Source organism: Aquarana catesbeiana, linkage group LG03, assembly GCF_042186555.1.
Source record: "Aquarana catesbeiana isolate 2022-GZ linkage group LG03, ASM4218655v1, whole genome shotgun sequence".
In the NCBI taxonomy this organism is placed as follows: domain Eukaryota; kingdom Metazoa; phylum Chordata; class Amphibia; order Anura; family Ranidae; genus Aquarana; species Aquarana catesbeiana.
In genome coordinates this window covers 618317151-618389239 of record NC_133326.1, presented here as the reverse complement: position 1 = coordinate 618389239, position 72089 = coordinate 618317151, and the positions used below count along the sequence as shown (strand labels likewise).

Sequence of the window (72089 nt, the reverse complement as noted above, 5' to 3'; positions counted from 1 at the left end):
GCCACATACAGAGGCCCAACATGCACGGAGCACCTGGAGCACCCAGGCCAGTTCTGACATTTCTCTCCTACATGTAAAAATCATCATTTATTTGCTAGAAAATTACTTAGAACCCCAAAACATTATATATGTTTTTTTTTAGCAAAGACTCTAGAGAATACAATGGCGGTCATTGCAACTTTTTATCTAGCACAGTATTTGCGCAGCAATTTTTTGAACACGTTTTTTTTTTGGAAAAAAAAACAGTTTTGTGCTTTAAAAAAAAAACAAAACAGTAAAGTTAGCCCAATGTTTTGCATAATGTGAAAGATGAAGTTACGCCGAGTAAATAGATACCCAACATGTCACCTTTCAAAATTGCACACACTTGTGGAATGGCGCCAAACTTCGCTACTTTAAATTTTTTTACTGGTTACATGTTTTGAGTTACAGAGGAGGTCTAGGGCCAAAATTATTGCTCTCACTCTACCGATCGCAGCGATACCTCACATGTGTGGTTTGAACACCGTTTTCATATGTGGGCTGGACTTACGTATGTGTTCGCTTCTCCATGCGAGCACACGGGGACAGGGGCGCTTTAAATTTTTTTTTTTTTTTTTTTATTGTTCATTTTACTTTATTTATGTTAGTTTGATGCTTTTTTCCAAAAAAAAAAATTTTTGATAACTTTTATTCGTATTATAAGGAATGTAAACATCCCTTGTAATAGGAATATGGCATGACAGGTCCTCTTTACACCTCACCTCTGCAAATTCTGCTATTTTTGGGGTTGGGATATAGGTTACAGCCATCGCTGTAGCTTTAGTGGTTTATAGTCACTTAAATTGATACATGTTTCATTATATATATCCTTATGTACATATATCCTTTATGTTTCATTCTCTGAATATCACCATCACGGTTTAGATATTGCACATCATTGACTACTCCATTAGTGCTACACATTTTTGTTTACATTATTATTTCACAATTAGTCTGATTGTTGTGTTGGCTGCTTATAATATAGAGCTGGTGCGGCATTTTTCCCATTTACTTTTATTCTCCTTTTGACACCATTGCTGCTGCCTCTCCTCACTCATTCGTTATTTTTTGCTTATTGTAGTTTTTCACCCTTACACTATTCAAAAATGGACGTTTTTGAATATCGCACGGGTCGCACGTTTAACACAGAAGGTGTGTTCATGGCTCTGAATACTGACTCTGAAATAGGAGGTCTATTTTGAAGGCTAAAGAACTTGATGGTATCAGAACTCCACCTCGAATTGAATATTGCCTTTTTGGAACAATATTCCAAGGAGCGCATGGTCCCAAGAGGTCTATGGTGGTCTAAGGAGACCTTGATTTGGAGTCATGGTTTCATTACTTCAATGAAGCAGGGATTTCCCTGCTAGGTTTCCTGAGGGATAGGAAACGTTTAAGAAGGACCACCATTGATAAAGAAATTAAGGAAATTAGAGACAAGCTTCTTCCACATAAATCTACCATGGAATATAATACACTATCCACGAACCTAAAAAAATCATCTATAAAAAGAAGAACGAGAACAAAAGGTTAAGAAACAAAAGAAATACAGCAGGGACGTTAGTGACTATAAAAACGGGAACGTCTTTAGCTGGCAAAACAAAGAACAGGGAATCATTACTCCTGAAGTCGAATACTCATCTATAGAAACTTCAGGCCAATCAGAAGGTAGAACACCACATCTGCAGACTGCTCCACCTCTTTCCAACAGAGTTGAACACAATAAATATCCAACTCACCACCCCCACACACCAACACCCCAATCTAGGGGACCCCGTGAAGGTAGAGGGAGAAATACTAGAGGTAAAGGGAAGGGGATTAAAGACCATTTATCACATTATGAATCCTCATCCCGAAGAAGGAATACGAGTCATAATGATTATCATTATTACCACCCATATACTCTGAGAACCCCAGTTCATACTTATAATAGGTTCTCACCTATTATAAACCCATCACTATTCATCCCCCTGGTTCCACAGCACCTTCCATCAAAGTCTTTTGGAATCTCGTGCTCACTGATTTGGAAGAATTACCAAATAAAAGAATACACTGTGATCCCAACATTAAGATTGGACTCAAATCTCTGTGCGAGCGTAAAGACCTTATCATTCGCCCAGCAGATAAGGGGGGAGGAATTGTCATTTTGGATAAAAGGGATTACCATGCTGAAATGACCAGGATTTTGAGTGATTCTGATACGTATTTACGCCTTCCAAAGAATCCCATTTCTGACTATTAAAAAAATACTCGTTGACCTTGTTGATACTGGCTCTCAGTTAGGTATCATAGATAAAAAAGAAAAAAACTTCTTAATAGCAGTTGCTCCACGGATTCCCATAATATATTACCTACCTAAGGTACACAAAAGTGTTACACAACCTCCGGGCCGCCCCATCATCAGCGGTATTAATTCGGTGACCTCACATATAGGGAAGTACATTGATTATTACCTCCAACCTATAGTCAAATCTATACCATCATATTTAAAAGATACCAAAGACACCATTACTAAACTCCAACAGGTTGTGTATAGTGAAGACCTCATATTGGTTACCACTGATGTCACAGCCCTTTATACCTGTATACCTCACGATTCAGGTCTTAGAGCAGTGGACTTGTTCCTCTCTAGAGAGAAGACCATCTCTAGAACTCAGAAGAGGTTTATTATGGACCTCTTAAGTTTTGCCACCGGGTATAATTATTTTTGGTACAACAATGAGTTTCATCTTCAAACCAAGGGCGTGGCCATGGGGGCGAACCTTGCCCCTAGCCTGGCCAATATTTTCATGGCCAAATGGGAGGAGGATGTCGCCCATACCCTTGATCCACCACAGTTAGCCCTATGGGCTAGGTACATTGACGACATCCTCCTCCTATGGAGGGGCAACATGGAATCCTTAGATAGATTCATGTCCAATTTGAATGACAACCATGTGGGAATTCAGTTATCTTACAAAGCCAGTGTGTCCAAAATACACTTTCTTGACTTGGAAATCACTGCGGTTGACGGTCATTTGGAGATTAAAACCTTCTTCAAGGCCACCGACCCCCATGGATACATTCCAGTTGATAGCTGCCATCATTCGGCATGGCTAAAATCTGTTCCCCGCACTCAATTGATGTGGATTAGACGTAACTGTTCCCATCTTTCTGATTTTTTCCAACAAGCAGAGATTCTCAAATCCAGGTTTGCTGATAAAGGATATAATGTTTCCCAGATTGATGAAGAGATCCAGAGAGTTTCTTTGGTCGATAGAAACTCTTTGATAGCTGAACAACCAAGGAAATCTCAGGATAATAAACATAAATGGTCTTTTCTTACTAATTTCTCTATTCAACACAAACAAATCAAAGATATTATTTCCAGAAACTGGAAAGTGCTGAAGAACGATTCAATACTGGGTCCTTTACTCCCAGAATGAGCAAGAGTGATCTACAGAGGGGCATTATCTGTTAAGGGCCAAATAGCACCCAATGTAAGAGATCCTCCGACTGTTCCCTCTTTCTTTCATGATCTGAAAGGCTTTTTTCCATGCCGTAGGTGTACAGTATGCAAACATAATGCGTGTGGAGCGCGAAAGATTGAAACCTTTAGATCAACTGTTACTGGAAAAGAATATAAGATGAAGCACTTTTTTACTTGTTTGACCAGGTATGTTGTTTACCTTATCACCTGCCCTTGCGGGAAACAATATATAAGCCGGACAATATGCACTTTTGCCATACGAGTCAACAAACATATAACAGCTATCAAGAAAGGACGCACTAATCGTAGCGTCCCCAAACATTATTTGTTTTGCCACAATCAAAATCCAATGGGAACTAGATTTCAAGTAATAGACAAGTTTGTGCCCCATTGGAGAGGCAAGTCTAATGTTAGAGGGGTATCCAAACTTTTTGGATACACCAATTAAAATGTCATACACCCCATGGATTAAATATCGATTGGGACATCAATGCATTTATAAACCAATCTTGATAGAATATTTTCCATTTTTTTCTTTGGGTTCAGTTGTTCTGGGAAAGGTGCATTTATAAGTCTCATCTCCATGATTGAAGAAGTTTCCAGGACAATACAGTGAGGACAATTTTTTCATACATAAACAACTAGCAATAGGTAATTACCTATATTGTATATTTTTTGGGTTCCCTGGTGTTTATGAGAGGGTCCATTTATTTCGTGCTTTGATTATTCTCTGATCCACCGTCAGGCCCAGCGTTTTTATTGCTGGGTGTGACCCTTTGAATTTTTTATTGTAAGCGACAGAAGACGTTAGACATTGTACATACAAGTTCTCCCACTTCTTTTATTATTCTTTCATTTTTGAGACCTAACATGTTAGGTATCCACTATATAGGATTCTCATTTGTTCCCATTTTTGCCACTAGGCTATACAATCAACAATACCTTATTTCCACTATTTTTTTAGTTATTGCCTGACACGCACTTTTCACAGTATTATTTTCCTGTACATATGCCTATATATACATTATTTTTGGTGTTTAATACACGGTCCTTTTCAGCGTTTAGTGTATATGTAATTTTACTGTTTGACACACCGTTCTAGGTTGTGCCGTCTGACTGCCTGAAATTTCATATCATTGCTCTAATGCCAGTTTTTTTCATTCAGGTTGAATGCTGGCTTTTACTCCTATACTATATTCATTATTGGTTCATTTCCGGTCTCAGTGAATCTTTGGAGCGCTTTCGCGTTCCAAACACAGTAAGATCAAGTTCCTGCCTCCTATTCCTGGTGATACTTATTCCTGTAGCGCATATTACGTCATTGCGCAACGTCTGGTCACATGACAATCACGTGACCGCCACTGTTGGTGAGGTTTCCTACGCACAACGGTTGGGAGGTGTTGATTGGAGCATCATTTGGAGGCTTGGTTTCTGACCAACACTTCTCATATGCTATAGGCCAGTCAGCACGCCACATGATAGCAATGAGATATGCATACTAATGAACCCGGAAGTCAGGCTGTACACGGCCCGATCAGGTGTGTTACGATCTTTTATAATTTTATTTCTATAAAAGCGCAGTAGTGGCAGGTTGCTATACACCCCAGCAGAAGTCTTAGAGGATGAAACGCGTCAGGTCCATTTGCTACCCCAGCCACCGTTTTACTGTGCTTTTCAGTTCAATTGAACCTAATTTTTACTGCCCAATTTTTACTGAATGTTGGATACATTTTTTTATCTCAATAAATGCTTTATCCTTGCCGGATTTACACCATGTGGAGGCTCTCTCTTTTCTTCCTTTACATCATGTGTACAGCCTTCGATTGAGTGGAGCCCGGTTAACGATCATAGCCAGCCATAGGACAGCGAATCAAGACAGCTGCAGTCCAGGTTCAGCTTATCCTCTCCGGTGGCGAGTATATCTCGTGGCTCTCTTTCCGTGGAGAACATCTGATTAATCGAGATTGGATCCACTCTTACCGCTTGGCGGTACAAAGCGCATTTGACTCACTGCTGATGGCTTGTGAGTCGACCATTTCTGGTAAGGGTATTTCATCTTTCTTTACTTGAAGTCTTTTTGATGAGAAGATAGTACCCTGTATGTCAGCTCAATTCCAACGGTCTTTGAGAATTATACAAGATTGGAAATATCACCAGCATCATGGCTTTATTTCTATGAACTCTCACCCTGTTTATTGAAATGGACTCTAGATGTTTAACATTGTATTTACATGTCAACATTTGCTTATGTTTTTGACATACATTATCTTGAATGATTAAGCATGGGGTCCTGTTAGCATTATTCATCCATACACCTCTCTATATTTAAGGTGTTATGTTTTCCAGGGTCATTCATTCTAGGTGGAGACCCTAATTTCCTCATATTAATTTTTTTTTTTTTGGTTTTATATTTGTGTGTGTTAGCGGTGCATTCTGCTGCGGAAAAATGTAGCATGCAGTACTTTTTTTAATGAAACATTTTTATCTATTTTTTTTGCATATGCATTTATGCTGTGTTTATGCTTTGTTTAACCACCTCAATGCTGGGCACTTTCACCTCTTCCTGCCCAGGCAGTTTTTTAGCTTTCAGCGCTGTCGCACTTTGAATGACAATTGCACGGACATGCAATGCTGTACCCAAATTAATCTTTTTATCATTCATTGGTGGAGACCCTAATTTCCTCATATTAATTTTTTTTTTGGTTTTTACACTAACAGTATTACATTTCTTGTGAATCACAGATTTATTTTTGCTATTTTTGGGATTGGGATATAGGTTACAGCCATCGCTGTAGCTTTAGTGGTTTATAGTCACTTAAATTGATACATGTTTCATTATATACATCCTTATGTACATATATCCTTTACGTTTCATTCTCTGAATATCACCATCAGGGTTTAGATATTGCACATCATTGACAACTCCATTAGCGCTACACATTCTTGTTTACATTTATATACTATTAAAAATGACATTGTTTTTCTCATGTTCTTCCTATAACGTGTATACTGTCAAATGTACGCAAAATTTTCAATCAATAAAAATTCTTTTTGATTGTGAAAAAAAAAGAATGCATTAAGATAAAAAAAAAACTTCTGCCTTTAGAATTACTTTAATCAGCCACATAACCTGTGTAATTAATATGTGTTCGGGTTTAAAGGGATGAGGTGGCATATAGCCCCCCCATGTGAATGCACAAGGAGTACATAGTACCCTCATTCATTCACATAAAAAATGAAAATGTCAAGTAAAGATACACTTTTTGACAATGTGACACAGCGCATGTAAACAGTTGGTTTACTGCATCATGCATAAACGCAAGAGTTAAAACTGTTCATTGAAATGTCCTTTACAAATAAAGCTTATTGAAGTAAAAAATAAAGTATTACAGCGAAATGCTGTGCATGTTAAAATACAACTCAGCATGCCAACGAATGGTAATGCATGTGCGTTTACCTGTGCTCAGCGCACACTTTTTTGGGGCTTACGTGTTTTGATGCAGGAAAACTCTAGCATTTTGCTGCATGAAAATGCAAGCCGAGCTTTCACATAATTATTAACAGACGGTAAAAGAAGGGGAAAGCTACAAGGAAGTAAAATAAAATCATACAAATGAGTGAATTTCTTTATTACTGGCGGACTGCTTTTTACACACTGTGCAGATCAGAACGGAGAGAGTGTGTCCAGAGTTCCCCTCTGATCAAAAAACCTGCGATTCCCTCTGGACATCACGGACTTCTCAGTGCCTCGTAATCATCTTACTGCTGGTGAGTGTAAGAAGCCACTGACAGAGCACACAAGAACAGTCTGATAAAGACACTTCGGGGGTTATTTACGAAAGGCAAATCCACTTTGCACTGCAAGTGCAAACTACAAGTGCAAAGTGCACTTGAAATTGCACTTGGAAGCGCAGTCGCAGTAAATCTGATCCAATCACGTGCAAGCTAAAATACTGTTTTTTTATTCTCCTTGCATGTCCCCCTCGGATCTACAGCGACTGCACTTCCAAGTGCACGTTCAGTGCAGTTTCAAGTGCACTTTGCACTTATAGTTTGCACTTGTGGTGCAAAGTGGATTTGCCTTTAGTAAATAACCCCCAATGTGTCCGTGTACACATTGGGGGTTATTTACGAAAGGAAAATCCACTTTGCCCTAAAAGTGCACTGCAAGTGCACTTGGAAGTGCAGTCGCTGTAAATCTGAGGGGGACATGCAAGGAAAATAAAAAACAGCATTTTAGCTTGCACATGATTGGATGATAAAATCAGCAGAGCTTCCCCTCATTCCAGATCTACCCCTCAGATTTACAGTGACTGCACTTCCAAGTGCACTTGTAGTGCAAAGTGGATTTGCCTTTCGTAAATGTATTTATTTATTTTAGGTACTTATATAGCGCCGTCAATTTACGCAGTGCTTTACATATACATTGTACATTCACATCAGTCCCTACCCTCAAGCAGCTTACACTCTAAGGTCCCTAACTCACATTCATGCATACTAGGGACAATCTAGATAGAAGCCAATTAACCTACCAGCATGTCTCTGGAGTGTGGGAGGAAACCGGAGTACCCGGAGGAAACCCACGCAGGCACAGGGAGAACATGCAAACTCCAGGCAGGTAGTGTCCTGGTTGGGATTTAAACCAGCAACCCTTCTTGCTGCTAGGTGAAAGTGCTATCCACTACACCACTGTGCCGCCCAACAAATAATAAATAATAAATAAATAACCCCCATAGTCTTTTATCAGAGTTTAGGAGCTGCCGCGTTTAGGCAGAAATATTGCGTTCAGGATAGGAACGTTTTGACCGCCGGCCACTGGAATTATTTTGCCGCACTTTGTGTTTTCCCAGGGCCATGGTAAATGTTAGTGTAGGGCTAGTGTACAGGAGGACTAAAGCTTCAGTCACCGTAGGGTACTAACTCTCTCTTTTTGCTCAGACTGTCTGAATACAGTAATCCTTATCTTAGCAGTCGCAGCAGGATTGGTCCACTAGAGAGAGAATCTAATAACATGTTCATAAAATACAATCATCACAATCATCTTTTTGGCTAATTCTATAATTTCAGTATGTTTGCAGTACTTTTTTGGGAAAATATTCCTTTATTTAAATTTTTTCCTAAACTGCGTTTACAGGTGTTTCACATGTTCATTTGCACTGCGTTTGCACATATTTGTGCGTGTTAGCGGTGCATTCTGCTGCGGAAAAATGTAGCATGCAGTACTTTTTTTAATGAAACATTTTTATCTATTTTTTTTGCATATGCATTTATGCTGTGTTTATGCTTTGTTTAACCACCTCAATGCTGGGCACTTTCACCTCTTCCTGCCCAGGCAGTTTTTTAGCTTTCAGCGCTGTCGCACTTTGAATGACAATTGCGCGGACATGCAATGCTGTACCCAAATTAATCTTTGTATCATTTTCTTCACACAAATAGAGCTTTCTTTTGGTGGTATTTAATCACTGCTGGGATTTTTATTTTTTACTAAAAAAAAAGAAAAAAGAACGAAAATTTTGAAAAAAAAAAAGTTTTTCTTAGTTATTGTCAGTAAATGTTGTAAATAAGTAATTTTTCTCCTTCACTGATGTGCGCTGGTGAGGCTGCACTGATGGGCACTGATGAGGTGGCACTGATGAGGAGGCACTAATATGCCGCACTGATAGGTGGCACTAATATGCCGCACTGATTGGTGGCCCTAATGGGCACTGATAGACGGCAGTGGTGGGCACTGATAGGGTTCACAGAAAGGCAGCACTGATGTGTGGCACTGATGGGCAGTACTGATGGGAGGCACTGACTGGCATCAATTATGGGCACTGATTGGTGGCACTGATGGGCACTGCTGGGGCTTTCCTGTAATCGGGGTACTGATGATCAGTGCCCTGATTACCTGCCCAGGTCTCCCCTGCAAGGAGATGCCGCTGATCGGCACTCCTCGCCACACACTCTGTCACTGTGAGGCAAGGAGAGCCGATTCATGGCACTTCCACGTTTACATGTGACCGGCTGTGATTGGACACAGCCGATCACATGGTTAAAGAGCCGCGGCTCTTTACAGAGATCAGGGTCGCGCCGTGTCCTAGTAACATGGTATGACCCAGTAGTGTATTTAGGTTTTGTGCTGCCCTAGGCCTGACTAAACTCGTGCACCCCCTAATTTAAATATGACCCACCCCTTCCTGTCAAGGCCACACCCCTATTTAAGACCCACCCTGAAATTTTCGAGTGGGGACACTATTTCTGAGGACCTGGGGGCCCAGGGGGAATGGATTCCCTTAATTTGCATATATTTCCTCTCACTTCCTGTTTAGTGTTTTCCTGTTATAGGGCTGGAAGTGAAGGGAAATCTCTGCAATGGGACAGGGATGGTAAAAAATAAACTGACAGGGGCTATAACCCTCCCTTATTCTATCCAAAATGAAAAAAAGTGTTCCCTATAGTTCTACTTGAAGCACAAATTTCTGAAATTTTATGGAGAGGACTAAGAAGATATAACCATGCCAGTGGTGCAGCAGAAAACATATAGCAGTGTGGAAGGTTTGTGGTCCACGATAATAGGACAGTCAAAATTAGAAGCGTCGCCCCCCCCCCCCACAGTTGTGGAATGCCGGCCGCCTGCATACCGGAAGCAGTGTGGCCGATTTATGGGGCGCTAGACTAATTTGCCTCTCAGCCCAGTCCACCCTATAAGACTGGCGCTACACTAACAGTGTATCACAAGCCGGCAGGGACTCTTTCCGTGCTGCCCCCCTGCAAAGTGCTGCCCTAGGCCTGGGCCTTGTTGGCCTAGGCCAGGATACAGCGTTGGTATGACCGCTGGGCGTGTGATAGCGGGCGTTCTGGGATGCCGTCATATGACGTTCTTCCAGAACAAGAGCCGTACTGTCCCTCCGTCATTTGACAGTGGGCGGGCGGCAAGCAGTTAAAATGCACCTGACTGCATCCGGTGTAAATGAGCCCTTAAAGTGTGTCTAAATCCAAAAACCAAAATACACTGCAGTGTACCAATCCTTAGATGTTGTAGCAGTATTAGTTTTCTACTCACTCCTCCATTGTATCTATGGAAGAGCAACACAACCATCTTTGTACAGCAGCATTGCCATCCTGTAGACAGAGTGTGAGTTAGATGGACTAGTAGATTTAGATGGACTTTACATAAGTGACTAACGAATTAAAGCTGAACTCCAGCTAACACTGTAAGCACCTCCTGATGATGTCCTGGTGTGACGAAACATACACTTAGGGGCGGGAATTCCACTCGGTCTGACAACCGTTTCCGTGGTCTGGAACCCACGCATGTAGCGTGGCAACAAGCTATACACAAAAAATTGGCACATGATCCCCGGGTGCCAGGAGGGGCATCAGCAATTGTGGGTGTTCTGGAATTTAACAAATGGTATGCCTCTCTGCTTGATTCCTTCCATGCATGTGAGCATATTGAGGATCTTAATAACAAAGGCTGTAATCAGAGGAAAACTGCCACGCACAGCAGATCTGTGGAACAAGCCTTAATGACCTACCTTGGTGTAAGCTAGGGTGGTCATATTATTTCAGTGAGTGTGGTCCCATCGGGGAAAAGCTTGCACACAGTGGAGGGCTGGTGGTGAAGAGTGTGACACTATAGAAGGAATTATTTTTTGAAGCACAGTTACTTTTTGAGCACGGGCACTTTTGAGAGACATTCATTTTTGGCACATATTTTGGATTATTTAAAAATTTAAATTTTCATGTACTTTGTATTATGTTATTATTTTGTTTTGTTTTATCTACTGGATTGTATGAATTTGTGTAGGGTAAGAATACCTTTTTTCACTAGAATGTACAATATAGTGTATATAGTGCATATAGTGCATCAGGGAGAATGTCTTCACAGCCCCCCCATTCATAGGCTTCTCAGCTCCCCCATCCTCAGGCTTCACAGACCCCCCATCCTTTAGATTTCACAGTCCCCCCCTCCTTAGGCTTCTCAGCCCCCCATTCTTCAGTTTTCCCAGTCCCTGCCCATCCTCAGTCTTACTAGCCCCCCCCCCATCCTCAGTGCCCCAGCCTCCCATCCTCAGTTCCCCCCCATCATCAGTCTTCCCAGCCCTCCATCCTCAGTTTTCCCAGTCACTGCCCATGCTCAGTCTTCCCAGCCTCCCCCCATCCTCAGTGCCCCCAGCCCCCCCATCCTCAGTCTTCCCAGCCCCACCCCCATCCGCAGTTCCCCCATCCGCAGTCTTCCCATTGCCCCTCCAGCTCATCTGCACAGTTCCCCCTCCCTAAATTGTCTCATCCATGGCTGCAGAGTGGGTCGGAGCACAGTGGGCCTCATTGCTCCTCAGGGCCCATGAGCACTGTACACTGCGCCCAGGGATGATACATCACTGCAACTGATGAAGGAAGTTAAAAAATACCAGACTTACTGGTAGGATCAAAGTGAGGGAAAGAAAGCGGCGGCTTCTAAGCCTGGTATATTAAAAATTTATTGGATTCAATGTAAAAAAATAGCGAATACACTCACAAGTGTATTCGCTATTTTTTTACATTGAATCCATTAAATTTTTAATATACTACGCTTAGAAGGCGCCACTTTCTTTCCCTCACTTGGTTTCAGATCAACTTCTATATGCAAGCAGGCAGCCTTCCTTAATACTAGTTTTTATTGCTTTTATGGACATTGCCAAATGGACTTTATTTAAATCATTTATGTGCTGGTTTATCAGCTGCATCCTCACCCAGAGTGCGCTCAATCCAACTCACTTTGTTTACTGGCAGGATCAACAGGTATTACAACTTGGGAAAACCAAGACTGCCCTGTTACTGCTATTGACAGACTGCACCATACCTGTATATGCCATTTTCACCCATAGTTCCACGTCAAAGACCAACTCTAGTATTTTTATTTTTCCTTTTAAAAAACCTCTTCCGCCTCCTGTGTGGGAAAAAGGTTTGCAAAGCAGCCACCTGCTCCCCATGCTCCAGCGCTGCCCTTAATGTCCTCTTCCACCACTAGCCACAAGCTCCATTCCAGGTTAGAAGACACCTACTCTATTGTGAGCCCGGACTGTCATGGACACAAATTAATTTGGCCAAGATGCCAAACCCGGACAAATACTGGGCAGAGATGTTGGCACCGATGAGGGCGTTACCAGATATCACATCGCAGGAGGGGACGTGAGTATAATTCCACTTTAAGGAAGGCATGCCGGATGTTACAGAGGTGACAAATCCAAAGCTTTTCTAGTTTTGGATAAAGGAAGGATTAGAACCTACTGTCCACATTGATGGGATTTCTGCTCATTTCTTATGGATACAACAGGACTAGGGATGAGCCGGACACCCCCCGGTTTGGTTCGCACCAGAACCTGCGAACGGACCGAAAATTCGCACGAACGTTAGAACCCCATTGACGTCTATGGGACTCGAACGTTCGAAATCAAAAGTGCTCATTTTAAAGGCTAATTTTCATGGTATTGTCCTAAAAAGGGTTTGGGGACCCGGATCCAGCCCCAGGGGACATGTATCAATGCAAAAAAAGTTTTAAAAACGGCCGTTTTTTCCGGAGCAGTGATTTTAATGATGCTTAACCACTTGCCGACCACCTAACGCAAATATACTGCGGCAGAATGGCACGGGCAGGCAAAATCACCTACCTGGTACATGATTGCTTGCCGCGGGCGGGGGGGTCCGATCGGAACCCCCCCCCCGGTGCCCGAAGTGGTCTCGGCTTCTGTCTGGGAGCGTTCAGAGATGAGGGGGAGGCCATACATTCGTGGCCCCCCCTCGCGATCGCTTCCAGCCAATGAGAATCTTCCCCTGCCTCTGTATAGTACACAGAGGCAGAGGAAATGATGTCATCTCTCCTCGGCTTGGTATTTTCCGTTCCGGCGCCGAGGAGAGAAGACATCTGAGTGAGTTACACCAACACACACACAGTAGAACATGCCAGGCATACTTTACACCCCCAATTAGCCCCCGATTACCCCCCGATCACCCCCTAATCACCCCTCCCCCCCCCCGTCACACTGACACCAAGCAGTTTTTGTTTTTTTTTCTGATTACTGCATTGGTGTCAGTTTGTGACAGTTAGTGTGGTAGGGCAGTTAGTGTTAGCCCCCCTTAGGTCTAGGATACCCCCCTAACCCCCCTAATAAAGTTTTAACCCCTTGATCACCCCCCGTCACCAGTGTCACCAAACGATCATTTTTCTGATCTCTGTATTAGTGTCACTGGTGACGCTAGTTAGGGAGGTAAATATTTAGGTTCGCCGTCAGCATTTTATAGTGACAGGGACCCCCCATAAAATACCTAATAAAGGTTTTAACCCCTTGATTGCCCCTAGTTAACCCTTTCACCAGTGATCACCGTATAACTGTTATGGGTGACGCTGGTTAGTTTATTTTTTATAGTGTCAGGGCACCCGCCGTTTATTACCTAATAAAGGTTTAGCCCCCTGATTGCCCGGCGGTGATATGCATCGCCCCAGGCAGCGTCAGGTTAGCGCCAGTAGCGCTAACACCCACGCAGGCACTATACACCTCCCTTAGTGGTATAGTATCTGAACGGATCAATATCTGATCTGATCAGATCTATACTAGCGTCCCCAGCAGTTTAGGGTTCCCAAAAACGCAGTGTTAGCGGGATCAGCCCAGATACCTGCTAGCACCTGCGTTTTGCCCCTCCGCCCGGCCCGGCCCAGCCCAGCCCACCCAAGTGCAGTATCGATCGATCACTGTCACTTACAAAACACTAAACGCATAACTGCAGCGTTCACAGAGTCAGGCCTGATCCCTGCGATCGCTAACAGTTTTTTTGGTAGCGTTTTGGTGAACTGGCAAGCACCAGCCCCAGGCAGCGTCAGGTTAGCATCAGTACCGCTAACACCCACGTACGCACCATACACCTCCCTTAGTGGTATAGTATCTGAACGGATCAATATCTGATCCGATCAGATCTATACTAGCGTCGCCAGCAGTTTAGGGTTCCCAAAAATGCAGTGTTAGTGGGATCAGCCCAGATACCTGCTAGCACCTGCATTTTGCCCCTCTGCCCGGCCTGGCCCAGCTCACCCAAGTGCAGTATCGATCGATCACTGTCACTTACAAAACACTAAACGCATAACTGCAGCGTTTGCAGAGTCAGGCCTGATCCCTGCGATCGCTAACAGTTTTTTTGGTAGCGTTTTGGTGAACTGGCAAGGACCAGCACACCCCGGTCGTAGACAAACCAGCACTGCAGTAACACTTGGTGACGTGGCGAGTCCCATAAGTGCAGTTCAAGCTGGTGAGGTGGCAAGCACAAGTAGTGTCCCGCTGCCACCAAGAAGAAGACAAACACAGGCCCGTCGTGCCCATAATGCCCTTCCTGCTGCATTTGCCAATCCTAATTGGGAACCCACCGCTTCTGCAGCGCCCGTACTTCCCCCTTTCACATCCCCAACCAAATGCAGTCGGCTGCATGAGAGGCATTTTTATGTCCTCCCAAGTACCCCTACCCAACGAACCCCCCCAAAAAGATGTTGTGTCTGCAGCAAGCGCGGATATGGGCGTGACACCCGCTATTATTTTCCCTCCTGTCCTGACAATCCTGGTCTTTGCATTGGTGAATGTTTTGAACGCTACCATACACTAGTTGAGTATTAGCATAGGGTACAGCATTGCACAGACTAGGCACACTTTCACAGGGTCTCCCAAGATGCCATCGCATTTTGAGAGACCTGAACCTGGAACCGGTTACAGTTATAAAAGTTACAGTTACAAAAAAAAGTGTAAAAAAAAAAAAAACACAAAAAAATATCTAAAATAAAAAAAAAATAGTTGTCGTTTCATTGTTCTCTCTCTCTGTATTCTCTCTCTATTGTTCTGCTCTTTTTTACTGTATTCTATTCTGCAATGTTTTATTGTTATTATGTTTTATCATGTTTGCTTTTCAGGTATGCAACTTTTTATACTTTACCGTTTACTGTGTTTTATTGTTAACCATTTTTTTGTCTTCAGGTACGCAATTCACAAATTTGAGTGGTTATACCAGAATGACGCCTGCAGGTTTAGGTATCATCTTGGTATCATTCTTTTCAGCCAGCGGTCGGCTTTCATGTAAAAGCAATCCTAGTGGCTAATTAGCCTCTAGACTGCTTTTACAAGCAGTGGGAGGGAATGCCCCCCCCCCACCATCTTCCGTGTTTTTCTCTGGCTCTCCTGTCTCAACAGGGAACCTGAGAATGCAGATGGTGATTCAGCCAGCTGACCATAGAGCTGATCAGAGACCAGAGTGGCTCCAAACATCTCTATGGCCTAAGAAACCGGAAGCTACGAGCATTTCATGACTTAGATTTCGCCGGATGTAAACAGTGCCATTGGGAAATTGGGAAAGCATTTTATCACACCGATCTTGGTGTGGTCAGATGCTTTGAGGGCAGAGGAGAGATCTAGGGTCTAATAGACCCCAATTTTTTCAAAAAAATAGTACCTGTCACTACCTATTGCTATCATAGGGGATATTTACATTCCTTGAGATAACATTAAAAATGATTAAAAAAAAAATGAAAGGAACAGTTTAAAAATAAGATAAAAAAGCAAAAAAAAAAGGAAAAAAAAAAGCACCCCTGTCCCCCCCTGCTCTCTCGCTAAGGCGAACGCAAGCGTCGGTCTGGCGTCAAATGTAAACAGCAATTGCACCATGCATGTGAGGTATCACCGCGAGGGTCAGATCGAGGGCAGTAATTTTAGCAGTAGACTGAAATAGCAAAAAACGAATGCGCAAGACCACACTCTCAAAGCTCAAGGATGATGGTATCAGATAAAGCAGCCGCCAACATAAAAGGTGTCCTCCCACACCCTGATAAATGCGTAATAATGGTAAAAAGAGTATGTGGTACTAATCTATCTAAATATACCACTCACAATTGTGGAAAGGACCTCTCAAAATAGCATGAATCTAAATCCTTCCTTAATTCACAGTGCACGTAATGCCTATAATTAGTGTAACAACCAATAAACACCTACAAATAGTTACCATAGACCCGTGTACATGTTTTTCCGATAGGAACACTGCGCTTCAGTATTGGCTACTACCTTCTCCTGTTTCAAAAACTGCCAAACTATATTAAAGTGCTAAGTGCTGGTTACCATTCCTAGTGAGATTCTATAAATAAATTATACAGCGTGCATAATGTTCCTAAAACCACACCATGTGAAAAATGTGACCAGAACATTAAAATAGGTGTGGATAGTGAATAAAAAAATTATATGAAAATATATAAAAATATATATATAGAAATACAATTCCTCAAAATATATAAATAAATCAATAAATATAAATGTGCATAATATTCCTACAAACCACAACGTGTGAAAATGTAGCCAGAAAATGAAATAAATATTACTGGTGAATAAATGGAATACAGTTCCTCATAATATAAATATAAAAAATGCAATGCAATGCTTGATTAAAGGATGCGACTCTGTACTCTACATCTATGCATAAGTGATCAAGTGCAAAACAAGGTGAGAATTGTGCAAAAATCATGCATATATGAATGCGACTCCAATAATAACCCAAAATCAACACCCCTCCCACCTGCAAAACAAAAAAACAAAAAAAAATCACTGTGACAAATGATGTGATTGAGTCCAATTAGATGTTGCTTCATGCAATGTGATTCTTAATGTCCATAAAAACGTGCCAGTAGAGGTGACTTAGTGCTGAATTCTTTCACTCCAAAAACTGGTGCAGCACACAGGTGTTTCCCCCAGCCTCTCACCTCAAATGGCGGCCCCCAATGGGCCAAGTCAAGCAGAAGGTAAATGCTTCTATGCAGAGGATGAAGGTCCAGAGGCTATCCCCCTCCTCCGGAGGGTGTGCGTGGGTCAGGCTTTCTATAGTAATCACCACCGCTCACACAAACCCCAGAATGACAATAAGGAAGAAGAGGAAGCTCTCATAGTGTAGTAATTTGATAAAAGTTTAATACAACATAAGTAGCAACTTACATATAAAAACGAAAATAGCAGCAGGAACAGTAAGGCTTCCGGGTTCGGCCGTCCCCGGGAAGCGTCGGCACCAGGAGCCAGGAGCCTCTCAGCAAATAGCTTGGGGTATCTACTTTCCAAAATGGGGCCATTTGGGGGGGTTTTGTGCCATCTGGGCATTTTATGGCCTTCAAAACTGTGATAGGTAGTGAGGAGTGAAATCAAAAATTTGTGCCCTTAGAAATCCTGAAGGCGGTGATTGGTTTTCGGGGCCCCGTACGCGGCTAGGCTCCCAAAAAGTCCCACACATGTGGTATCCCCGTACTCAGGAGAAGCAGCTGAATGTATTTTGGGGTGCAATTCCACATATGCCCATGGCATGTGTGAGCAATATATCATTTAGTGACAACTTTTTGTAATTTTTTTTAGTCATTATTCAATCACTTGGGACAAAAAAAGATAATATTCAATGGGCTCAACATGCCTCTTAGCAATTTCCTTGGGGTGTCTACTTTACAAAATGGGGTAATTTGGGGGGGTTTGTACCGCCCTGCCATTTTAGCACCTCAAGAAATGACATAGGCAGTCATAAACTAAAAGCTGTGTAAATTCCAGAAAATGTACCCTAGTTTGTAGACGCTATAACTTTTGCGCAAACCAATAAATATATGCTTATTGACATTTTTTTTACCAAAGACATGTGGCCGAATACATTTTGGCATAAATGTATGACTAAAATTGAGTTTATTGGATTTTTTTTATAACAAAAAGTAGAAAATATCATTTTTTTTCAAAATTTTCGGTCTTTTTCCGTTTATAGCGCAAAAAATAAAAACCGCAGAGGTGATCAAATAACATCAAAAGAAAGCTCTATTTGTGGGAAGAAAAGGACGCAAATTTTGTTTGGGTACAGCATTGCATGACCACACAATTAGCAGTTAAAGCGACGCAGTGCCAAATTGTAAAAAGTGCTCTGGTCTGGAAGGGGGTAAATCCTTCCGGGGCTGAAGTGGTTAAAGTAAAAAAAAAAAAGTGAAATATTCCTTTAAATATCGTACCTAGGGGGTGTCTATAGTATGCCTGTAAAGTGGCGCGTGTTTCCTGTGCTCAGAACAGTCCCTGCACAAAATGCAATTTTTAAAAGAAAAAAAAGTAATTTAAAACTTGCGGCTTTAATGTAATGTCGGGTCCTGGCAATATGGATGAAAATTAGTGAGACAAACGGCATGGGTACCCCCCAGTCCATTACCAGGCCCTTTGGGTCTTGTATGGGTATTAAGGTGAACCCCGCACCCAAATTAAAAAAGGAAACAGCAGTATACAGGCTCTGTACTCTGAACAGCAGTATACAGGCGGTGCAAACAAGACAGGGACTGTAGGTTTGTTGTTAAGTAGAATCTGTTTGTAATTTTGAACTGGTACATTTTTAACGTGTTTAGCTCCAGCCAAAACATCTATTTTAAGCTTTTTGGAAAACATAGGGAAGGGTTATCACCCCTGTGACATTTGTTTTGCTGTCTGTGCTGCTCTTCAGAAGATTTCACCTCACTTTTTGTCCCAATGACAAATGTTTTTTGAAAATTTGGGGTTTTTTGTGAAACAAGGATTGGTGATAAAGCATCAGTGGAAAGGAGAAAAGTTTTTCCCATATTAACTCTTACAGGAGAGAATTTCCCTTCCTAGGGGTAGATTTCATCTCACTTCCTGTTGTCTCCTTCCGTTTGCAAGTAGGAGTCGTTTGTAAGTTGGATGTTTGAAAGTAGGGGCCTGCCCTATATACTCAGCAGAAATTTGGGCCTTAGGTGTTGTTGTGGCCACAACACTGTAAGCCCTCACAGGGCCCTGCTGTGAAATATTAGATCAAGAATTGTAATTACATGCCCCTGTTGAACAGAGGCAGAAAAATTGGGCCTTTGGTGGTGGTGGTGCTGGTGCCACAACACTGTAACTCCTCACTCGCTCTTGGTGGGCGCAGAAACGGGCCCTGCTGTGAAATATTAGATCAAGAATTGTAATTACATGCCCCTGTTGAACAGGGGCTGAAAAATTGGGCCTTAGGCACTGGTGCTGGTGCCACAACACTGCAACCCCTCACCGATACTCTAGTTGGAACACAGAAACGAGCCCTGCTGCAAAGTATTGCATCAAAAATTGTAATTACACGCCCCTGTTAAACAGGGGCTGAAAAATTGGGCCTTAGGCACTGGTGGCGGCGCCCAGAACCAAAAATGTTCTTACAAGCTATCAGCATGATCATTGAGGAGGAAGAGGATAATTACTCAGGATAGTCACTCAGCATCAGTATAGGCAGTCTTTGAAGGGATCTGAGATTTCAAAAAAAATTATTCGGTTACATCAGCATCAGGTGCTTGGTAGCTGGTGGTGATCCAAGACTGATTCATTTTTATGAAGGTCAGTCGATCGACCGAGTCGGTGGACAGACGCACCCTCAGATTGGTTACAAAGCCTCCAGCAGCACTGAATGTGCATTCCGAAAGAACGCTGGATGCAGGACAGGCCAGTAGCTCAATTGCATACTGTGCAAGTTCTGGCCAGTGATCAATCCTCAAGACCCAGTAACCCAGAGGATTTTCGGTGGGAAAGGTGTCCAAGTCAGATCTTGCCCCTAGGTATTCCTGCACCATGTAAAACAGACGCTGGAGATGGTTGCTGGAACCGATCATACCTTGGGGCTGCGGACTAAAAAATTGTCTGAACGCATCGGTCAGATGGCCACCTTCTCCACCACTCCTTCTTTGACTGACCGAAGCCTCAGCAACACGTTGTCCAGAAACAGGAGTTTGTAACCTCCCAGTCTCTGGGAACGCGTTGCACAGACCTTTCTGCAAGGCCTCCTGAAGATGTTTCATCTTCTGCTCCCTCTGCGACGGCAAGATAAGGTCCGCAACCTTACCCTTGTAACGTGGATCAAGGAGGGTTGCCAGCCAGTATTGGTCCTTCTCCTTGATACCACGAATACGAGGATCCTTACGCAGGATTTTCAGGATTAGGGAGGCCATGCAGCGTAGGTTTGCTGAGGCATTCGGTCCAGAGTCCTCTGTGTCACTAAGGACGACATGGTCCGCAGCCACCTCCTCCCAGCCACGTACAAGTCCATGTGTTTCTTGGGACTGATCCGTTAAAGACTGCTGCTGATGCTGAGTACCAGGCTCCACCTCCATACTGACACAATCCTCCTCCTCCTCCTCCTCCTCCTCCTCCTCTTCCTGTGTGATTGGTGGGCACGCAGGAACACTGTCTGGATAAAGGGGGCCTTGAGAGCTAAGGAAGTCCTCCTCTTCCTGCCTCTGTTCTGCCTCAAGTGCCCTGTCTATTATTCCACGCAGTGTGTGCTCCAACAGGTGGACAAGGGGGACAGTGTCACTGATGCATGCACTGTCACTGCTCACCATCCTCGTGGCCTCCTCAAATGGTGACAGGAAAGTGCATGCATCCCTGATCATGGCCCACTGGCGTGGGGAAAAAAAACAAGCTCCCCTGACCCTGTCCTGGTGCCATAGTCGCACAGGTACTCATTGATGGCCCTCTGCTGCGTGTGCAGCCGCTGCAGCATGGCCAATGTTGCGTTCCACCTGGTGGGCATGTCACAGATTAGGCGGTTCTTGGGCAGGTTAAACTCCTTTTGGAGGTCCGCCAGCCGAGCACTGGCATTATATGACCGGCGGAAATGCACACAGACTTTCCTGGCCTGCCTCAGGACATCCTGTAAGCCCGGGTACCTGCCCAAGAACCGCTGCACCACCAAGTTAAGAACGTGAGCCAAACAGGGCACATGGGTCATTTGTCCCTGTCGGAGGGCAGAGAGGAGGTTGGTGTGCCATTGTCGCAAACCACCATTCCTGCCTTAAGTTGGCGTGGCGTCAACCACCTCTGAACCTGCCCCTGCAGAGCTGACAGAACCTCTGCCCCAGTGTGGCTCATGTCCCCCAAGCACACCAGCTCAAGCACCGCATGGCGTCTTTTGGCCTGCGTACTTGCGTAGCCCCTTGAACGCCTACGGAGCACCGCTGGTTCTGAGGACAAAGCACAGGAAGAGGCCATGGAGGAAGAAGAAGAGGAGGGAGTGGAGGAGAGAGGTGTGTCACAATCATTAGTAGTGGCATTTTGGAGGCGTGGTGGTGGAACAACCTCCAACACTACTGCACCTTGTCCTGCATCCTTCCCAGCTGCCAGCAGAGTCACCCAATGCGCGGTGAAACTTAGGTAACGTCCCTGTCCATGCCTGCTGGACCATGAGTCAGCGGTAATATGCACCTTACCGCTGACCGCCCTGTCCAGCGAGGCATGGACATTGCCTTCCACATGCCGGTAGAGAGCCGGAATCGCCTTCCGTGAGAAAAAGTGGCGTTTGGGTACCTGCCATTGAGGAACCGCACATTCCACAAACTCACGGAAGGGGGCAGAGTCTACCAACTGAAAAGGCAGCAGTTGAAGTGCTAGCAATTTTGCCAAGCTAGCATTCAACCGCTGGGCATGTGGATGGCTGGGAGCGAACTTCTTTTGGCGGTGCAGCAGCTGGGGCAGGGAAATTTGCCTGGTACAATCTAACGTCGGTGTACCGAAAGCAGATTGCCCACAAGTACTTGGCTGTGACACACCTAATTCTACACCTTCATTCCTCTCAGTGCAGGTCTCAGAGAGGACTGAAGGTATAGTGGGGTTGGAGATCTCAGCTGATGAGCAAGGAGAGGTCCTCTTTGTTCTTTGGTGTGGGTCTTTTAGATACGCTTGCCAACGAACTGCATGGCAGGTCAACATATGTCTGGTCAAGCATGTGGTGCCCAAGCGTGAGATGTTTTGGCCACGCGACTTACGCTTGAGACATATGTTGCAAATTGCAGCGGTGCGATCTGATGCACTCATCTCAAAGGCCCACACCAAAGAACTTTTTGAATAACACGCAGAGACAGCAGCGCCCTGCACATGCGGAGCTTTGGGGTGTGATGCAGTCAGTGTGCTGCCCTTATGCTGCCTCGTTGGTGATGTGCCTCCTCCTCCTCCTCCTCTCTCCTATCAGGCACCCATGTTGAGTCAGTGACCTCATCATCCCCTCCCTCCTCATCACTGGAGCAAACCTGGCAGTATGCTGCAGCAGGGGGAGCATGACTGCCAGATTGCTGTCCTTCTTGGGCACCCCCTCTGTCCGTGCTCACGTTACTGCCTTCATCTAGCTCAGTATCATCATCAGAGCCTTCCAAATGCTGGGCATCCTCCTGGAGCATGTACCCAACACTGTGGTCAAACAGTTTGAGGGACTCCTCAGGAGGACATGTTGGGGCTAGGGAAGGAGTCACTGATGCCATTGAGCCAAGGGAAGAGGCCGCGTTGGCAGCTGCTTTGCCAGACAAAGTACCCTGAGCATGGGTGAGAGAGGATGAGGAGGATGAGGATGGCTTGGTCATCCACTCAACCAAGTCTTCCGCATGTTGCGGCTCAACATGGCCAGCTACTGAAAAAAGGCCAAGCGTGTCCCACGGCCACATGCTGATGAGGATGCACCGTCTCCACGACCAGCACTGTTGCCTCTAGACACAGAGCCTGCTTGCCCTCTTTTATTGGCTTGTGACTGTCTGCCTCTCCTTGTTGGCCTTCCAGACATACTAATGGCCTGTAGCTGCTGTAGCTGCACTAAGCTGGGATATATATATATATATATATATATATATATATATATATATATATATATATATATATATATATATATAAATATATACTGATACTGCAGCTAGCAAAATCAACTGCCTGCCTGTAGTATGAGAACACCACCAACCTTCTACAGGTAGCTTTAGCTGAACACTGTACAGAGCTCGCAAAAAACTAACTTATAGCTTATTTAGCTGCCTGCGGTATTGATAGGATCAGGGAAACACCACCAACCTTCTACAGGTAGCTTTAGGTGAACACTGTGCAGAGCTCGCAAAAAAATAACTTGTAGCTTATTTAGCTGCCTGCGGTAGTGATAGGATCAGGAAAACACCACCAACCTTCTACAGGTAGCTTTAGGTGAACACTGTGCAGAGCTCACAAAAAAATAACTTGTAGCTTATTTAGCTGCCTGTGGTAGTGATAGGATCAGGAAAACACCACCAACCTTCTACAGGTAGCTTTAGGTGAACACTGTGCAGAGCTCACAAAAAAATAACTTGTAGCTTATTTAGCTGCCTGCGGTAGTGATAGGATCAGGAAAACACCACCAACCTTCTACAGGTAGCTTTAGGTGAACACTGTGCAGAGCTCGCAAAAACTAACTTGTAGCTTATTTAGCTGCCTGCGGTAGTGATAGGATCAGGAAAACACCACCAACCTTCTACAGGTAGCTTTAGCTGAGCACTGTGCAGAGCTCGCAAAAAACTAACTTGTAGTTTTAGCTGAACACTGTGAGGAGGACGCACTACACTAACTTGTAGCTTTAGCTGAACGCTGTTCAGAGGACGCACTACACTAACTTGTAGCTTTAGCTGCACACTGTGCAGAGGTCGCACAACACTAACTTGTAGTTTTAGCTGAACACTGTTCAGAGGACGCACTACACTAACTTGTAGCTTTAGCTGAACACTGTGCAGAGGTCACACTAAACTAACTTGTAGCTTTAACTGAACACTGTGAGGAGGACGCACTATACTAACTTGTAGCTTTAGCTGAACACTGTGCAGAGGTCGCACTACACTAACTTGTAGTTTTAGCTGAACACTGTTTAGAGGACGCACTACACTAACTTGTAGCTTTAGCTGAACATTGTGCAGAGGTCGCACTACACTAACTTGTAGTTTTAGCTGAACACTGTGAGGAGGACGCACTACATCAACTTGTAGCTTTAGCTGAACATTGTGTGGAGGACGCACTACCCTAACTTGTAGCTTTAGCTGAACACTGTGCAGAGGTCACACTAAACTAACTTGTAGCTTTAGCTGAACACTGTGAGAAAGGACGCACTACCCTAACTTGTAGCTTTAGCTGAACACTGTGCAGAGGTCACACTAAACTAACTTGTAGCTTTAGCTGAACACTGTGAGGAGGACACACTACACTAACTTGAAGTTTTAGCTGAACACTATGCAGAGGTCACACAAAACTAACTTGTAGCTTTAACTGAACACTGTGAGGAGGACGCACTACACTAATTGTAAATAGTCTAGCTGCCTGACTGTGGTACTAATAGGATCAAAAGAACACCAGCAATTTTCTTCAGGTAGCTGTAAATACTGTAAGAAGACAAGCCTGCCTGTCAGTATATATATATATATATATATATATATATATATATATATATATATATATATATATATACACACAACACCTGGGATGCATATATATACACAATACACTGTAAGTGCAGCTAACACTGTCCTGCCTAATCTAGCTAACTCAAATGAAATTACACTGTCTCTCTCTCTCTCTCTCTAAGCACGCCGAAACACACTACACAGGGCCGCCGTGCAGGCGGCCTTATATAGTGTGGGGCGTGTTCTAAACCCCCTGAGCCATAATTGGCCAAAGCCACTCTGGCTTTGGCCAATTACAGCTCTCTCTCTACTGACGGCGCTGTGATTGGCCAAGCATGCGGGTCGTGGTGCATGCTTGGCCAATCATCAGCCAGCAATGCCCTGCGATGCCGCAGTGAATTATGGGCCGTGATGCGCCAGACGAATTTGGCGCGAACGGCCCATATCGTTCGCAATTCGGCGAACGAGCGAACAGACGATGTTCGAGTCGAACATGAAGCTCATCCCTAAACAGGACATGATTATATTTTTCCTTTGATAGTTGTCACTAGAACTGGTTGGAAAGAGTCCCCTCATCTCTTCTTCTGGTTACCACTATAACATTTTGGATTTCCCATAACTTTTCTGCCCATGACAATAGTTATCAGGACAATAAAATTAGAGTAAGGCCTCTTTCACACGGGGCAGATCAGTCATGATCCGCCCCGTGAACACACGCTGGCTCAGCGGGGATCGCTCCGCCGATCCCCGCTGAGCAGGAAGATGACAGGTGCATCGCTGCACGCTGTGCAGCGACGGACCTGTCAGAGCGCCGCTCTCCCCTATGGGGGGATCGGATGATGACGGTCCGTAGTGTCCGTCGTCATCCGATCCGATCCGAAAACGGAGGGAAAAGTAGGTTTTTCCTCCGTTACACTTTTCGGATCGGAGCGGGGTCGGATGTCAGCGGACATGTCACCGCTGACATCCGACGCTCCATAGGGATGACTGTATGTCCGTTTTTCATCCGAAAACGGATGGATGAAAAACGGACATACGGATCATCCGTGTGAAAGAGGCCTAAATCACTCCAACAGGAACCCAGAAAAACATTCAAAAAATACAAGGTTGAGGGATCATCCACAGCATTCAGAATTTATAAAGAATGCAATAAGAAATGTAAGGGTGCAATTAGGTTGGCTAAGATAGAACATGAAAGACACATAGCGGAGGAGAGCAAAAAAAATCCCAAGAAATTCTTTAAGTATGTAAACAGTAAAAAAGGGAGGACAGACCATATTGGCCCCATAAAGAATGAGGAAGGACATCTGGTTACAAAGGATGGGGAGATGGCAAAGGTATTGAATTTATTCTTCTCCTCAGTCTTCACGAGTGAATCGGGGGGCTTCAGTAACCAAAACTGCAGTGTTTATCCTCATGACACAACACAGGAAGCACCTACATGGTTAACAGAGGACGGAATTAAAATTAGACTTGAGAAACTTAACATTAATAAATCACCGGGACCAGATGACTTGCATCCGAGGGTACTTAGGGAACTCAGTCAGGTGATTGCCAGACCGTTGTTCCTAATTTTTACAGACAGTCTATTGACTGGAATGGTACCAGCTGATTGGAGAAAAGCCAATGTAGCACCAATATTTAAAAAGGGCCCAAAAAACATCCCTGGGAATTACAGACCAGTTAGCCTAACATCAATAGTATGTAAACTCTTGGAGGGGATGATAAGGGACTATATACAAGATTTTAGTAATAAGAATGATATCATTAGCAGTAATCAGCATGGATTCATGAAGAATCGTTCTTGCCAAACCAATCTATTAACCTTCTATGAGGAGGTGAGTTGCCATCTAGATAAAGGAAGGCCCGTAGACGTGGTGTATCTGGATTTTGCAAAAGCATTTGACACAGTTCCCCATAAACGTTTACTGTACAAAATAAGGTGCGTTGGCATGGACCATAGGGTGAGTACATGGATTGAAAACTGGCTACAAGGGCGTGTTCAGAGGGTGGTGATAAATGGGGAGTACTCAGAATGGTCAGGGGTGGGTAGTGGGGTTCCCCAGGGTTCTGTGCTGGGACCAATCCTATTTAATTTGTTCATAAATGACCTGGAGGATGGGATAAACAGTTCAATCTCTGTATTTGCAGACGATACTAAGCTAAGCAGGGCAATAACTTCTCCGCAGGATGTGGAAATCTTGCAAAAAGACCTGAACAAATTAATGGGGTGGGCGACTACATGGCAAATGAGGTTCAATGTAGAAAAATGTAAAATAATGCATTTGGGTGGCAAAAATATGAATGCAATCTATACACTGGGGGGAGAACCTCTGGGGGAATCTAGGATGGAAAAGGACCTGGGGGTCCTAGTGGATGATAGGCTCAGCAATGGCATGCAATGCCAAGCTGCTGCTAATAAAGCAAACAGAATATTGGCATGCATTAAAAGGGGGATCAACTGCAGAGATAAAACGATAATTCTCCCGCTCTACAAGACTCTGGTCCGCCCGTACCTGGAGTATGCTGTCCAGTTCTGGGCACCAGTCCTCAGGAGGGACGTACTGGAAATGGAGCGAGTACAAAGAAGGGCAACAAAGCTAATAAAGGGTCTGGAGGATCTTAGTTATGAGGAAAGGTTGCGAGCACTGAACTTATTCTCTCTGGAGAAGAGACGCTTGAGAGGGGATATGATTTCAATTTACAAATACTGTACTGGTGACCCCACAATAGGGATAAAACTTTTTCGCAGAAGAGAGTTTAATAAGACTCGTGGCCACTCATTACAATTAGAAGAAAAGAGGTTTAACCTTAAACTACGTAGAGGGTTCTTTACTGTAAGAGCGGCAAGGATGTGGAATTCCCTTCCACAGGCGGTGGTCTCAGCGGGGAGCATTGATAGCTTCAAGAAACTATTAGATAATCACCTGAATGACCGCAATATACAGGGATATGTAATGTAATACTGACACATAATCACACACATAGGTTGGACTTGATGGACTTGTGTCTTTTTTCAACCTCACTCACTATGTAACTATGTAATTCCAACCCACTCTAAAACCAGAAAAAAAAAATTGACTTGCACTTTAGAATTTACTGATTAAACCTTTTTTCTGTGATGGCCAATAGTAATGAAATCTGACTTTTCAATTTGGATGTTTTTATTGAACGCATCCTATATCATTAAAAAGCAAATGTTTTATGTTTCTGTTGTCTTTTAAAAATTAAAGTTCAGAATTCAAGGATATTTTCAGATATGGGAATATGCAAATAAGGAATACATCTGTACAAAGTACAGTAATATGTAAAATAGGAGTAATAAGGAAACAATATATCATTTAAATGTAAATTGAAGGAAACAAATACCCAGTGCTTACACAAGTACCCAGAATTAATCTCTGCTTTACTGTGCGAAATCTATCCTGTTTTGTCTGATCAGAAAGTCGATGCTATTTTTTTGTCCTTGGCCAGTCTTGTCTTAAACTGGTCATACATGGGTAATGTTTTTTTTTCAACCAATGGGTAGAATGAAAAAACTGACTCAATTCCTCCATCCACAAATTCCAGGTGGATGTGGGAATCCTCCCTGCTGCGCTATTGTATTCTGGCAGCAGGGAGACTTCCCAGCTGTCAGAATACACAAATCAGTGCTGCAACCTTTTGCCTGCGGCGCTGATTGAGAAGCTAAAAGCCAACATGGCGGTTGAACAGAAGTTGATAAGTAGAAAGACTGCAGGTGAACCTGTGGTGCTCTATCAAATCGTTCCTTCCCAGTCTGATTACTACCCTCCTTACCCTGTAATATGCTCTCTCAACCTTTTACAATAGTGGATTCCCTCCTTAACCACTTAAAGATCGAGCCTCTTTTTGAGATGTGTTGTTTACAAGTGAAAAAAAAGTTTTTTTTGCTAGAAAATTACTTAGAACCCCCAAACATTATACATTTTTTTTTCTAACACCCTAGAGAATAAAATGGCGGTCGTTGCAATACTTTCTGTCACACCGTATTTGTGCAGCGGTCTTACAAGCACACTTTTTTTGGAAAAAATACACTTTTTTGAATTAAAAAATAAGACAGTAAAGTTAGCCCATTTTTTTTTATATTGTGAAAGATAATGTTACGCCAAGTAAATTGATACCGAACATGTCATGCTTCAAAATTGCCCCCGCTCGTGAAATGGCGACAAATTTTCACCCTTAAAAATCTCCATAGGCGACGTTTAAAAAATTTTACAGGTTGCATGTTTTAAGTTACAGAGGAGGTCTAGGGCTAGAATTATTGCTCTCACTCTACCCATCGCAGCGATACCTCAAATGTATGGTTTGAACACCGTTTTCATATGTGGGCACTACTCACGTATGCGTTTTGCTTCTGCACGTGAGCTCGACGGGACAGGGCGCGTTTAAAAAAATTTGTTTTTTTTTCTTATTTATTTTACCTTTTATTTTTTATTTTTTATTTTTACACTGTTTTTTAAAAAAAATAAAAATTTGTGTCACTTTTATTCCTATTACAAGGAATGTAAACATCCCTTGTAATAGAAAAAGCATGACAGGACCTCTTAAATATTTGACCTCAGATCTCATAATTACACTTAAATGCAATAAAAAAATAAATAATTGTCATTTAAAAAAAAAAAAGGCCCTTTAAGAGCTGTGGGCAGAAGTGACATTTTGACGTCGCTTCCACCTTGCATTGTTAAAGAGACGAGTGGGGGCCATCTTCCCCTCACTCGTTTCCATGCCCAGCAAGGGTGAAGATCCGATCACCTCCGCCGCTGCCGACGGCTTCGATAAGCGGAAGAGGGCACCGAGCGCAGTGGGAGGGGGGGCCCTCTCCCGCTGCCGATAAAAGTGATCTTGCGGCGAATCCACCGTGGACCGCCGGCCGAAGAAGAGGATACTGGGGTCATGGCAGCTAGCTGCTGCCATAACAACGATATCCCCCTTCGAATTAAGGACGTATATTGGCATGCGGCGGTCTTGAAGTGGTTAAACTCTTATTCCTGCACCACTCTTCTCCACCCCACAGCTTGCACATAGCATCCTTACTTCTGCTGTCTCCCTATTACTGCGCTTATCACCTCTTGCTCATTCTGAACCCACTTTCTGACATTACCTCCAGAACACTGGGACATGTGCATTCATATAATTCTTGCTCACATACCACTTCCCTTACCCTCCTACTTCTCCTAAGTTTTTGGGATATTTCACCCAATCCTGGCCCTGTGTTATCTAACTCTAATCCCCACAGCCCACACCCTTCTTCCTCTGGCAGCAAATGCAATCCACACACTCTAATTTTAATCCCCCCCCACCCATTTTTCATGAGCCCACTGGAATGACTGCTTGATCTGTAGCAAGCCCCCCTCTATCCATTATCTTTTTATCTCCAACTCCTTTAACCCACTTGCTGTGGTGAACCATGGCTTAAAGATTATGCCTTCTTATATGGTCCCTTATCCAGACCAAAATAAGGTGGAGTTGGAATTCTTCTCCACACAGCATTTTTGAAGTTCTCCCTATGCCTCTGTCTCTGTCCCTCTTCTGAAGCTCACTGTATCAATCTTTTTTCTACAGTTTCCCTAAAGATTGCCATGACCTATCAGCTACTGGACCGGTGTTATGCTTCCTTGATGCAGTAGGGTAGCCTGGCTACCCTATTTTCTCTCCTCTAAAATATCCACTATCATTCTTGGTGACATTAACATCCCTAATAATGCCTACACCTTATCTATCATAACTTACCTATCTCTCAACTTCTAAACCCAACCTCTTTTTTTGACTTAACACAATGAACACATTGTAAAAGTCCAGTGCACACCAGATTGAGAAGACTTTTGCATGCTCATGCGCATGCTCATAATTCCGAGCAAAGGCCTGCTGCAAAGTATTAGCACTTATGCATAAATGTATTAGTATGGGCGCTAAGCAGTGTTCATGCAGGCACACATGCATACTCGACACTTATGCCCTGTACACACGGTAGGACTTTTCGACGGAATATGTGTGATAGGACCTTGTTGTCGGAAATTCCGACCGTGTGTGGGCTCCATCTGACTTTTTCCATCGGAATTTCCGACACACAAAGCTTGAGAGCATGCTATCAAATTTTACCGACAACAAAATCCGATCCTTTAAATTCTGATCGTGTGTAGACAAATCCGACGGACAAAGTGCCACGCATACTCAGAATAAATTAAGAGACGAAAGCTATTGGCTATTGCCCCGTTTATAGTCCCGACGTACGTGATTTACGTCACCGCGTTCAGAACGATCGGATTTTCCGACAACTTTGTGTGACCGTGTGTATGCAAGACAAGTTTGAGCCAACATCCGTCGGAAAAAATCCATGGATTTTGTTGTCGGAATGCCCGATCAATGTCCGACCGTGTGTACGGGGCATAACACGGGCACCAAACAGCTAGTTTAAGATGGATTGTGAAAAGAACAGGTTGCTGTGTGGTCTTTAGCTAGTTCCTGCTTAACCTGTGCCCTGACATGCTTTAATTGCCTTCTGATGCACAACCCAACTTGCCTTTGATCTGTCTTTGGATTTCTGCCTACCTGTTGTGACCTCATCTTGTACCCTGACTCTGCCTCTGCTTTGCTTTCCTGTACCTCGCTGCCCGGCTGTGAACTGGTCCCATCTTGTATACTTTGCGCTACTATAGTGAAGTTGTTGAGTGACATGGCATATTTTTATCAATGCAAAATTATTTATGATCACGACATGTGACATGATGACGTCAACGCGTTTCATCATGAAAGCGTGTTTACATCATCACGTCTGATTGCAAGGACGGGAAAGTGAGGAGATAACTATTTGTACCTAGATTCCCTTGTATGTGTACATTTTATTCTTGCTTTTGATTAAAAGTGGTTTTATTTATCTGCACTATTGGAAGCGCTCTTTTTTTTTTTTTTTTTTTTTACATGCTATGTGGCAACATGCGTTTTGTGAGGCGCTGCAATAGATGTACATCCAGCGGATATCTTCAACAACACTGATGTCATGTATGTCTACATACAAAATAGCAGACTGATTTCTTTAATCTTGAGGTCTATATTTATAGTTCAATTTGGTCACCTTAGTGGAGCTGACATCAGGGGAAGAGAATTTGTTTGGAAGTTGGTGGAAGATTGCTTTCTGATTGCACAGTTCACTTTTTTTGCAACGTTTGGACTAAATCAATTATTTGTATTTTTAGAATTCTATATGATTTTGTGCATTATTCATTTGTACTGCAAAATATTTGTTATGGTATTTGCTCAGTACTATTCACATGAATTGTATTAATTTTACAAGTATTTAAAGGGCTAGTGGGGCATGTTTATAAATTTTATATGTATATCCAGTTCCCGACCAGCCACCTCCACAGTTATACTGTGGCAGGATGGCTCCCCTGGGCGAACCGACGTAGCTGTACGTTGGTTCGCCTTTTAACCATTTGGGGGCACGCACAAGCCCGTGGCGCGACGCCGGAGCCAAAGCACGTGTCCGGCAGTCGCGATTACCGCCAGGCACCCGCGATCGCTCCACACAGAGACAGAATGGAGATCTGTCAATGTAAACAGACAGATCCCTGTGCTGTCGGGTGAGGAGAGCGATCTGTTTTTCATACTCCTTACCCAGGCAGTCCCATCCCCCCACAGTTAGAATCACTCCCTAGGTAACACAGTTAACCCCCTTGATCACCCCCTAATGTTAACCCCTTCCCTGCCAGTGAAATTTGCACAGTAATCAGTCCATATTTTCTGTATAAATGCCAGTGGTCCCAAAAATGTGTCAAAAGTGTCCAATCTGTCCTCCAAAATGTAGTAGTCCCAATAAAAATCACCAATCTCTGCCATTACTAGTACAAAAAAAATAAATAATAAAAATGCCATAAATTTTTCCCCTATTTTGTAGACGCTATAACTTTTGCGCAAACCAATCAATATACGCTTATTGCGATGTTTATTACCAAAGATATGTAGAAGAATACATATCGGCCTAAACTGAGGAAAAAATTAGCTTTTTTTAAAAAAATTGGGGATGTTTATTATAGCAAAAAGTACAAAATATTGTGTTTTTTTTTCAAAATTGTCGGGGTTTTGTTTGTTTCTAGCCCAAAAAATATAAACCGCAGAGATGATCAAATACCACCAAAAGAAAGCCCTATTTGTGGGAAAAAAGGACGTCAATTTTGTTTGGGTACAGCGTCGCACGACCGCACAATTGTCAGTTAAAGTGACGCAGTGCCGTATCGCAAAAAATGGCCTGGTCATTGTGCAGCCAAATCTTCCAGGGCTGAAGTGGTTAAATCTTGGAGTATATCAGGATATATAGCATGAGTTGCTTCTTGTTTTAGCTTTGGTTAAAGGTTTTATGCACTAAGTGTGAAATTTGTATGGTTTATAGTGTGGGTTACCCAAAATAACTTAATACTAATGATAAAATATAGTGTAGCCACCACCTCAGAGCCTAGCTATGGCAGCAAAGGTCTAGTTTAATCAGCTGGGCTGATTCCAGTACCTGAATGGAACGCAGCTAGCCAATGATGAGTTTTTTGTTCCCATGGGCCATCCTCGTTAACCACTCTGGTTCCAGACCATTTTGTCTACTTTTCATATAGTTTTAATTTGCTATTTTTGTGCTCATTTTCTTAGTTTGAAAACAACAAAATACACCAAAAACAATAATAAGTATGCAAAACATAAGGATACAGGGAATTAGTAATGATAATAATAACAAAATAACATGTAAAAAAGGACAATAAATAATACTAATAAAATAATAATGGTCAAAGTCAAAATTCAAAAGGTTTCCAGGATAAAAAAAACACCCATATAAAACAAGACAAAGAAAAAGCTAAGAAAAACAAAAACCTAAGAAATAAGCAATAAATCTTGGAAAAGTTAAGCAGTACATAAGAATACACATCAAACCCTGTGCTCAAGGCAGTGTTTGAACCAAGATTGATTTAGACCAAGTTTGAGTTCTGCGTTCTGGGCGTCTTTGGATGCTCATACCATTGTCCTGGGCTTGGTGGGGGGGGAGACATGACTGAAATCTGGGGGTTGCACAGCCCATCCCAGCAACCCCCTAGATCTGGCATCCAGGTCTGCCTTAAACATCCAGAAATAGAAAGTTGGGTGATTCAACAAGGCAATAATCTCAAATACAGGATCAAATAAACAACATAATATAATATTGTTGCTTTCAACCCTACCTATGGTTAAACTCAGATTACTTTTCAGATAATCATTCCTGCAAAAACCCGGGTAATTCCAGCAGGTGAATAAAGGTTCTTGTTGAAGGTCTATCTGAAGTACAGCTCATCATTGCTCTTTGCAATGATAATAAAAACCCAAACTGAAAGGTTAAACCAAAGGTCTCGTTTTTGGGTTGTAGGAGAATTCAGTGTAGCAGAAAAACGAATACAGATAGGATCCCAAGCATTAACACTGCAGCGCTGCAGTGCGTACCGTAAGGGGGCATTAATGTAAGAGGGGACATTGATATAAAGGGGGGGAACTGAAGTGGGGGGGACTCTGAGGTAAGAGGGGACACTGATATAAGGTGGGAAACTGATGCAAGGAAGACAATATTGTAAGGGGGAATTGATGTAAGAGGGGACATTAATATAAAGGGGGAAACTGATGTAAAGAGGGGCTATTAAATAAGGGTTCACACTGAGGTAAGAAAGGACTCTTGTGTAAATGGGGGGCACTAATGTAAGGGGGCTCTAATGTAACAGGGGGCAGTAATGTAAGAGGGGAATTTGAAGTATGGGGGACATGGATGTGAAGAAGGACACCGATGTAAAGGGGGATACTAATGTAAGGTCAGGCATTGATATAAGGGGGTACACTGATGTAAGGTGTGACTCTGATATAAAAGGGCATTCTGATGATAGGAGGGACTCTGATGTTAGGGGGGAATCTAAAGTAATGGGGGATTCTGAAGCGGGGGGTATATACTGTAAAGGGGACACTGATGTAAGGGGGATACAATTACAAGAGGGGATACTGATAGAATATAATAACATTTAAAAAATAATACAATTGTAAAAAAAAAATTACCATCCACTGCCCTACTGACACTGTCCTCTTGGGGGGGGGCACACTGAGGTAAGGGGAAGGAGGGCACATTGAGGCAAGAGGGGAGGGAGCAACAATGAGGTAAGGGCTGGCACACTGAGGTAACGGGAGAAGAGGGCACATTGAGGTAAGATGGGAGGGGTGAACAATGAGGTAAGGGGTGGCACACTAAGGTAACGGGAGAAGAGGGCACATTGAGGTAAGAGGGGAGGGAGGAACAATGAGGTAAGGGCTGGCCCACTGAGGTAACGGGAGAAGAGGGCACATTGAGGTAAGAGGGGAGGGGGGTGCCAGGGTGAATAAATTCCCCGCATGTTCCGGACTTATGTCATCCTGACTCAGCCAATCAAGATGACCAAAGATTCCAAATTTGGAAGAAAACCAGGTGAAGATGTCAAAGCTGGCAAGGGAGTTTGCGGACATTCCAATGCTGAAGGGGAGGTGAATATATAGTGCCACGAAAAAGTAATCATACCCCTTGAAATTTTTTACATTTTGTCATATTACAACCAAAAACATAAATGTATTTTATTGGGATTTTATGTGATAGAACAACACAAAGTGGCACATAATTGTGGAGTGGAAGGAAAATATTAAATGGTTTTCAAAATTTTTTGCAAATAAATATGTGAAAAGTTTGGCGTGCATTTGTATTCAGCCCCCTTTACTCTGATACCCCTAACTAAAATCTAGTGGAACCAATTGCCTTCAGAAATCACCTTTGCAATGATAATAAAATACAGCTGTTCTGTGAAGCCCTCAGAGGTTTGTTAGATGACCTTAGTGAACAAACAGCATCATGAAGGCCAAGGAACACACCAGACAGGTCAGGGATAAAGTTGTGGAGAAGTTTAAAGCACGGTTAGGTTTTAAAAAAATATCTCAAGCTTTGAACATCACAAGGAGCACTGTTCAATCCATCATCCAAAAATGGAAAGAGTATGGCACAACTACAAACCTACCAAGACATGGCCATCCACCTAAACTGACAGGCCAGCAAAGGAGAACATTAATCAGAGAAGCAGCCAAGAAGCCCATGGTGACTCTGGAGGAGCTGCAGACATCCACAGCTCAGGTGGGAGAATCTGTCCACAAGACAACTATTAGTTGTGCACTTCACAAATCTGGCCTTTATGGAAGAGTGGCAAGAAGAAAGCCATTGTTGAAAGAAATTATAAATAGAATTAGTGCAGTGCTATAACATTAATTGAATACATTCATGTATTAAAGTTCATGTATTAGAGCTCCCAAAGCGGTGACCACTCGTGAATCATATTCATATCGGTGACAAAGTGCAGAACCTCCACCACTGCTATCACTAGCCGCTCACCTCTGATCGTGGACCACCTGAATTAACAGATAGGTCAAAGACACCTTCCCATAAAGGGTCAATTCCAAATCAAATCAATCAATGAGGGAACCATCAACGTCAGTATATGCAGGCATCAAACAATCCAAGTCCTAGTCACCTTATTGCCAGATGCCGAAACTCCAAATGGATATCCCATATGAAATAAAGGGAGATATATAGTGCTCTCTGTATACGACTGATTTTATTAAAAAAATAGAATAAAACTTACAAGCATAGAACTAAAAGCTAGTGCCTGTTAGGTAAACATTTAATGAAACCATGATGATGGCCGCGGGTGACGTCACATGATTCCTTTCCGTTCCATGCGCGTTACATCCTGTGGACAGGACATCTTCAGTGGATACGGAATCATGTCATCAACCCGCCTATTTATATTCTCGGCCACCAAGCGAATTAGGAATTCCGAGGGACAATCATGTCAATCAGGTCACATCAACCTGAGAATTCCTAATTAGTGTGGTGGCCGAGAATATAAATAGACGAGGTTGATGACACGATCCTGTATCCGCTGAAGATGTCCCGCCCACAGGATGTACCGCGCACGTAATGGAAAAGGAATCACATGACGTCACCCGCGGCCATCACCGTGGTTTGATTGAATATTTACCTACCAGGCACTAGGTTTTAGTGCCCTGCTTGTAAGTTTTATTCTATCTTTTTAATAAAAGCAGTTGTATACAGAGAGCGGTATATATCTCCCTTTGTTTCATATGGGATATCCATTTGGAGTTCCGGTCACCGCTTTGGGAACTCTAAGAGCCCTTTCACACTGGGGCGGTTTGCAGGCGATATTGCGCTAATAATAGCGCCTGCAAACCGACCCCAAAGTGCCGCTACTTTCATTCCAGTGTGAAAGCCCCTAGGGCTTTCACACTGGAGCGATACGCTGGCAGGACGGTAAAAAAAGTCCTGCCAGCAGCATCTAAGGAGCGGTGAAGGAGCGGAGTGTATACCGCTCCTTCACCGCTCCTGCCCATTGAAATCAATGGGACGGCGTGGCTATACCGCCGGCAAAGCGCCTCAGCAGAGGAAATCATTTATTATTTTCCTTCTACTTCACAATTATGTGCCACTATGTGTTGGTCTATGACATAAAATGCCAATAAAATACATTTACATTTTTGGTTGTAACATGACAAAATTTGGAAGATTTCAAGGGGTATGAATACTTTTTCAAGGCACTGTATTTCCACTTTAAGCATGTCATCTGGGTTCACAAACTCTTTGGTCTGTTGATATCATACAGATACAAATGTTACCGTCTTGACAATCGCTTACCAAGTGTACAATTGTATACATTTCTGTTAACGTTCTTTAACCACTTCAATACAGGGCATTTTCACCCCCTTCCTGCCCAAGCCAATTTTCAGCGCTGTCAAAATTTAAATGACAATTGCGCAGTCATGCGACGCTGTACGCTTATTAAATTTTTATAATTTTTTTTCCCCACAAATAGAGCCTTCTTTTTGTGGTATTTGATCACCTCTGCGGTTTTTATTTTTTGCGCTGTAAACAAAAGAAGAGCGATAAGTTTGAAAAAAAAAACACAATATTTTTTACTTTCTGCTATCATAAATATCACAAATTTAAAAAAAAAAAAAATTGTCCTCAGTTTAGGCCGATACGTATTCTTCTACATATTTTTGGTAAAAAAAAAAATCGCAATAAGTGTATATTTATTGGTTTGCGCAAAAGTTATAGCGTCTACAAAATAGGGAATAGTTTTATGGCATTTTTATTATTATTTTTATTTTACTAGTAATGGCGGCGAACGGCGATTTTTATCGTGACTGCGATATTGCGGCGGACACATTGGACACTTGTGACACTATTTTGGGACCATTGGCATTTATACAATGATCAGTGCTATAAAAATGCGTTGATTACTGTATAAATGTCACTGGCAGGGAAGGGGTTAACACTAGGGGGTGATCGAGGGGTTAACTGTGTGTCCTAAGGCGTGATTCTAACTGTAGAGGGAGGGGACTCACAAGGGGAGGAGACCGATCGGTGTTCCTCTGTACTAGGATCACATGATCGGTCTCCTCTCCTCTGACAGGTCCTGCTCGGTTAACAGGCAATCACGGGTGCCCGGCGGACATCGCGGCCGCCGGGCACATGCATCGGGTCCCGAGTGACGCGGCGGGGGGCGCCCCCCCCAGACAGCCGGGAAGCCCTGGATGTCATATGACGCCCGCCCAGGATGGGAGGTCCCATCTGCGGACGTCATATGACAATGGGCAGGTATTGAAGTGGTTAAAAATGTTCAATAAAAATCTAATGAAAGTGGAATATGACATATTTGTTTAATTACACAGGTGGTGAATGTTGAAAGCCTTTCTGTTACCACGAGAACAGACAGTACAACAAGAGACAATTCTTATTACAGAAAAGGAAAACACAAGTGTCTAAAATGCCCTGCAGGTAAGTTCTTGATAAATACCTACCTAAATTGAAAGTCAAGTTGACCTATGATAAAGGTGAGTTCCAGTATGAAATAGCCCATAAGGAATACTACAGTGAGCCACACATAGGACACTGGCAACCAACTAGCAGTCAGATCTGCAATGTTATGTTTGAGAAGTTGTTGTTGGAAATCCACACAAGCCGTATATTTGTCAAGCCATTTATTGGACTGAAAACCCAACTGAGTCAACAGAAACCTAACACATACAACTCTAGTGCTATGATTAACCACTTGAGCCCCGGACCATTATGCTGCCTAAGGACCAGAGGTCTTTTTCCAATTTGGCACTGCGTCGCTTTAACTGCTAATTGCGCGGTCATGCAATGCTGTACCCAAACGAAATTTGCGTCCTTTTCTTCCCACAAATAGAGCTTTCTTTTGATGGTATTTGATCACCTCTGCAGTTTTTATTTTTTGCGCTATAAACGGAAAAAGACCGAAAATTTTGAAAAAAAATGATATTTTCTACTTTTTGTTATTAAAAAAATCCAATAAACTAAATTTTAGTCATACATTTAGGCCAAAATGTATTCGGCCACATGTCTTTGGTAAAAAAAATGTCAATAAGCATATATTTATTGGTTTGCGCAAAAGTTATAGCGTCTACAAACTAGGGTACATTTTCTGTAATTTACACAGCTTTTAGTTTATGACTGCCTATGTCATTTCTTGAGGTGCTAAAATGGCAGGGCAGTACAAAACCCCCCCAAATGACCCCATTTTGGAAAGTAGACACCCCAAGGAAATTGCTGAGAGGCATGTTGAACCCATTGAATATTTATTTTTTTTGTCCCAAGTGATTGAATAATGACAAAAAAAAAAAAAAATATATATATTTACAAAAAGTTGTCACTAAATGATATATTGCTCACACAGGCCATGGGCCTATGTGGAATTGCACCCCAAAATACATTCAGCTGCTTCTCCTGAGTACGGGGATACCACATGTGTGGGACTTTTTGGGAGCTTAGCCGCGTACGGGGCCCCGAAAAACCAAGCACCGCCTTCAGGATTTCTAAGGGTGTAAATTTTTTATTTCACTCTTCACTGCCTATCACAGTTTCGGAGGCCATGGAATGCCCAGGTGGCACAAAACCCCCCCAAATGACCCCATTTTGGAAAGTAGACACCCCAAGCTATTTGCTGAGAGGCATATTGAGTCCATGGAATATTTTATATTTTGACACAAGTTGCGGGAAAGTGACACTTTTTTTTTTTTTTGCACAAAGTTGTCACTAAATGATATATTGCTCACACAGGGCATGGGCATATGTGGAATTGCACCCCAAAATACATTTAGCTGCTTCTCCTGAGTATGGGGATACCACATGTGTGGGACTTTTTGGGAGCCTAGCCGCGTACGGGGCCCCGAAAACCAAGCACCGCCTTCAGGATTTCTAAGGGTGAAAATTTTTGATTTCACTCTTCACTGCCTATCACAGTTTCGGAGGCCATGGAATGCCCAGGTGGCACAAAACCCCCCCAAATGACCCCATTTTGGAAAGTAGACACCCCAAGCTATTTGCTGAGAGGCATGGTGAGTATTTTGCAGCTCTCATTTGTTTTTGAAAATGAAGAAAGACAAGAAAAAACTTTTTTTTTTTTTCTTTTTTCAATTTTCAAAACTTTGTGACAAAAAGTGAGGTCTGCAAAATACTCACTATACCTCTCAGCAAATAGCTTTGGGTGTCATTTGGGGTCATTTGGGGGGGGTTTGTGCCACCTGGGCTTTCCATGGCCTCCGAAACTGTGATAGGCAGTGAAGAGTGAAATCAAAAATTTACGCCCTTAGAAAGCCTGAAGGCAGTGCTTGGTTTTCGGGGTCCTGTACGCGGCTAGGCTCCCAAAAAGTCTCACACATGTGGTATCCCCGTACTCAGGAGATGCAACAGAATGTATTTTGGGGTGTAATTTCACATATTCCCATGGCATGTTTGAGCAATATATCATTTAGTGACAACTTTGTGCAAAAAAAAAAAAATTTGTCTCTTTCCCGCAACTTGTGTCGCAATATAAAATATTCCATGGACTCGACATGCCTCTCAGCAAATAGCTTGGGGTGTCTACTTTCCAAAATGGGGTCATTTGGGGGGGTTTTGAACTGTCCTGGCATTTTATGCACAACATTTAGAAGCTTATGTCACACATCACCCACTCTTCTAACCACTTGAAGACAAAGCCCTTTCTGACACTCATTGTTTACATGAAAAAGTTATTTTTTTTTTTTGCAAAAAAATTACTTTGAACCCCCAAACATTATATATTTTTTTAAAGCAAATGCCCTACAGATTAAAATGGTGGGTGTTTCATTTTTTTTTTTCACACAGTATTTGCGCAGCGATTTTTCAAACGCACTTTTTGGGGAAAAAACACACTTTTTTAAATTTTAATGCACTAAAACACACTATATTGCCCAAATATTTGATGAAATAAAAAAGATGATCTTAGGCCGAGTACATGGATACCAAACATGACATGCTTTAAAATTGCGCACAAACGTGCAGTGGCAACAAAATAAATGCATTTTTAAAAGCCTTTAAAAGCCTTTACAGGTTACCACTTTAGATTTACAGAGGAGGTCTACTGCAAAAATTACTGCCCTCGATCTGACCTTCGCGGCGATACCTCACATGCATGGTGCAATTGCTGTTTACGTTTGACGACAGACGCGACAGACCGCCGTTTGCGTTCGCCTTAGCGCGAGAGCAGGGGGCGACAGGGGTGCTTTTTTTTTTTTTTACTTTATTATTTTTTTGCTTTTTTATCTTATTTTTAAACTGTTCCTTTCATTTTTTTTTTTTTAATAATTTTTATTGTTATCTCGGGGAATGTAAATATCCCCTATGATAGCAATAGGTAGTGACAGGTACTCTTTTTTGAAAAAATTGGGGTCTATTAGACCCTAGATCTCTCCTCTGCCCTCAAAGCATCTGATGACACCAAGATCGGTGTGATAAAATGCTTCCCCAATTTCCCAATGGCGCTATTTACATCCGGTGAAATCTAAGTCATAAAATGCTCGTAGCTTCCGGTTTCTTAGGCCATAGAGATGTTTGGAGCCACTCTGGTCTCTGATCAGCTCTATGGTCAGCTGGCTGAATCACCGGCTGCATTCTCAGGTTCCCTGTTGAGACAGTAGAGCCAGAGAAAAACACGGAAGACGGTGGGGGGGGGGGCATTCCCTCCCACGGCTTGTAAAAGCAGTCTAGAGGCTAATTAGCCACTAGGATTGCTTTTACATGAAAGCCGACCGCTGGCTGAAAAGAATGATACCAAGATGATACCTAAACCTGCAGGCATCATTCTGGTATAACCATTCAAAGTCATGAATGGCTTACCTGAAGACAAAAAATGGGTTAACAATAAAGCACAGTTAACGGTAAAGTATAAAAAATTGCATACCTGAAAAGCAAACATGATAAAACATAATAACAATAAAACATTGCAGAATAGAATACAGTAAAAAAGAGCAGAACAAGAGAGAGAGAATAGAGAGAGAGAGAGAACAATAAAACGACAACTATTTTTTTTTATTTTATATATTTTTTTTTTTTTTTTTACACTTTTTTTGTAACTAACTTTTATAACGGTAACCGGTTCCAGGTTCGGGTCTCTCAAAATGCGATGGCATCTTGGGAGACCCTGTGAAAGTGTGCCTAGTCTGTGCAATGCTGTACCCTACGCTAATACTCAACTAATGAATGGTAGCGTTCAAAACATTCACCAATGCAAAGACCAGGATTGTCAGGACAGGAGGGACAATAATAGCGGGTGTCACGCCTATATCCGCGCTTGCTGCAGACACGACATCTTTTTTGGGGGTTCGTTGGGTAGGGGTACTCGGGAGGACATAAAGAAAATGCCTCTCATGCAGCCGACTGCATTTGGTTGGGGATGTGAATGGGGGAAGTACGGGCGCTGCAGAAGTGGTGGGTTCCCAATTAGGATTGGCGAATGCAGCAGGAAGGGCACTATGGGCACGACGGGCCTGTGTTTGTCTTCTTGGTGGCAGCGGGACACTACTTGTGCTTGCCACCTCACCAGCTTGAACTGCACTTATGGGACTCGCCACGTCACCAAGTGTTACTGCAGTGCTGGTTTGACTACGACCGGGGTGTACTAGGCCGCTGGTGCTTGACAGTTCAATAAAAAGCTACCAAAAAAACTGTTAGCGATCGCAGGGATCAGGCCTGACGCTGCGAACGCTGCAGTTATGCGTTAAATGTTTTGTAAGTGACAGTGATCGATCGATACTGCACTTGGGTGGGCTGGGCCGGGCGGAGGGGCAAAATGCAGGTGCTAGCAGGTATCTGGGCTGATCCCGCTAACACTGCGTTTTTGGGAACCCTAAACTGCTGGGGACGCCAGTATAGATCTGATCGGATCAGATATTGATCCGTTCAGATACTATACCACTAAGGGAGGTGTACGGTGCGTGCGTGGGTGTTAGCGGTACTGGCGCTAATCTGACGCTGCTTGGGGCTGGTGCTTGCCAGTTCACCAAAATACTACCAAAAAAACTGTTAGCGATCGCAGGGATCAGGCCTGACTCTGCGAACGCTGCAGTTATGCGTTTAGTGTTTTGTAAGTGTCAGTGATCGATCGATACTGCACTTGGGTGGGCTGGGCTGGGCCGGGCGGAGGGGCAAAACGCAGGTGCTAGCAGGTATCTGGGCTGATCCCGCTAACACTGCGTTTTTGGGAACCCTAAACTGCTGGGGACGCTAGTATAGATCTGATCGGACCAGATATTGATCCGATCAGATACTATACCACTAAGGGAGCTGTACGTTGCGTGCGTGGGTGTTAGCGCTACTGGCGCTAACCTGACGCTGCCTGGGGCTGGTGCTTGCCAGTTCACCAAAATGCTACCAAAAAAACTGTTAGCGATCGCAGGGATCAGGCCTGACTCTGCGAAAGCTGCAGTTATGCGTTTAGTGTTTTGTAAGTGACAGTGATCGATTGATACTGCACTTGGGCTGGGCCGGGCGGAGGGGCAAAACGCAGGTGCTAGCAGGTATCTGGGCTGATCCCGCTAACACTGTGTTTTTGGGAACCCTAAACTGCTGGGGACGCTAGTATAGATCTGATCGGATCAGATATTGATCCGATCAGATACTATACCACTAAGGGAGGCGTATGCTGCGTGCGTGGGTGTTAGCGGTACTGGCGCTAATCTGACGCTGCCTGGGGCGACGCATATCACCGCCGGGCGATCAGGGGGCTAAACCTTTATTCGGTAATAAACGGCGGGTGCCCTGACACTATAAAAAATAAACAAACTAACCAGCGTCACCCGTAACAGTTATACGGTGATCAGTGGTGAAAGGGTTAACTAGGGGTTAAAACATTTATTAGATAGTATATGGGGGTCCCTGACGCTATAAAACGCTGACGGCGAACCTAAATATTTACCTCACTAACTAGCGTCACCAGCGACACTAATACAGCGATCAGAAAAATGATCGCTTAGCGACACTGGTGACAGGGGGTGATCAAGGGGTTAAAACTTTATTAGGGGGGGTTAGGGGGGTATCCTAGACCTACAGGGGGGTAATACTAACTGTCCCAACACTGTAACTGTCACAAACTGACACCAATGCAGTAATCAGAAAAAAAAAAAAACTGCTGGTGTCAGTTTGTGACGGGGGGGGGGGGGGATTGGGGGGGGATCGGGGGGCGATCGGGGGGGGGATTGGGGTGTTTAGTGTGCCTGGCATGTTCTACTGTGTTGTGTAGTGTTGGTGCACTCACATACCTGTCTTCTCTCCTCGGGCCGGAACGGAAATTACCGAGCCGAGGAGAGATGACATCATTTCCTTTGCTGCTGTTTAGCATACAGCAGCAAAGGAATGTTCTCATTGGCCGGCGGCGATCGCGAGGGGGGGGCCACGAACAGATGGCCTCCCCCTCACCTCCGATCGCCGGGGGACAAAAGACGACCGCCTCGGGCACCGGGGGGGGGTCCGATCGGACCCCCCACCCGCGGAAGGCAAATCACGTATATGTACGTGATTTTGCCTGTCCGTGCCACCTTGCCGGCGTAAATCGGCGTGAGGCGGTCGTCAAGTGGTTAATCACTGACTACAGTGTGAACTGTTACTTCCAGCATGTCGAAAATGTTTGTTCCTCCATTAAGACATTAAACATCCATAGTCTACCCAATCTGTAATAGGTATTTTTCTAATCTTAAGCACCCCTTGCAAAGATTCAACAGGTTGATATATTCATAAAATCCGCAGACCTCATGCAAACTCTCCTGAACCTCAAGACCGTGTAAGATTTGTTATGTCTAATATTGTTATGCTTGTTATATAGCCGCAATCTTATCGCAGATGTGTTTACATGGTGTGCTCACCATTGTTTTTTGTATTTTTCTTGACGATTTTTATGTTTAATAAAAACCTTTGTACAAGAAAATGTTTGTTCCTCACAGACCTCTTTCAGAGCGGTGATATTTTTCTCTCTCAAATACATATTAAAACATATTAAAACAATCAAGAGATTTACATAAAACCAGACCTAACGAAAGAGCTTTACACAGAATGAGGGACAAGCAAGCTGGTGACAAATTAGAGAAGTTCTATGGTCACAGCACACAGTTTTTTTTTTTAACATCAGTATTGAAATAGCAATATAAACTATAGTTATATTTGACAACCCAATATAAGTTTATTTGAAAAATCTGCTCTCATGTTGTGAGTGCTGCCACCTCTTTCCACAGCTTCCTGGATTCCCAGCATGCTTTGCAGCTTCTCCTTTGCTGTTTGCTTTCAATTTCCGAAGACTATATATCCCATGGTACCTTGCTGCCTGCAAGCTGTGATTCCTGTACTGACTCTGCCTCTTAAAAATTCCCCACCTTTGTAGATCAGAAGGCAGGCTCTGCGAAATGTGTGACACAGCACTGCCTGCTCATCGGGCATAGTGACTACGTGTCACAGAATTTAAGGAAATAAATGTATTGGGATCTTCACAAAGTAAAAATAGGGATGTGCCCACTAAAGCCAGCTTAGACCTGTAATTATTTTTGGTTTTGCTGTGGTGCACCGATTTATCCAGTAGAGTATTCCCGAGGCCATTCTGCAAAGTTTTGTCTGCCTGAGTATGTTGAGAGATTCAGAATTTTGCGCCAAGGTTACATCATGGTTAGCCAACCAATGATGAGCTTGTTGCCAGCGGGTCGGGCCTAGCTTCAACAAAACTCCTTGGCATCCTTCTGGAAAATCGGTACCTGCAGGTTGTTACTTGGGTTAGAGGTGCTGGGCTCCTGCCTAGGCCTTGGCCCTCAGGTCCACTATATATAGTTACATAGTTAGTGTCAGGAAAGGTCCCCTCCGCTGGTAATATCGATCATTTGGCGTGCAGTACTGAGGTCCACCAGCAGGTGTCTCCTGGCAGTTTGGAGCTGTCAGGAGAGCTTTTTCCTGCTGGTATTTTGTCATCTTTGGGCCTCAGTACTGGCGTCCACCAGCAGAGGGATCCTGGCAGTATGGAGCAGGTAGCCCTGACCAGCAACCTGCAGCCTGCATCATGTTACCCTGATCCTGAAAACCTGATTCTTGTATCTGAAACTTGATTCCTGAAACCTGATTCCTGGAACCTGTTTATCCTGTTCCCTGGCTGTTTCCTGAACCCTGAGCCTTGTATCTGACCTGTCCCTCCTGTGATCCATCCATCCTCTCATTGTCCTGTTTGTTTCCCTTCCCCAGCTGCTGACCTCCCCGTTGACGACCCTGGCTCTGTTTATGATCTCGGTATTTCCCTTACTTGTATATATTTGTTCTGTTATTATTATTTGTGCGGTTCTGTTTGTTATTGGTTGTTGTGCACTGAGTGCTATTGGAGGTGGTTGGGTTATATTTATTCACTTATCCTTAATAAATCATTTATCTTTTCACATACACGTCTGGGTTTCCTCTGTTGCAGTTCACACAGTTCTGGTCTTATCTGGTAAATGATAGTTAGTAAGATTGAATAAAGACACCAGTCCATCCAGTTCAACCTGAGTGAGTGTGGGTGCGTGTCTACAATTGTCCCTATCCCTGTACATTGTGTCTCATTAAGATGCTCCTCTATTATATATTATTTATTTAAGGTACCCATATAGCGCCGTCAATTTACGCAGCACTCCACACATACATCGCACACTCACATCAGTCCCTACCCTGAAGGAGCCCACAATCCAAGGCCCCCAACTCACATTCATATACTAGGGACAATTTTGGGCAGAAGCCAATTAACCTACCAGCATGTCTTTGGAGTGTGGGAGGAAACCGGAGTGCCCGGAGGAAACCCACGCAGGCACAGAGAGAACATGCAAACTCTAGGCAGGTAGTATCTGGGATTCGAACCAGCGACCCTTTTTACTGCTAGGCAAGAGTGCTACCCACTACACCACTGTGCCGCCCACATGCTGTTTACTATTTAAGATTGACTAACCACAATGACTGACTGACTGACTGACTGACTGCTATAAGGAGATATTTCTGGGGACAGTAGTACAATACCCGAACATCCTCTGGTCCAGAGCTGCAGTTATTACCTGGCACAGATATATTACAGTGTGACAGACCGCCTGGCACCCTGTCTGGGTGCTTCTGTCAAGATACAGCTTCCTCCACTCTTGAACTAGGAGTCAGATATTATAGTTGAGCATTGCACCCAAGAACTAGATGACACTAGCTTAGTTGCAAACAGGAATTTTTTTTTTGTTAATTTACACAGAATACAGTATATACCGCACAAAATCAGATAAGAGTTTGATCACATTATCCTAAACAATGCAAGTTGTAAACAGTAATATCAGTACATCTAATGAACAGCTAACATAAACATAAACAGTAAGGTAATCAACAGCTGGCAACTAACAGCTAACAGTGATCTAATCGAACAGTAATCTAATTAACATAAACATATAAACATCCCACAATAGTTTGGTAACAAGGTAAAGTGTGTGCAATACTAGCAGACAGACAGAAACAATAGGTGACTTGATTAGCAATGGGAATTCACACCTAGGAGGCACACAATGGGGAATGATATCATGACAGAAAGACACCTTAAACAGATTATAGCTGGAGACCCCAGCATCAGGTTGTTTTGAGCTGATTATATTAACATCTATTCTGAGTCACGCAGTCTAGGAGGGGGGGAAACAGGCATTGCTGGTTTGGGCACAGAGGCCCCAAATCTGTATGCAGGTCCAAGGTTCCCAGAGTCTGTGTGTTTCAGAGAGACATGGACCCGAATACGAACCAAAACCACTCCAAGGGTCCCCCAGGCACACACATCATGCATCACTATATACAGTTTTTTAAAATATTTTTTGTTACTCTGTTGAAAAGTGTTTTACCTGGAGACCCTGCCAGTAACAGCACTTCCGCTAAATGTAAGCCACTGCCTTACAATTAGCAGCAAGATTGTCAGCCTATCATGTTCAGGAGGCATGAAGATAAGCAAGCTCACTATTCTGGCTGTGCTACCTCATTGCTCCCAGCTTGTGGGCCACCAGATGGGAGTGCAAACTCCATTAGCTGTGGTGGGCACTGTGCTCAGGGCTGCCTTAATGAGTAGGCACACCTGGGCACTGCCCAGGGGCCCCAGCTGCATTGGGGGCCCCTGTACTTTCCCCAAAGCAGTTGATCCTTGAGCCCACGCTGACCCAAAATTGGGGGCCCCATGATGGCACTGAGAGTGATGGATACACAGGGGAGGCAGGCTGGCAGTGGTGCGCCATGCTGTGCAGAACGATACCTGTTATTTCACAGCCAACAGAGAGGGGCAGGGCCAGGAGCGCCAGTAATGCTCTGACCCTGCCCCATGCAGCTTGAATACTCGGGACTCAAAGGCTGCGGGGTAGGAGCTGGAGTGGGAGCTGCTGAGTCGGCAGCACTGAGAGCCCACCTGCGGAAGTAGCATTGTGGATGGTGTCATGGTGAGCCCAGCTATCCAGTACTGTTTGCACCAAAGGGCTTGGAATGCTGAGAGGGATGCTCCCTCCTCCGCCCCTCCTTCTGCCTGTTTGATTGGTATAGGTGAGTCCAGTGCTGGAGGTGGGCACATAGCCAAAAGTTTACATGCACTGTATCTCCACTGGAAAAGGGGGTATTACATGGATGGAATAATTGTGCTGGGGGGTATCAAGGGTGTATAGCGGGAAACAATGCTGAGGGGGGATCTGGGGTGTATAGGGGGTAGCAATGCTTGGGGTATCTTGGGTGGCTATAGTGCTAGAGGTATCAGGGATGTAGTGGGGTCACAATACAAGGGGGTATCCATACCTCCCAACATTTTGCGATGGGAATGAGGGACACCTACTAGCAAACGTATATAGGCATGGGACACGCCCCTTAAAGGGGACATAACAAAAAAAAGGTTATTTAAATCCGCAAGTGCTTTTTTTACCACTAATATTTCTTTATATTGGCTTTTAAAATTGACAAATGCGGCAATTTAGAAATTGGATGAAAGGTTTAGCACTGGGAAACACTTTTTGAAAGCTAAAAAGTGCATTTTATATACAACTATATAGATCAGACCAAAATGAGGGACAAATGTGGAGGAAAGAGGGACAGAGGGACATTGCTCCAAATCAGGGACAGTCCCTCGAAATCAGGGACAGTCCCTCGAAATCAGGGACAGTTGGGAGCTATGGGTATCTTATGGTATATGGTAACAGTGCTGGGGGAATATCTAGGGTGCAGAGAGGGATCAGAATGCTGGGGGGATATCTGGGGTATAGAGGGGTCAGAGTGCAGGGGGGATATGTGGGGAGCAGAGAGGGATCAATGTGCTGGGTGGATATCTGGGGTGTAGAGGGGTCAGAGTGCTGGGGGGATATGTGGGGTGTAGAGAGGGATCAGAGTGCTGGGGGAATATCTGGGGTGCAGAGAGGGATAAGAGTGCTGGGGGGGGTATCTCAGGTGTAGAGGTGTCTGAGTGCTGGGGGGATATCTGGGTGTAGAGGGGTCAGCGTGCTAGGGAACTATATTCAAGTGTAGAGGGGTCAGAGTGCTGGGGGGGATATCTAGGATGTAGAGGGGTCAGAGTGCTGGGGGGGGGGATATCTAGGTTGTAGAGGGGTCAGAGTGCTGGGGGGATATCTAGGGTGTAGAGGGGTCAGAGCGCTTGGGGATATCTGGGGTGTAGAGGGGTCAGAGTGCTGGGAGGATATCTAGGGTGTAGAGGGGTCAGAGTGCTGGGGGGATATGTGGGGTGTAGAGAGGGATTAGAGTGCTGGGGGGGGGTATCTCAGGTGTAGAGGTGTCTGAGTGCTGGGGGATATCTGGGTGTAGAGGGGTCAGCGTGCTAGGGAACTATATCTAAGTGTAGAGGGGTCAGAGTGCTGGGTGGATATCTGGGGTGTAGAGGGGTCAGAGTGCTGGGGGGATATGTGGGGTGTAGAGAGGGATCAGAGTGCTGGGGGGGGTATCTCAGGTGTAGAGGTGTCTGAGTGCTGGGGGATATCTGGGTGTAGAGGGGTCAGCGTGCTAGGGAACTATATCTAAGTGTAGAGGGGTCAGAGTGCTGGGGGGGATATCTAGGTTGTAGAGGGGTCAGAGTGCTGGGGGGGATATCTAGGTTGTAGAGGGGTCAGAGTGCTGGGGGGATATCTAGGGTGTAGAGGGGTCAGAGTGCTGGGGGGATATCTAGGGTGTAGAGGGGTCAGAGTGCTGGGGGGATATCTGCAGTGTAGAGGGGTCAGAGTGCTGGGGGATATCTGGAGTGTAGAGGGGTCACAGTGCTGGGGGGATATCTGGGGTGTAGAGGGGTCATAGTGTTGGGGGGGATATCTGGGGTGTAGAGGGGTCACAGTGCTGGGGGGATATCTAGGGTGTAGAGAGGTCAGAGGGCTGGGGGGGATATCTGGGGTGTAGAGGGGTCAGAGTGCTGGGGAGTTATTTATTTGTGGTTGAGAATCCAGGGGTGTGGAGGTGGTAACAGGATAACAATGTTAGGGGCAAACCTGGTGTGTGTGTGTGTGTGTGTGGGGGGGGGGGGGGGGTGGGGGGGGGGGGGTTGGGTGGAGTTAGGAGTGCTGGATGTATATAAGATGTAGAGGGATTACAATGTTGGGGGTATCTGAGGCCCTGTCAGGCTGGATGGTGTCTCATGATTTTTATTGGCAGCCGTGTCTATACTTGTTACAACTGTCCTGAGCATCATTCTAGCAGATATATTATATGCACAGGACAGCTTTGTTACTTTATGTATGTAGTATTTTCCCACTGTTTCTTTGCTGTACAAAATGATTGTTCATGTAGTTAAAGCAGAGCTCCACCCAAAAGGGGAAGCTCCGTTTGTCTGCCTCCTACCTACTTGATGTCTGTTTACCTGCGCTGTCTCCATTGTAGCGGCCCCAGAGATTTACTTTGCCCAGGGGCCCATGATGCTATTAAGACGGCCCAGACTGTAACTTGTCTCATAGCTGTCTGGGAATCCACTGAGTAGCAGTGTTGCTATATGAAATATTCATTTCTTATACTGGCTGCTGCCAGTAGGTGTCACTGACACCTCTGGCAATAGACAAGGGAGCTGCAGTAGTGCTGTGTCTATATCCCCCTTGCCCTAGAAAACCACTAGGAGGTTTATTGCCAGTGGCGCATGCTGCGGGAGGATAATGAAAGAAGCCTGTTTGGACAAAACACAAATGGCACCAAAGGTAGAGAGCCAGGGGAAGAAGTCCCACTGGAGGGGGGTGGGGTCAGGCAGTGGAGGCTGGTGCTCAATATTTTGGGCAGGGGCGGCGGCAAACAAACCTGCCCCCTTCACTCGCACTAACACCACCCCCCACCCCCGCAGAAGCAGGACGGGAAGGCAGCGATCAGAGGCCCTGCCTAAAGAGACAGAGGACGAGGATCCAGGGTAGGGCTGCTGCTCCTTGCTCCAGCTTGCCGAGGGAAGACCCGGGGCTGTTGGTTCTCCTCCCGGCCAAACAGGAAGTAGGTCCTGAGACCCAATTGGCCAGGAGTCCTAAAACTCCCGGACAATCGAGTTTCAGGACCCGCTTTCTGATTGGCCAAGAGGATAATCAGGAAGACAATAGAGAATATTATTTAGTTATTGTCACACAACCGGTTGGGCTCAGGGCGCAGTGCTCTTCACCCCGAGCCCACCCTTTTATTGAAGTAAATAAGAGCATCAGGCTCTAATAATGTGCTTAAAAAAAAAACCCTATTAAAATCCATGCATCTGGGGCCCTAGATGTAGATTAAGGGCCGGGAGCATAGATTAGGGGAGTGACGCCCCTTATGGATGGGCCGCCACTGGGTCCGGGGGTCACTTGGAAGGAGGATGCTAGAAGATACCCACTGCCTGACTATGGAGCTCTAAAGACAGTGCTGCTGATAATTGCCTGAAGGTCCTACTCCATGGAAGGAAGGAAAAATCCTGGACTGCCACACACCACTGAAGGCATCTTTATTGAAAGATTAAAATCCAAAAACAGTCATATCTTATGCATAGAAAACAGGGGAGAACAGCTAACGCATTTCACATCACAACAGATGCTTAGTCATAGCTATGACTAAGCATCTGTTGTGATGTGAAACGCGTTAGCTGTTCTCCCCTGTTTTCTATGCATAAGATATGACTGTTTTTTAATTTTAATCTTTCAATAAAGATGCCTTCAGCAGTGTGCGACCATTCAGGATTTTCCCTTCCTTCCTAATTTGAGCAGAGCCAGCACCTGCAAGATCGTATAGGGCGGGTGTCTTCAACAGGTCTGGAGCTTTTGAACTGCAATTTTTCTTCTTTCATGTAATACACCATGGTCTATGTTCTCTCATTGCACTGTAACAGCATGTGGTGTGATGGGCGGTAAACACACACAGAGTCCAAAAGATATATTGTAGAAAGGTTCAACAATGTACAACTAGGCCCGGAAGGTAGGCACGACTGTCTGGAGCCACTTACGAACTTTAACAGCAGTCTGTAGACTTGAAAGATGCTGACAGCGCCGACGTGTGCCCTCCTAGTTCATTAACTCTTCCTGCACTTCAGTAACTGTCTGCCCGTGTGGAAAGTGATCATGGGTGCAATGCTATGCAGGCTACAGTGTAAAAAAATAATAAATGCGCACCCACATTACTATTTTTTTTTTTTTTTTTTACAAAAGGTGAACTTAGCTTTTAAGGCAAACTTTGGGGTCAGGATAAGGGGGACAGCCCTGCTGAAATTAAACATCAGGGGTTGTAAAATGAATCTTACCTCCATGTATTATGTTCTCCTTTATACACATGAGTGAGTATTACTGTCTTCACTATAGGAACTTATGTGATGGAAGACTGCACAACCAGTAATACGCAGGGTGTATGTCGTCAGTGTGAACCAGGGGCTACCTTCAGTGAGTTCCTGACCGGCCTACCAACCTGCCTGACCTGTACTAAGTGCCGACCAGGTATATTGCTCTTTCAATTTTCTTAATCATTATTTGAACTGAATATTTCTTATTATAAATTCTTTTGTTTAAAAAATCTTGGAGACATTTTTCATTTCTTCCCAACCATTCAAAAGTGAATCAGCCAATGCTAATTTAGAAAAAAAAAAACAGTCGTATTCGGTGCAGGTAGTTTTGGGCATATGACCGGGAGCTAATGGTGCTACTGATTCTAACACTTTAAGCTCAGGAGAAGACAAGCAGAGGTTCTCCTATTGTTAAAGTCGGGGCTAGGTTAAAATCAGTGTTATTGCTTAGCAGGTAAAGTTAAGGCAGACCTAGACTCAACATTATTCTTCAGACAGTGTGAGGCATGTTAGTTGTGAATAATGTAGCACTGACGGCAAGAATTCTGAAACAGCAACCTCCACATCACTGCAGGACACACTGCAGGAGCTCAGCATGAGGAACCAGTGAGCACTGCCGGGGAACTCAGGTGATCGGTTGTGTGGGCGGTGGGAAAGGTAAGTAGTCACCTGGTTCTTTTGTAGAGTATTTTTTTGGTCAACTTTGGGATTTTTAATGGGGTTGCTTTAAGCGTTGAGGTAATTTAATGAATAAGGTTAAATTTTCAAAGGCCTGCGTAAGGAGATTATTAAAATACATCTGTCATAAGAGAAATAATCAGACTTCCACTGCTGGCATCTGTCTGAGAGCCAGCTGCCTGGCTGTCTCTGGCTCCAATACTGTTTTTAAAGGCACAAGCCCCACACCAAAAACCACCAACTTCACACTTCCCAAAAGCCACTGTAGGGCTATTGTTGGAATGCATTCACTGTTAATGTGATTTTTTTTTTGTACTTTTTTTTTTATACCACAATACCATACAAGCAACAGCAAAGTGCCTGTTGCACATGGTCTTTTGGTCCCATCACAACACCTCCTCTACATGTTTAAAAGAAAACAAATTCAAAAGTATTTTGACACAACTTGATCCAGATCAGAAGGAGGTCAAATGCACTTGTGAAAAAACTCAGATAGACCTCAGAACATCTCAAAGTGATCTCAGATGCCTATCTACACATGGGCAACTTACCCAACAGCATAATAAGAAACTGTAGTTGTTGAGTCCCCTCTAGAGAAGAAGACTATCAACTCTTATGTTATTGCCTTCTTTTGACACCCATAGCAGCTATCATAGCATTAAGCTTAAAATATTGTGATTCAAGCTTAGTTTTTGGAACTGGCATATCTAAATTCTTCTACAAATAAGCATAAAGCTATTTTCTCTTTTAAGGCATGGTGGTTTTTCACACAGTCTAAATGCGCAGTCAAATAGTTACTCAATGTTAAAGCTTTTTGCACAAATATGTGATCATCCAGCAATGTATAGGTTAATTAATTGAAACAGAAAAGCTTTATCAGCAATAAGATGAGGCTGGTTGAAATTCAGTAACATATCTAAAAATTCACACACCTCAGTGCAAATTTTGTTCCGGGTCCCCTCCCACACTCCTATACTGCCTTTCTTTGTTGGTACCACCTTATTGGCCTCCAAACTTGGTCCCCTGCCTTTATATGGGACCCTTTGACAACCTGGCAGTATATTCACAGAGGAACGTTAAGATAATCCTTCAACATAGAGGGAGCCGCCAAAGGCTGGTACCTAGTATCATAATGCTTTCCCATTCTTCTTTTTTTCGGTTGGCTATGTGTTCTGTTATGTCATGTGACCAAGTATGACAGATAAATGTAGAAGAGTCAACAGTGGGTATGAATGCAATGTGACAATGGATATTCCATTTTGACAGATAATGTGAGTTCTCAGCTTTTAGCGTATCCTTAGCACATTACATTTGTACTATTGAAAAGGAATTGTGTTTTTATTTCTTCTTATTACCTTATAGATCAGGAAGAAGTGTCTCCATGTAACATAACCAAAAACACATTTTGCCACTGCAAGAGGGGAACCTACTGCCCTGCAAAATATCCATGTGACTTATGCCTACCCTGTACAGCAAAGTAAGGAGTTATGAAATGTACCTAGCTATAAAGGCCAATCTCTTCACTGGAAGTATTTGCCAAATATACACAGGCCGACTTCACCTTCTTTCTGTCCTATGTGTTAAAAATGGACCTAAAACCATTCATTAAAGTATTACTAAACCCACAACAGTAAAATCAGTCTGTATATGCAGTAAAGCATGCTTGTTATACTCACTGTAGAACCTAAGGGCTTAATCCTGTGCATTGTGTAAAAAGGCTGTTTGATCCTGTCTGCTCTGATCCTCCTCAGTCCATCTCCTGATAGAACAGAGCCTTGGGGACAAGCTGCACATGCTCAATTTGGTGTGTATTGCTAGAAAGTTTTGTTTTTTTTCTTGGGAGAGTGTATGTGATCAGCAGAGGGCCAATCAGCACTGTCCAGACATAGGGTCGGGGGTCCTGCAGCCTCAAAAGACAGTCAGAGGAGAATGAAATCTCCTCCTACAAGCTTTAACCAGACACTGATAAGTCACAAGACTGCTATATACAGTGGATGAGAAAAGGTATTTAGCAGTATATATTTACTAAAATAATTGCATTTCCATGTTCTCTGTACTGTGGGGGACCAGATACAGTGGGGCAAAAAAGTATTTAGTCAGCCACCAATTGTGCATGTTCTCCCACTTAAAAAGATGAGAGAGGCCTGTAATTGTCATCATAGGTATACCTCAACTATGAGAGACAAAATGTGGAAACAAATCCAAACAATCACATTGTCTGATTTTTGAAAGAATTTATTTGCAAATTATGGTGGAAAATAAGTATTTGGTCACCTACAAACAAGCAAGATTTCTGGCTCTCACAGATCTGTATCTTCTTCTTTAAGAGGCTCCTCTGTCCTCCACTCATTACCTGTATTAATGGCACCTGTTTGAACTTGTTCTCAGTATAAGACACCTGTCCACAACCTCAAACAGTCACACTCCAAACTCCACTATGGTGAAGACCAAAGAGCTGTCAAAGGACACCAGAAACAAAATTGTAGATCTGCACCAGGCTGGGAAGACTGAATCTGCAATAGAAGACATACAAGACCACTGATGATCTCCTTCGATCTGGAGCTCCACGCAAGATCTCACCCCTTGGGGTCAAAATGATCACAAGAACGGTGAGCAAAAATCCCAGAACCACACGGGGGGACCTAGTGAATGACCTGCAGAGAGCTGGGACCAACGTAACAAAGGCTATAATCAGTAACACACTACGCTGCCAGGGACTCAGGGCCTGCAGTGCCAGATGTGTCCCTCTGCTCAAGCCAGTACATGTCCGGGCGAGTCTGAGGTTTGCTAGAGAGCATTTGGATGATCCAGAAGAGGATTGGGAGAATGTCGTATTGTCAGATGAAACCAAAGTAGAACTGTTTGGTAGAAACACAACTCGTCGTGTTTGGAGGAGAAAGAATGCTGAGTTGCAACCAAAGAACACCATACCTACTGTGAAGCATGGGGGTGGCAACATCATGCTTTGGGGCTGTTTCTCTGCAAAGGGAACAAGACGACTGATCTGTGTACATGAAAAAATGAATGGGGCCATGTATTGTGAGATTTTGAGTGCAAACCTCCTCCCATCAGCAAGGGCATTGAAGATGAAACGTGGCTGGGCCTTTCAGCATGACAATGATCCCAAACACACCGCCCGGGCAACGAAGGAGTGGCTTCGTAAGAAGCATTTCAAGGTCCTGGAGTGGCCTACCCAGTCTCCAGATCTCAACCCCATAGAAAACCTTTGGAGGGAGTTGAAAGTCCGTGTTGCCCAGCGACAGCCCCAAAACATCACTGCTCTAGAGGAGATCTGCATGGAGGAATGGGCCAACATACCAGCAACAGTGTGTGACAACCTTGTGAAGACTTACAGAAAACGTTTGACCTCTGTCATTGCCAACAAAGGATATATAACAAAGTATTGAGATGAACTTTTGATATTGACAAAATACTTATTTTCCACCATAATTTGCAAATAAATTCTTTCAAAAATCAGACCATGTGATTGTTTGGATTTGTTTCCACATTTTGTCTCTCATAGTTGAGGTATACCTATGATGACAATTACAGGCCTCTCTCATCTTTTTAAGTGGGAGAACTTGCACAATTGGTGGCTGACTAAATACTTTTTTGCCCCACTGTATAATGAATGCAGGGTCCTGGGTTTAGTAAAACTTTAAGGCAGTCCATGGGGATTCTTTTTTTTTTTTTTTTCATTCAACCAGTGGTTTGAACGGAAAAAAGTAAATTACTTGATTCCCCCATCCACACATTCGAGGTGGGTGGGGGAGTCCCCCTGCTGTGTCTTTGTATTCTGGCAGCATACAAACTTCCCTGCTGTCAGAATACACCAATCAGCGCGTCAGCTTTATCTGGCGGTGCTGATCTGTAGATCAGTGGCGTCGCTAGGGGGGAGCGGGGGGGTGACACCCACCAGAGGGTGGCACCTGGCACGGCACTGGATTGAGGGAGGCGCCGCGGCTCTCTCCTCTTCCTCCTTCCCCTGCGCACTCTGACATCTCTGCTGTTGTTACTGTGTCTCCTCCACAATGTTCAGAGAGGGAGGAAGAGAAAGAATTATGAGGCAGAGGCAGACCACTCTGGAGTCCCATAGCCCAGTGCCCACATGTCCTCCGGGAACCGGCACTGCAATCGCCTATTATTGTGACAGGCAGGCAGGGAGAGGTGCCGGCTGCCTATTACAATTACACGCCTCAGAGCCGACAGAACCTAGGCTCCCCCTCCACACTGACAGTATATCCACACCAGTAGGAGAAGCCTAGATGGAGGGACATTTGTGTGGACAGAGCCACGCTGATCTAAAAAAAAAAAAAGAAAAACAGGATTGGAACAGATAAATAAATATATTGTTCTTTCTTCATATTGCCATATTTGGGTTTATAAAAATTGCAACTCGGTCAAAGAAACTCTCCGTAGTTTATTTTTATATCTGTATACATTATAACTCAGTCCAATCAAAATTTTCCTTCCCCTGTTTTCCAGCTGTCCGGAGGGCCAGGTTCTGAAGCAGGCCTGTAATGCTACTATGGATATACTTTGTGTCCCTGAAACTGGTGGTGAAACGCGTAAGTTTTAAGTATTTTCCTTTCTTGTGTGTGCGCCTACATTAAATTTGATTTCTAATAAAACTGTAGTAAAGTCCATTTTGTGATTTTTACCTACAGGTAAGTCTATAATAAGGCTTAACTGCAAGTAAAATGAATATCTCCTAAACGGAACTGTTTAGGAGATATTCACACTGGATGCAGCCAGCAACGCGACAATCCGAATGGGCTCTGAAGGACCAGATACTGGCATACCGTGCCGGACCTTAAGAGCACCATGCCGGAACCGAGTGTTCCCGCGCGCATGCAAGGGAGTGATGTTATCACAGCTCCGGCCACTCATACAGCCGGAGTTCGCAAACCCAGAAGGAAGACCGGGGTAAGATTAAAGCCCCCTCAGCGGTGACAGCGCGCTGCTGGAGGGTAAGTATTTTATAAGGTTCTAAGGTAAGTATTTTATAATGTGCTAGTATGCGATGTCTTACTTACAGGGGAAAGTTTTTGTTTGTTTTTTTTACTGCATCGGTTTAGAACCGCTTTTAAAATACAGAATATGCTGCAATTATTTTTACAGTATATGTATACCTAAAACTTTGTTTGTTTTGGATAGAGTAAAAAAGGGTTAAAGAATATGTAAACCCAACATTTCATATTCCTGATATGTGCCTGCTGTACCATGTACTTGTATGAGGAAGTATCCTGTTCTCTTTGTATTGCTTCCATCGTGTGAACTCCCTGGTGTTCCTGCCAGTCCCCCTGCTCTCCTACAAAAAACTGACCACACTAAGCAGGAGAACACAGTATGTTAAGTTCTCTAGCTATGCTGGGAACTCAGTGTGCTTTCCTCCAATGATCAAACTTGTCCTAAATCAAACTTGTCCTAACAATCCCCCCCCCTCCTTCCCCTGCACAGCCCTTCACTGGGAAGATTAGTGTGCTGCTTATTCTCCTCCCCAGCTCCTATGCAGCTGAGAATAGAGGGGATGTGATAAATAGGGGGAAAAGGTATTTATAATGTTTTTTTTTTTTTTATCTATACACAAATGTTTTGCTTTCATGTCTATTTTAAACTTAATAGGTTGTTTTATAACGGGTGAGGGTTTACATATACTTTAAAACCTCTATAGGGTTATTTGTTGCGGTCTGTGCCCTGCTGGCGAGATATCCCCTAAATTCCAGTCTTGGAGATGCAACAGAGGAAGTCCCCAAAATGAAGGGATTCCTGATTTAGACAATTGTCATCAGAACATTTGTCCTCATTAAAAGATTTTCCTCACCTCTCATTCTCACGAAATCTCTAAAATATTGTATTTCATCTCACTGTTTTGGTGATAATGGTGGTAAATTTCCATAAAGGGGACAGAAACTGCAATAAAAACTTAACAGAGTCTAATACTTCCCAGCTAAAAACAGAAAAAAGTATATTTATAATTTTTATATGTTAACATGAAGTGCCATAATATTCCTCAAAGCTATAGTTCAAGTACTTATGTTACAGAACTGATAAAACAACCCAGATTAAATTCTTACATGTTCAATGAAGAATGGAGCTAACACATCACTGATGTATGTTTCTGAGTGCATATAAGACTAGAAGTGCAGACATTAACAAATGATCATTGAGACCTAAGGGGAATCAGGACCTCCTTCATCCTGCTGTCGATTCCCTCCAGTGATAACTAAAGATCTACATAGCAGAATCAGGACCTCCTTACTCCCAAATGGCAAGGAGAATTTGCCACAAATTTGTGGCAGTGTTGAATTGTAAGTCTGTTACTTGTTACACATTTTCACTGGCAAGTTGTACACTTGCAGAGCACTTGAAGCACAAGTTCTGGTTGACACTTTCCAATACGTAGCAAATTTTGCATGGCAAGTCTCTAGCAAGAGCTCTGCAAGTCTACAGCATTAAAATTCAGCCACAGTGACCCCTGTGGTGGGATGACTATTACACAACATAACTGAACCAGAACTTGCAGCAAACTTGCAGAATGTTTGCAAAGAAAGTAGATCTGGAGTCATGCATTGTGGACTTGCTGCAATTGTGCAACAAACTTGTGAAGCCTGGCAAGTCTAGCAATAGCATAGCAAGTCATTTCCAAACTTGCAGCACAATTGCTTGCTATCTGGTCTCCTACTGGTGATCCACCTAGTAATAACTAAAGATCTATATAGAGGAATCAGGACCTCCTTCCTACTGCTGATGATCCCTCTAGTGATAAATAAAGATCTATATAAAGGGGCATCAGACCTCCTGCCTCCTGCTGGCGATCCCTCCACTGATAACTAAAATTTGTATAGAGGAATCAAGATCTTCTTCTTCTGCTTTTAACTCTGCTAGGGATAACTAAAGATCTATATAGAGGAATCAGGACCTCCTCCTGCAGGTGACCCCTCTAATAATACCTAAAGATATATTGTATATACTGGAATCAGGACCTCCTTCCTCCTGTTGGTGATCACTTTAGCGAAAATGAAAGATCTTTATTAGGGGAATCAGGACCTCCTTAATTCTGCTGGTAATCCCTCTAGTGATAGCTAAAAATCTATATACAGTGGAACCTTGGCTAACGAGTAACGCGGTTAACAAGCGTTTTGAAAGATGAGCAACTTTTTTTTTACATTTCTGACTCAGTTTGTGAGTGTTGTCTCGCAAAACTATCAGAATTCAAGCTAATGGGGTGTGCAGTACCGCATTTGGCCAGAGGTGCGTGGGCGCTGGTGACACTCGGAACGGTTCGGAGCCGTTCCAAAATACTCAGAATCACTCGGAAATACTCGGAAACATTCAGAAATACTCTGTTCCTGAGTGTTTTCGAGGCTTTCTGAGTTCAGCCGAGCTGTCCCCGAGTATTTCCGAGGCTCTCCGGCGCCTCTGGCCACATACGGTATTTTATGCAATAGAAGTCAATGTGGAACAATTTATCTTCGTTTCCATTGACTTCTATGGGGAAACTCGCTGTGATATGCGAGTGCTTTGGATTACAAGCATTCTCCTGGAACGGATTATGCTCGTAATCCAAGGTTCCACTGTAGAGGAATCAGGACCTCCTTTCTTCTGCAGGTGACCCCTATAGTGATAACTAAAGATCTATATAGTGGAATCATAAAATGAGAAAAATACCCCAAAAATAAGGGGATACCTGATTCAGACAGTGGACATCAGAACATTTGTCCTCATTAAAAGATTTCACTCTCATGAAATCTCTAAAATATTGAACTTTCCCTCACTATCTGTTTTGTGATAAATCTCCATGTTGGAATCAGGGCCTCCTTTTTCCTGCTGGTGACCCCTCTAGTGATAACTAAAGATCTATATAGGGGCCTCAGGACCTCCTCCTCCTCCTGCTGTTGATTCCTCTAGTAACAACTAAAGATAAATATAAGGGGAATCAGATCCTCCTTCCTCCTCCTGGTGATCCCTCTAGTGATAGCTAAAAATCTATATAGAGGAATCAGGACCTCCTTTCTACTGCTGCCAATCCTTCTAGTGATAAATAAAGATCTATATAAAGGAAATCGGGACCTCTTTCTTCCTGCTGGCGATCCCTCCAGTGATAACTAAAGATTTATTTAGAGGAAGAGGAATCAGGACCTTCTTCCTTCTGCTAGCGATTCCTCCAGTGATAAATAAAGATCTATATAAAGGTATCAGGACCTCTTTCTTCTGCTTTTAACTCCGCTAGTGATAACCAAAGATCTATATAAAGGAATCAGGACCTCTCTCCTCCTGCTGGTGATCCCTTTAACGATAACTAAAGAGCCATATAGGGGAATCAGGACCTCCTTCCTCCTGCAGGTGACACCTCTAATATTAACTAAAGTTATATACTGTATACTGGAATCAGGACCTCCTTCCTCCTGTTGGTGCTCCCTCTGGTGAAAACTAAAGATCTATATTAGGGGAATCAGGACCTCCTTAAAGCGGTTGTTTATCCCCGATTGTGAGTTTTACCTATAGGTTTGCCTAGAATAAGGCTTACCTATAGGTAGTGGAAATATTTCCTAAACGTGCGCCGTTTAGGAGATATTTACCTTGTAGTGCGCCAATGATGTCATCGGCGCATGTGCTGTGAAGAAATGAACCTCCATACCATTTCTTCCCTAACATGTGCTGTGACTGGCGGCTCCAGCGCGCATGCGTGGGAGTGATGTCACGTGGCTCCAGCCAGTCACACAGCCAGAGTCCGCGGCCCCGGAAGGAAGAGGGGAGAAGATGGATGCTTCCTGCAGCAGGGACAGCGCGGGCTTCGTTTGCAGGTAAGTGCCACATAATGGGGTTTCATCAGGGTTTACTTCCTCTTTAATGCTGCTGGGGATCCCTCTAGTGATAGCTAAAAAAATTATATTATAGAGGAATCAGGACCTGCTTCCTCCTGTTGACAATCCCTCCAGTGATAAATAAAGATCTATATAGAGGAATCGGGACCTCTTTCTTCTGCTTTTAACTCCTCTAGTGATAACTAAAGATCTATATAGAGGGATGAGGACCTCCTTCCTCCTGTTGACGATCCCTCCAGTGATAAATAAGGATCTATATAGAGGAATTGGGACCTCCTTCTTCTGCTTTTAACTCCTCTAGTGATAACTAAAGATCTATATAGAGGGATGAGGACCCCCTTCCTCCTGTTGATGACCCCTCTAATGATCTAATGATCAATAAAGATCTACATAGAGAATCAGGATCTCCTTCCTCCTGCTGATTATTCCTTTAGTGATACATCCTAGAATTCTATTCTCCCAGGTATGCAAACAAATCATAAACTTATGTACATTTTCCAGCACATCTGTTGTGAATGAACACTATGTTGCTTGTGTTATGTTCTAACATTTGCTCTTGGACTTTGAATTCTTAATTTTATGTATGTGTTATTTTACAGATTTGAAACAGATCCTTATCATTATCATCAGCACTGTTACCGGTACCTTAATCTTCTCCTTGGTGTTCTTGTTTTTACTTTCTGCAAGGAGGAGGAAAAGAGGTGAGTGGGTGGACAAAGGCCTGTGTACCTGGAGTCAATACAAGCAGAAACAGCCATGTAATGTGTTCAATGAATATTCATTAATAACTAGTGATATGACTCTGGCATGTTATTGTAAGATCATTTGGTTTTGTTAGGTTAGAGAGATTTCTCTCTGTTACCCAATTGAGGAGATTTTCCTGGACTTGCTCCACCAAAAATTAAAAGGGGAGCAGTCAAGAAGCAATAAAAAAGAACTGGCAAAAAAAACATGACAGAGATTCTAAAATTTCCATGCTTTATCCAAAATGAATAAAATGTTTTGGCTGTCGTGAAAAGAGATTAGAACACGTCAGGTTTTTTCATTTAGAAGAGATTCACTTTATTTGTCCTGTTTACCTTTACCACCAAAAGTGAAAAAAAAAAACATCCTAAATTTTGAGGTGTCACCAGAACAGGAAAAGGGAGGAAATCTTCCAGTGGGGGCACTTGTTCTGGTTACAGCCGGGGATCCCCTTACTTTTGAGGGATTTACTCTTGTTTTCTGTTTTGGCTATGGGACAGGAAGAGAAGGGAAATCTCCCCAATGGGACACAGATTCAATAAAAAAACTGACAGGGCTTATAACCCATCCTTAATCGATCCCCCCCAAAAAAACTACTTTATACTTTAACTGGAAGCAATAGTTTTCACAATGCTGTATTGTATTAAAAATGAGTAGTTAAAGCAATCTTTACCGTTTCTCTTACCTAAGCACAAATATGGATGTTCTCCTACTCCAAACTTGTGTGTAGGAGATCCTTCATCACAAAGATTGTTTGGTGATCATGGTGGACATGCAAGGCTGGTCACCTTCATTGTATGACACACAACCCTCTAACTGCCTGAGGACATTAGATGGAAACACGTACCAAGTACAGAAACATGTTCATAATCTGACCGTGGTGTAATAAGGTATAGTCAGATGTGGAGCACAGAATCTGAAGCAGCAAAAATATCATGATGTGGTATTAAAAGCAGAGCCAGATTTACCATTTATCACAGCAGACCTGTGTCTATAGGCAACAGAGAAGGCTTTTTTCTGTATAGGTATTAACCGCATTTTTTTTTTCTCATCATGGCTATTAATACCGTCATTTCCTAATTCTCACAACATTCTAAAGATGGACATACACCAGTGAAAATTTAATTACAAAAAATTGTTCTTTTTCAGAACATTCATTAGATTTTCTTACGGATAGTTGGGTCGAATTAGCTTTGGTGTTCGACTGTAGTGGTGAGAAAGTTCGAATTAGCAGGATTGAAATTTTTTCTTGAACCATTGAAATTCTAGCTGTGAATGTGCTTTTTGTTCGGGAAAAATTGAACATCAGCCCCGATAAGTAAAGTGAAGTATATGGTGAAAAAAGAACTGGGGAAACCCAAATGATGGGGGATAGAAAGGGAATACCATTTTAACTGCTTGCCGACCGTATACTGTACATATGCAGCAGTAAGGTGGCTCTCTTGCGCTTGATCACATACCTAGTACATGATCCAGTACTTTCGGTTTGGGGGCGTGCCTGCGTCGGCTGCCTGCTGTGATTATTCACAGCGGGAGCTGATCTGCGGGTATCTGCTGCGATAGTTCGTTATACAGGCAGAATATCAGGCTGCCTATGTAAACAAGGCAGATTGCCGTTCTTTCAGTGGGGAAGGCATTGATCCGGTGTTCCTGCAAAGCAGGGACATGGATCCATGCCTTCCCCTAGTACAAGCACCTCCCCCCCACAGTTTAGTAAAACACCAGCTAGAAATATATTTAACCCTTTGATCGCCCCTGATGTTAACACCTTCCCAGCCAATGACAGTGCATATTTTTAGCACTGATCACTGTCAGTTAGTGTCCTGACTGTCCACAAAATCAATATCAGAGTCCTGCTATAAGTAACTTATCGCCCCCATCACTAGTAAAAAAAATTAAAATAAATAAAAATTCTATAAAAATATCCTATAGTTTGTAGACACTATAACTTTTGCGCATATGTATGTATGTATGTATATATATATATATATATATATATATATATATATATATATAAAATATATATATATATATATATATATATATATATATATATATATATTTTTTTTTTAAGTGTTGGTCTTTTTTTGTTTATATCGCAAAAAAATAAAAACCACAAAAGTGATCAAATACCACCAAAAGAAAGCTCTATTTGTGGGAAGAAATTTTATTTAGTTACGGCTGTGCAATTAATAGTTAAAGTAACACAGTGCCGTAGCACAAAAAATGGCCTGGTCATGAAGGGGGGTAAATCTTCTGAAGCTGAAGTGGCTAATTAGGATCTTAGCATTATGGCTGGAGACAATGAATTGAACATATTGTAATGAAATCTGTTTAGTACAGCTGAAATTCCATTCAAGTTGACTTAAAGGAGAAGTATGTCCAAAGCTTTTTTGGCTATTCTTCTCCTGTGGGCTAAAGCCCGCTGTTGGCTGTCATCACTGACCCAGTCCAGGCTCTGAAAAGATACCGACCCATCCAGAAGCCTGGACCGACAGTTAGCTCAGGCTCTCAGCGATCTGCTGAGAGCCTGAGCCAGTCACTCCTGCCCCCTCCACAGCCAATGTTCCAGTGAGCGCTGGAGGGACAGAGCAGAGAGCCAGAGCCAGAGAGCCTGACAGTCATTGGCTCTCTGCAGGCTGAGGACCGAGAGCTGAGCAATCAGTGGTGTTTGATCACTCAGTTCTCAGTCTTAGATCATTGCTGCAGCCATCTAGGTGAGTATGATTTTTTTTGTGATTCCCATACTTCTCTTTTAATGATGGCAAGAAATAATGTTCTGATGAATGAATGTTTAAACGAAAATCTAACTGCGTTTGGCAAGTATAAGGAAAATTAGAATCAATGAAAGGAGAAAATGTTCTTTGTTAAAAAGGAGATCTTGAATTGCTGAATTGCTTTGTCCACCAAAGGCTGTTTGTCTACAGTCTACAGGCTCCGGTTATTGAATACCGACTCGGATGTTGAGATATAGGGTCGTGTTACTACACAGTACAATCATCAGGTTCTCTTCTTTTCTTTCACAGGAACTGTAGTATGATGAAGATTTACACTACAGAAGATTACACTATTGAACACCATGGCATTCTTCTCTCCAAATGTGAAACTTACCCAAGATATATACTTATATATAGTTGGAGGATCTAGAGGGGTATGATTATCTGTAGAGCAAGCCATGGACTGATGGCAGAACTGTTGATGCACACATATAAATGTAAAAGGTTCTATGCATTTGTAGCCGACAGTGGACTACAGTTATCCGGCACCGCAGACTTACCCTCTCCTTTCTTAGAGTGTCTCTGTGTTCCGCTAGTGCTGGGCTTGAAAGTACTTGCATCATCTTCCTGAGCACAGCAGAGAGCAGTGTGGGGACTGTAGTCTCCCGAACAGATATCCTGGATCTACAGAACTATCTATGGACTACACATCCCAGCATGCCATCTACTACAAAAAATGAACTCTGGGAGAGGCTTTAAAAGGGTCAGCAGACTAGGCTTCTTGCTTCCCAGATTTCATCAAGTAAACACCTCTCTGCTGCTGTGCGAAAGGACTGCGCCGCAGCCTACCATGCGGCAAATCTGTGATCCCAGCTCCATCCAAGGTGGGTCCCACGCAGGGGCGGACTGACAACTCATGGGGCCCCCGGGCAATAGGAGATCCTGGGGCCCCCTGTCCCCGCCCCCACATGAATCCCCACCTACATATTGCAGTGCCCACACTACATGCGTTCGTCACAGAATTTCTCTGAACTATGTTCAAAATAAATGTCTATTATAAATATAAAGAAAAATAAACTTACATTAAAGAAAGTGCAACAATTTTACATTTCCAAAATTAAGGATTAGGATTTCATAAATTAACACGATAGAACAGGTGCAACAAATGTCTTCTTAGCTGAACAGTTTAATAAAAAATATACAAAAAATAAAAAGCTCCGTCCAGAATGTTACAAAATTACGGCCCTAGAATTGCTCTTACTCCAACGTTCGACGATACCATACTTGTGTGGGGCCATTATTGTTTACATATATGTGCTCGTCCTACATAAAGCTTTTCATATAGAGTGTGTGTGGAGGTCATGGATGTGCTTTACTTTTTTTTTTTAATAATTTTTATTTACTTTATATCATTTTCACTGACCACCAATGTAAGGAACATTCTTCCCACTGACCACCAATGTAAGGAAAATTCTTTCTGATTACCACTAATGTAAGGAACATTCTTTTCACTGATCACCAATGTAAGGGACATTCGTTCTACAGGCCACCAATGTAAGGAACACTCTTCCCGCTGACCACCAATGTAAGGAACATTCTTTTCACTGATCACCAATGTAAGGGACATTCGTTCTACAGGCCACCAATGTAAGGAACATTCTTCCCGCTGACCACCAATTTAAGGAACATTCTTCCCGCTGACCACCAATGTAAGGAGCATTCTTTATGCTGACCACTAATGTAAGGAACATTCTTCCCGCTGACCACTAATGTAAGGAACATTCTTTCTGCTGACCAATGTAAGGAGCATTCTTTCTGCTGACCACCAATGTAAGGAACATTGTTTCTGCTGACCACCAATGTAAAGAACATTCTTCCCGCTGACCACCAATGTAAGGAATCATTGCGGCACTTCTACATCTTTCATATGCCCACTACAAGCCCTAGGTAAATTCACTGTTGATATGTGTTGCCATTAGTTTTCTTGGTGTTTCGTTACTCTATATATCTCCTGGTTCAATATTTTTATTGAAGTTTTTTATAAATAAGATACAAATTAAGACAAGTATCAAAGCATGGTATATATATATATATAGACAATGCGATTAACAGTTTTTATACATATTACAAACTAGTCTTACTGAAAGAAAAAGATTATGTGTCTTAGAGACTGCATAGAATAGTAACATATGTAAAGATCCGAAATAAGATCTAAATTGGGGTACATAAAGAAAGAAAAAATCTATTTATATTATGCCTCCAGACCACACATTCACCCCAAATGGGCTCAAACTGTGGACGGGTGGGGGCATTTATAATCTAAATCGAAAACGTATTTATTTATAATTATTATATTATGTGATATATAATATAAAGATATAACAATTTCTTTGATGAATCATTAGATAATCATAACCAGTTCGGAAAAAAATTTGTGAAGAGAAAAATTTTTTTTTTACCGAATCTTCAGAGCATAAGTTAGTCCCTAAGCCGATGAGGAATATATTAGTGTATAAATTGGTAAGGTATCCCAAGTTCATCATTAGCTTTAGTAAATAAGATGAGAATAGAGGAGAAGAAGAAGAGGAAGGAAAAGAAGAGAAAAAAAAAGGGGAAAAATAAGAGAGGAAAAGATAAGAAAGAAAGAAGTCTCTCGAGGTGATGACCTAGCTTATGATATGAACAAGTTATATATATATAATAACAATAACACAAGGATTTTAGCATGGTAACAACGACTGGTCAAAATCAGAGGTTAAGAAGTGTTTAACCCATGGTTGCCAAATCAGATGGAATTTGTTGATATTATTATCTTCGATAGCTGACATTTTAGCAAAAATGAGAGCTTTGTTCATTCTATGTTTAACCTCTGCCTCAATTAAATTCTTGTTCTTCCATGCCTTGGCTATGGTTTGTTTGGCAGCAGTATTAATGTGAATTAGTAGTTTGAATTGTACCCTGGTGAGTGAAGCCGGTTTAAGATTCGGTAATGCAATGGCAGGGTCTGGAGTAATAGAGATATCTAGAGCCTTAGATGCCATTGCAAATATTTTTTCCCAAAATTCTTGGGCCACCGGGCAATCCCACCATATATGGAAATGTGTACCTGGTGAAGAGCAAGCTTTGAAGCAATTATTGGGATAAGAAGGAGTAAATTTTGCTATTCTAGCTGGTACCAAGTACCACCTTACCAGAACTTTGAAGTTGGTTTCCAAAGCAAAACAATTAGGAGATGATGATTTGGTGGCTAACCAAATATTAGACCAGTCATTGTTGTCAAATATTCGTCCCATAGCCTGTGCCCATTTAACAGTATAAGAAGGAATATTCATATTAGAGTTAGTAATAAGTATCTGGTACACACATGAAATCAACCCTCTAACATGTGGGTCACTTATACAAATATGTTCGAATTGGGACATTTGATTAATTGATGTACTTAAACTAAGTAGAGGTGTAAAGAAATTCTTAATTTGTAAATAACGGAATATCTCATTGTTTGAGAGTTCGTGATTCTTACATAACATAGGAAATGTTTGAAGAGTATCCGTAGTTACTAGCTTATAAAGTCTCGTCAATTTTCTAGAAGACCATGCAGAAAAAGATTTTGGAAATTTCCACGCAGGGTAAAAGGCTGGATTCCCCAGAAAAGAGAGGAGGGGATTATGTTTTGATCGTAGGCCATGTGAGTCATTAAACCTATCCCAAATAGCCAATGAATGTTTCATGATGGGGTTGGTAAGATGAGATCTATCCTTTGGTAGAATCCATAGTAGATTGTCAATTGAGATGGGATCACAGTCAATGGATTCGATAGCTACCCATAAGGGTATATTCTCAGTAGAGTGATATTTAGTTAATATTGATAATTGGGCTGCATAATAATAGGAGGAAAAGTTTGGTAGCCCTAATCCCCCACAAGATTTACTAATATATAATATATTTTGATATAAAGTAGATTTTGGAATACGTGGTTTAATCTTATCCCAAATAAAAGACATAACTCTACGTTGTATGAGCCGTAAGAAATATGACAGTAAAGAGACAGGGAGTACCCTAAACAAATACAAGAAGTTTGGTAGTATTGACATTTTCACAGCATTTATCCATCCTAACCATGATAATGGTAATGAGGACCATTGCTTCATTAAGGCTGTAGTTTGTTTTAACAAAGGTAGGTAATTAGCTGCAAAAAGATCAGATAATGAGGAGGTGAGATGTACTCCTAAATATGGTAATTGACGGGTAACCCAATTGAATGGTAAAGAGGATTGGGCCCGAAGCAGGTCTGATTGTATTATAGAAACATTCAAAGCATTTGATTTGGTGTGATTTACTATGAGACCAGATATATGTGAAAATGTATCTAATATATTGAGGAGATTAGGAGCACAAATGTGGGGGTGAGATAAGAAAATAAGTATATCGTTTGCGAAGAGACAAAGTTTGTGACCACCTAATTCGATACCTTTGATATCTGGGTTGGATCTGATCAATTGTGCCAAGGGTTCTATCAGTAGAGCAAAAAGCAACAGGGATAAAGGACAGCCTTGTCTCGTGCCTCCTCTGATATCCAACATTGCTGATTTGTAACCAGCGTATTTGATATATGCTTTGTGGTTGTTATAGAGAGAGGAGATCCAAGACAAGAAATGATTACCAAAACCCCATTGTTGAAGCGTATATTGCATATAAGGCCATGTGACTGAATCAAATGCCTTACAGATATCCAATGATAGAAGGCAAGTTGGGATACATCTAGATTTAGCAGCTTGAATGAGTAAAAGAGCTCGTCTAATATTATCTCCTGCTTGTCTCTTGGGTATGAAACCCGTTTGATCTGGGTGTATTAGGTGGCCTATGAAATTGTTCAAACGAGAAGCAAGAATCTTGGCTAGTAATTTAATATCTAAATTGAGGAGGGAAATAGGGCGATAGTTAGACCAAGAAGTGTTATCAGAGTGTGGTTTGGGTAGCATAACTATGATAGATGTTAATGATTCAGGATGAAACGAGTTACCTGCCAAGAGAGAATTAAGCGCTCTGGTTAAGACTGGAGTTAGAATGTGCTCAAAATACTCTATACATCTCCTTCGCTCCACTTCAATTCCCTCTTACAACAGGGCATTGTCTATATGCTTTTCCACTCCTTTTCACACTCAATTTCTATCACCTATTCTCCCTTCCTACAGTCCCTGTACAATACCCAGTTGCTCACTATATATATTATGATTTATTACAGTAAACTTCTTGGGTTTATACTGACTATTACAGCGTTGGAAGGGGGATCTCGCCTATGCACCTTTATTCACAATTGTTCCCTGGTTGGCCCTGCCCTACTGCCGCTTTGTCACCGCCTCAGCTCCCAGGGAGATGGTTTTCTCATCCCCTGGTGCCTCTTATCATCATTATTTCTACCTTCTATCATCTACGTTCTTTTACAATTCTAACATATACCCACAGGTAAGAGTGCTAGGACCATAGTTGTTGTTCCCTCTCTTCCTGTGCTAACTAACTATTAATAATTACCCATAATTACCAATAATTATCATTACAGACATTCCCAGTTAGCTGCTCCTGATGAGTGGATACAAACCCACGAAACGCGTTGAGCATTCATATTTGATGTCACAGTAACCATGTGTATACCATGGGTTTTATTTGGTTGAGTCATCAATCTATTCAATACAATATGTATACTATGTCTGTGCTTATTTTGGGCGTACTGTTGATATCAATTTTAATCATGTGGTACATTGTTTATTATGCTATCAATTTTATTACGATATGAATTATCAATCATGTTTTACCCAGGCCCAAAGAGAGTAACTCGTACTTTGCTATCGATCCTGATCTATTACGCTAGAAAAATGATAGTGTTGTCATGGAAAAAGCCTAATCCTCCATCTGTGTCAGCGTGGAGGGGTGTGGTGAATAGCGCTGCACCTTTGTATAAGGCTACATACATTAGTAGGGGCATACCACAAAAATTTGATAAAGTGTGGGGCAGTTGGATGAATAGTGAAACTACGGTAGCGGATTGAGTGGTACCTAATGGAATATGTTTACAGTGGGTTTTAACATGTATGTAACTATCTGACATATCTTACATTTTTCATTGACTGATATTGTGAAAAGGTGGCCTAATTACTATTATCTTAGGTTTTTTTTTTTTTCTTTTTCTTTTCACTGAGCAAAGGTCTGGAGGAAGGAGGAGGGAGCCAATGCTGCAGAAATGTAAATAGTTTATTTTGTGTGTGG

The 72089-nt window shown here is 43.0% G+C and overlaps 1 long non-coding RNA gene across 1 annotated transcript; it reads left to right on the top strand.

Moving 5' to 3' along the window:
* Positions 1–62966: 62966 nt before the first annotated feature.
* On the top strand, positions 62967–67541 carry LOC141133136 (uncharacterized). Its single transcript, XR_012243014.1, has 2 exons — positions 62967–63068; positions 66138–67541. It is a non-coding gene; the product is annotated as an uncharacterized lncRNA (long non-coding RNA).
* The last annotated feature ends 4548 nt before the right edge of the window (positions 67542–72089 follow it).